Here is a 54840-nt window from a genome sequence, read left to right as displayed (position 1 = left end):
GGCTCGCTTCCCTCTAGGCCGCCGCCGCTTCCCTTTGTTCTCCCTCGAGATTTTTATTATTAGAGTTACAGTCATACATATTTTCAGAAGCTTGTATTTAATCTCTATAAGAAACAATCATATTGAGCAGAATGCAAATTACACATTTACTGAGGAAATTACTTATTTTTATTGGAAGATCATGAGGGAGGAAAATATATGTCTCGGTTCTCCAAAAGAGAAAAATAAACCAAAACTCCATATTATGGAGTTGACAAGGTGCTGACGGTGGTGACACACGAGTAGAAAATGGTAAATGGCCTGTATTTATATAGCCTTTATAGGACCCCAAAGCACTTTACACATCCAGTCACCCACACACCCACACATCCACATCCACACACATCCACACACTGGTAAAAGCTACATTGTAGCCACAGCCACCCTGGGGCGCACTGACAGAGGCGACAAGATATAAAACAAGATATTATTTCTTTCAAAATGACCATTAAACCTTAGCAACCTTTGTAATATCACAAGACACATCATAACAATTCTGTTTTTGCACACATCAAGTTCTGCATCTTAATAGTTCGCCAGCAAGCAGCCGCCTGCTCCTGATTCCTAAAGTTCTCTGTGCTTGTGTTTAGACGCTGCTGGACTTTCTCTCCTTTTGTCTCTGTGCTCGTTTCCAAAACCTTCTCTTCTGACTTTTTTCTCTTCCTTTCAGATCACTGATGTTCTTTTTTTTTTTTCCCTCTTTCACTCTATTTCTCCATCTTTCCCTTTATGAGAAACTCTTTCTTCAACTCGGGCTGACTGTTAATTTTTTCTCTCTTTCTTTTTTGATCATCCCAGTTCCTTCTCTTTCGTTCCTCTGACAGCTTCCCCTTTGCTATTCTAGCCTGAAATGTACCATCTTGTAATTACTATAATTTTTCTGAACCTTATGGATGAATATTCACAACACAATTATGCATTAAGCAACAGAGATGCTATCCAGCCATTAAGTCTGATGTCATTAGCTGTTTCCAGGTCCAAACTCTGCTGCAGGTCCCAAAGTCAAAGGAACTCTGCGGCATCACTGAGAGTTACAAACTGTCTAAATTCTTTCATCTTTAATAAAATGATCAGTGTGGCTCTACCAGGGGTAACATCCAGGCATCCATGAAAACAGAATATATGAAATTTAACAGAGTTAAAGTTAGATTGTTTCCACCTGAACATGATACACCAGCTCTGCTATCACTTCCAACATAAATGGAGACGGAAAACTAAACAGCAGTGACGTTTGTCAGGTTACTGAAGTTGGGCTAGCTGCTATATAGTGATGTGCTACGTGATTGCTAGCGACACAGCTATGTTAGCATAAACTCAGTGAAGCTGGAGGACGAACGCTAACCTTTTTCCACTTGATAAAGGTTAATGCAGGGTTTCTGATGGTTAGGCTGACAGTGATCACTGGCTGTTTTTAGGGGCTTGTTCAGATGTAATAGAACAAGATAAAAAGCATTAAAACATTTTAACAGCACAACAGGCTTAATAAACACAGAGTAGTTTGGCCCGGAAGCAGGATTCATACATCATCACAGCAGTCGGGCCACAGCTAGCTCAGCAGATGCCACATGATCGGAAGGTTGGGTGTTTAAATCCAACGAACAGCGGCTATCCTGGATCGGTAGCTGCCCACTGCATCACTGAGTGAATGGGTTAAATGCAGAGGACTAAGCATTTTCCTACAGGATTAATAATGTAAACATAAACAATGAGATTCAAGATAAGGCAAATGTGATAATATTTGACACACCTGTGAAGCAGAAATATCAGTAAAATACACAAGAAGTAATATGACTGAAATATTAGTAAAAATAACTTCATATAAGTGGTGAATAGCACACATTTGTGACATTTGTCCACACCATTAAAAAAGTTCAACACCGTCAGACAAAAATCCTGATGGTGTTGACACAATACCCGACTTTCTCTCATAACACGTTTTTCTGACAGAAGCCATCTTGTTTTTCATCAGCTGCTTATGGCCTCAACAATCTACCTAAATGAGGTTGTTTTTACAAGAAAAAATAATTAAATCTTGGATTACGACGCACTATGGCTGTGACACAGAGTTTTATCAGAAAGGTGTGCAATAAATGAAATAAAAACAAACAAATTATCACAGCAGTGACCTCATGGCATGTGTCTCAAACAGGAAGTGGTAAAGGGGTCCTCAGAGTGTAAGCTGCCCACAATAATTCCTGATTTTTTTGTACTTTTAAAAAAATCTGATGGTGTTGACAAAAACTCTGGACACGATTTTAATCACTTAAAAAATATGTAAAAATAAATTTTCAATTGCATATTTTGATATTATATAAGGTATTGACTTAAAGACTTAGTGACGAGAGCCATGATGTTTAATTTTATATTACTTTTAATTTTCTTTTTCTGTATTTTAATATTATCACAACTGCTTCTGGACAGTGGATTTTTAAGGTACTGGTAATGTATTGTACCATTTAAAATAAATAAATATGTATAAAAAATGCAAAATCATACTTTTGTTGTATAAACATTGCCTTGGTTTGTCTTTTACGCAGTTGGGTAACACTTGTATGCATATTTTTAACCACAAAATTGGGTTTTGTCCCTTATCTCAAGAATCACTGCTCTAACCTAACAGTGATGTGCTTCCACACAGTCCTCCAAAAGAACAACAGCATGTCGAACAGCAGGCGAGGACACTGATCAGCTGGTGAAATAAAGAAAAGGATAAAGACAGGATTACACACACACACACACATGCTCGTTTTGATATCTTAGAGAGGACATCTCATTGATGCTGAAGGATAGGCCTAAACCTAACCCTCAGCCTAAACCTAACCATAAGCTAACTTTAACCCTGACACTAAAACCAAAACTCGTGAGGACGGGCACTTTTGTCCTCACAAGTGACTGTTGGTCCCCACAAGTATAACATTCCCATTTTTGGTCACAGAGGGGCGTTTTCCTGTCTTTTTGCAGCCACAGGTATCGCCCCCTGGTGGGCGTTAAAAAGGCTGTATGGCCATTTTTACTGTGTGTGGTTGTTCATATATGTTTGTCACTGCTCCGAGGGGCACAGACTGACTGTGTCAGCCTTCCAGGGACGAGTGTTAGTCAGTATTTGAAAATGACAGAAACAAATGTTCATTTCTCAAAGATCAGACGGTGTGCAAAAATGCAGACCTGAAAACTGTCCCACCATGAAGCAGTTTTGATGTTTGAATCATTTAGTTTGCACAAATGAGACAAACAGACAATCATGAAGTGACTCCAAGCTGTTGCATCAGTTTCTTTATTCTCAGGTCTGTGGAGCCGTCTCGGCTCTTCAGGTGCGATTAAAATGCAAATTCAGCTCCAGTGCACGGTGCGTCGTGGTCGCCTGGTGAAAATGTGAGAAAATGTCAGCGATTAACAACAAGGACAACAAAAACAAGACATTTGACCCTTTTTTGTCATTTTTCTCCTCTTAGCGTGTCAGATAAAATGCAGCTAAAAAGGTCGCAGCCGATGTAGCTGTAAAGGTCAGGAGACGCACACACACAGAGCACAAGTGTACAGTGAACAACACAAAGAACGGCCGAGTGGAGTTCAATCCCGCAGCGTGTGTTCACGGGTGGAGTTGGGTCAGGCGTAAAGACTGGGTAGTCTAACTGCCTTCTCATTGGTCGGTTTTGGGGGCACATATGGAGTCCTGATTGGCTCATTTGCATCATAACAGGAGCTGTTACTGGCTGACGGCCTGACAGGCAGGCGTGCCATTGGTCAGTTTAGAGAACAAAAGGCTGTTTGGGCATCGAGGCGGAAAGGTGAGGAGGTCGGAGAGTGTGCTGAAGTCCACATGTTCCCTCTGCTCTTGAATGAATCGCACACAAATCAGCTCCAGGAAATGTGAGCCTGAAGGCTTTTATACCAAATATACAAGCTGCAATTTTACTCACACATCCATCAGTAACACTGGTATGTTCTTGGATTTCAAGCTAAACACCATGAAAATCCATACGTTAACATTACCGTTCATTGTCTTCCACTTATCTGATTCATGGTCACGGGGGCCTGGAGCTTATCCCAGCTGTCACAGGGCGAGAGGCGGGGCCACCCAGAGAGCCAGACAACTGTTTAGACCTACGGCCAATTTAGAAACGCCATGCAAGTTTTTGGACTGTGCGAGGAAGCCGGAGTACCTGGAGAGAGCCCGCACTGAGAACGTGCAAATTCCACGCCACGGCTCCAGACGAACACAGGACGTGCTAACCACTGCACCACTGTGCTGTCCTGTTAGTATGACAGGTGTTAAATATAAAAGACTGGAGAGAAGCACGCAAAAAACTGTTTCTAAGAGAAAACGAAACCTCGGCGTTATCATCATATCTGGTGGTTTTAGTTTGTGTTGTGTTCGTCGTCTTAGGTCCAGGCAGGTTTGATTCCCACTGGGCTGTTTTATTTTAAAATCACGATCTACAGCCGCCTCCAAACAAGGAGTTTTATTAGGAATATGTAAAAATACTCTAACCACAGGGAGCGATGACGTTATTTACACCACTGCTGAGCCCTCCTGCCTCCAAGTGCAGACTTGGTGCACACGCAGTAGATATTTGTCCTACGCTCTGTTTTTATGGCCCCTCCTGCACTCTGGGCAGAATTGAAATAGCTGACCGATATCTTGAGTGTCTGTACAATGATCTCAAGTTTCCTTTAAACCTGAAAGCTGAATCTTTTGGATTTAGATGAATCTCTTAGGCCATAGAAACCCTGGCACAGAAAATCTGTTCTGTCGCCACACTGCCTGAAGTTTAATCAGTGCTATCTCTGCCTCTGAAGCAGGCCCTGATGCTAACACTATCATAGATACTCCCATTCTCTGCCCTAGGAGCCTTAGCCCACTGAAGCCAAGAGATGCAGCCCCCATCAAACTGCCATCAGCTAATCCTCCACAGCCGCTCTGTAGCATCTTCTCTCCATCAGAGGGATGCACTCAGCTCAGTAACGGCGTCATCCCTATCCACCGGTTTAAGTTGCTCTTAGACCCAAGTGAGGCTAATCAATCACTGAAAACCACACATGAATATTCATGGACAGGAGCGCACGTCATGATCCTGGGTTTTGTATCCAGCATTTTCTGTTTTAAGAAGAAGAAGAAAAACCCTTTATTGTCCTGGTACAACGAAATTATGGGTGCTCCACGCCAACCGTGCAGGAGTAAAAACTATATAAATAGTAAAGACATCAGGAATAAATAGTAAAGAGAAGAGATTTATACAAACTAGAGAAATATATACAAAACAATAGAAAGGCACACTCTGGAGAGCAAAGTGCTCGAAGGTGCAAAGAAAAGACTCGTCTGAATATAGAGTCTGTATGTGAGTGATGAGGGTTACTCAGACCGAGACTCAGATTGGTGAGGTGGGTGGGCAGGGGTGGGGGGAAGGTGTTTGTTTAATTCTGATGAAACTAATGTTTTACTCAAGGGTAACCATGGATACAGTAATTCGGAAGCTTTTATTTTATTAACGCCATATGGCCCGTACCCCATACTTCTCTAAGAAGACAATCTTCCCCATTCCCATACTGAACAATGGTTGGATGTAGTTCCTGTACAACCACAGCAACAGGTTGGTTTGCATTCCTGACAGTAAGTCAGATTAGTGCCCAGCAGCACCTGACTGTGGGCTTTCAGAGCGATCCTTTGTCACAGATGTGTTTGAAACTTTACAGAAAGAAGTTTTAGCTAGCTAGCTGGAGGATAGCTAGCTAGCCGGGGCAGCTCTGCTCAGACCGTTGTGTCCTGACCCGGATCCAATGCAATGCAAGATAAGATTACTCAAACTTCACAGTCGACTTCACTTCAGTACTGGGCAGCAACGCTACAGAGAAACCGCCTGTCCTAATGCGTAACCCTTTAACATGGAGTGTATCATATTTAATACATGAGTTCGTAGACCTCTACATCAGCCCCTGAAAAGCCAAAATAAATTGTACAGTACATTTTAGTGAATAAAAAAAGAAAAACAGCAGAATGTAGCCAATGTAAACAAATGAAAACTCATAATACAAATTAATATTTACCTTTTACCTGATTCTGCTCTCCCCCCATCCTCCCTCACCCTCTGCTTAGCTGAACTAAATTCATGGTTCTCTTCTAATTTTCTCAAACTCAATAGTAATAAATCCGAGTTCCTCTTGGTCGGCACTAAATCAACATTATCCAGAACCAACAGTTTCTCTGTTACTTCCTCTGTGAAAAGCTTGGGTCTCATCCTCGACAGCACTCGATCTTTCAATTCACACATTAATAACGTCACTCGGTCTGCATATTTTCAGTTGCGCAACATTAATCGTCTCCGTCCTTTTCTCTCCCCACATGCCGCTGCCATTCTTGTCCACAGCCTTGTTACTTCCCAGATCGATTATTGTAATTCACTTCTTTTGGGTCTTACTCAAAAATCCATCCACAAGCTCCAACGCGTCCAGAACTCCGCTGCCCGTATCATCACCAGGACCCCTTCTGCCCACCACATCACTCCTGTCCTGCAGCAGCATCAATTGTACGGCTATTCATCATCTCTCTCCTCCATATCTCTCTCCTCTGGTTCAGATCACCGCCACATCTCGATGTCTCAGATCTTCTTCTTCCCTTTCTCTCTCCGTCCCCTCCCCCCGTCTTTCCACCATGGGGAGCAGGGCCTTCAGCTGCTCTGCTCCTCGACTCTGGAATTCCCTTCCTCCTGATTTAAGAAATATCTCTTCCTTCTTTCTCTTTAAGTCCCAACTCAAAACTCACTTGTTCAAAATAGCTTATCCCACATAACCTCTTAAATCTGCTATTTTAAATTTGTTTTATGTCTTATGCTTTTATGATTCTGTAAACTCTGGCTTTTATGTTGCTTTTATTATTCTACTGTGTACAGTGTCCTTGAGTGTTCTGAAAGGTGCTTTCAAATAAAATGTATTATTATTATTATTATTATTATTATTATTATTATTATTGTCTTTTAATTTGTCATTTTCAAGAAAATATAATTTTCTGGGGATTATTTTATGGTTCGGGCTTCAAAAGGTTAAGATGAGAAACAAAAATAAAAAGGTTTTATCGATTAAAGGAAATACTGGAGAACAGAACCCGAACTTTTCTACAGTCGTTCATGTTTATTGGATGAAAGTTAGTTTCAGCTGCCACTCAGGCCTCGGCTCAGTTTGAAGAAAATATTCAGTCAATCAAGATTTTTGTTTTGTTTTGCACATCAGGTGAGTTTTGTTGAGGTTCAAGCACCTTCAGCATCACTGCTACAGTAACAGTCATGTGATTAAAGGTTATAAACGGACAAAAACAAGCAACACTGACTCTTTGTGTGAAACTGGAAATAAACAACAACTTCAAGTCCAGTCCAGTGTTTTGTCTGCCCAACTACCCACCCCAAACTCCTCATAATCACCCATTTCTTTCATTTTCTGTTCCCTTCACACCCTCTGCAGGTAAAGAAACATCATTAAAGAAAAAAGAGGTGGATACGGGCTTTAAAGCAGCGTCTAAGCCTCATAAAGGCACCAAGCAGGATGGACAGATATAATTATTGAAAGTACAAAAATATGTTTATGCTCTTAACCATAAGAAAAAGCAAGTCCAACATAATAAGAGCCGTGATCAGTCCATGAATTATTATCATGGTGAGCTGAGAGAGCCAGAATCAGCGTGAAGGCGACAGATGGGGCCATGACAAGGTCATCCATTCGGCTCAGTGGCACCAAAAACTGAACTTGGCAAGATTTTTGTGTAAACAGTTGTTTTGGGCCAAAAATGACAAAACAGAGCAGAGAGAGGTGATGTGGATTCTTTCCTTGGTCCAAATTCAAATCTGCTTAGTTTTGAGTCTGAAAGTCAGCTGATCAGAGTGTGGCTGAGAGCAACCACCCAGCAGGAGACCATTAAATATGAGTTTATCAAACAGGGAACTTTAAAAACCTTTTGAACAAAAAGAGCTTCCCATGACTGGCAGATGTGACAAACCAAGCAGCTACAACCTAAATTTACCAGCTCCCTGGCTCATGTCGGCCGTTAAATCCCCTTTTACTCGTAGCCATAAATACAGCTCATTGTCCTGGTGGGATTGTGTTGGCAGCACGCCGTTCGCCGTGGCCGTAAATAGCCTCAGAACCAGCATCTTATGTAATTTCCTACTAAACCTCTCTTTGAAATACGCCGCCTTACGTAACTGTCCTACAACACCGGGCCTCATTTACATAATTGTATAGCGATAAACTCATTGCGCTAATCTATGGCCCAGAGTGTGTCCCCTCATTTACATATATGCAAATGAGCCTCACGTGTCTACAATTCCTCAAAATATGGCAGGACTTTGATTTCTTCTGTCTGTTTTTTTAATGTGTGTTTGTGAGCATGTATTCATATGTTTGTGGGGACCAAAATCCTGGTCCCCACAAGTTCAAAAGTATTTTTGAGGCTCAGTTTTGTTCTGCTGTCTGCCCCCACAACAGATAAACTTCAGCTGTCAGATTCAGCTCTGTGTTATAAATCTGTGATTTGGACGATGATGATCATGGATGGTTAATCATCCAACATGTCGTTCACGTTATGGCCCAGAGATGCTACGTTACAAATGAAAAGTGAATGCAGTGTTGGGCGAGTCTCACGCCACCCCCCTTCTCTTTATATTACAGAAAATATATTTATTGAAATGTATGAAAACATAAACTAAAACAAAGCAAAAGAAAAAAGAAAGAAAAGGAAAACAGTGACGCTGTTATCAGTCAGCTGCTTTCCAGATAAATCTGATGGCGTCGTCTGCGTTCCAGCAGTTTCGAAGGATCTCCAACATCAGCGATTAAAAAGCCAAACATGGCAGAGCCTCCAGCGTGTTCACAGATGGCTGCAGACTCCGACTGCTGACCTCCTCCTGACCGTGGGTCCATCTCTCCATCAGACCGGTTCCTCTGGTCTTCAGTCCAGTTTCATACCTCTCCCTTCGTTAAGCACGGCTTCCTGACAGCCGTCCTTCACTGAGACCATTTCTGCTGAGACTTCAGAGAACAGCAGACGATCAGCCGAAGGTCCCGATCGTCTCTCTGCTCTCGTCTCAGCTCTTTGCTGGATTGTTTTCCTGTTTCTTTCAGACGCTGTTCATTTGTTGCAGACAGTTTTTTAGACGTTACACTTCTTTTGCCCAGCTTCCTCAGAATTTCTAACAGCTCTTTTGTTTGCGCAGAAATATTCTTTCATGCTGTCAAACTGTGTTTTCTTTGAGATTTTTTATAGATTCAACTAAAGAAATTGTTCAAAAATGTGTTGTGTGCCAGGCTGCTGGTAACAAGGTGTCTAAAGATACTTTTTAGACCTGGTTCTTTGCTCAGTCCTCTGCGATGTTTAGACAACCTTGTTCGTTGGGAGCCCTTCATGCTTGAACGATTCATACGTCTGCGTTATCGTTCCTGTGAAAAAGCAGCTGGTGTCCAAAGGAAAACTCTGACAGGTCTCCAGAAGGAAAACTGTTGCTCAGGAGCACTTTAAGACAGCGGTCCCCAACCCCCGGGTCTCAGACCGGTACCGGTCCGTGAGTCGTTTGGTACCGGGCCGCGAGAGTTGAGGCTCAGGTGTGAAATGTCTGGTTTTCAGGGTTTTTATCGGTTTTCAGCGTTAGTTTGTTATCGTTTTTATCGTTAACTCGGTTTTCCCGGTCTTTCCACGTGTGTTGTGAATAAATCTTCTTTTTTTCGATACCAGTACTAGTTTTATTTTGTTGTATTTATCTTAAAGGCCGGTCCATGAAAATATTGTCGGACATAAACCGGTCCGTGGCGCAAAAAAGGTTGGAGACCGCTGCTTTAAGACATTACCAGACATTTGGCTCCTTGGAAGGTTTGACTCAAGACTTTTGCACGGCTAACTGTCTCTCCCTTTGTAATCTCACTGATAACAAAATCAGACAGGAAATAGTTTGTTAGCTTGCCAAACCAGCAGTTAACACGATCCATGATGCTAACTCATCTCTCCAGCCTGATATCAAAGCCTCACATGACATGGTCACCTAACGGTAATCTGTCTTCTTAGACATGAACATCACATCTCATCTCCATCACCCACACCTTCAACCTTCAAATGTGGACTTTTCAGCTCTTTACAAGTAGAAAATGTTCATCTTGTATACACTGACACGAATTATGAACACGTGAGACCAGAGAGATGAAAATTTGCTTTCAGAAACATGAATCAGATGTTTGAAGGTCGTGACTGTTTCACAGAGCGCTGTGACATCAGCCTGCAGAGACTCGAAGAGCACAGTCTGAGGTACGTCACATGCAGGCTCTGTTAGCTGTCAGATGTGTTTCATTTACAATGTAAGGGCCTCCACGGTCACTCATAATGGTTTTCTGGACTTACACCAGGCTCGTTTCAGGCTGGCTCAGACGCACGATGGATATCTGGGTCAGTTTTAGGAAAGAAAACAGCAAAAAAAGAAGAAAATATATAAGAAGAAAGTTTTAAAATAAGCATGTTTTTGATCATCTCAACATCTCACATTTCCTTCTGTCTGAACACTGGCACCAAAACATTATCTTGCAAATATAAAGACATTTTTTTGTCAGGTTTTGAAATGTCTGCCTTTTTTTGTCCTCACTGCTGAGGAAACGGCCGTATGTGCAGGCAGCTCATTACGACTGTAGTTACTGTGCAAACTCAGAGAGTGACATGAAGACGTATATCACACGGACAAAAGAAAGGAAAGAAAACATCAGTTCATAAAGGACTGCGAGTTTTTTCCATGGTGATGTTGTCACTGCGCGAGTGCTGAACAAACACCTTCCCCTCTGCACATAAAACGCACAAAGGTGTTGTGCCTCCGCCTGGGCATGTTTTCACACAGGGGTCAGGACGGCGCCGGGAAATGAGGCGAGGCCGGCAACACGGGCTTCACTTTTCCTTTTGTGGCCTTTGAATGTTTTTAATTTCAACAGTTATGTACAAAAAGACCAAAAGCTATAATTAAACTACACAAAACACTGAAAAATGAATAATTATCTGAAAACAGCCTCAAATCTGGTGAAACTGCTGGTTCAGGTGGACGCTCACATCTCCATCCTGGAACGTTTCAATCCTGATCATGAAGCAGCTTCATGAGACACAAACACCACAAAACATAAAACCAACACTTCAGAAAGCAGCACGTGTTTGTGCTCGAGTTTTCCTCACAGTCACAGATATTCATGGATTTTAATAACAGCTGATTTGTCTTCAGTAGGGATCTGTTACCACGGCAACCCAGAAAACAGGGCTTTAAAAAACTCTTTGAACCGAAAACACAAATGTTTTCTGAGCTTTCTGCTGGTTAAAACTTACAAAGTTTTCAGGGCTTGACTTTAACTTTATATAATTAATAGCAAGATTAAAATAGTCTGTAGCAGTCAGCTGTGTGAGGAAGTCGAACTGAGCTCTCCAGGGTTCAAAGGTCGACTTTTTCATCCACTAACAGTGCAAAAACTAAACATTGTGTACATGGATGTGTTTTAAAACACACGTGAAGTGTTGTGGCTGAGCTGGAGAGGAGCAGGTGCCCGTAAGCACAAGTGTTGTGTTGTTTTCATCATAAACGTGTTGCTGTGTGTGACTGTGTTTCAGGTTTTGCTTAAAGACTAAATGTGGTTCAGTGTCGGTGCTTTGGCAGCTCAGGTAAGCACAACAATACCTGAATAAGGTTTATAATTAACGCTGCGATTATAAATGCTGCATCATCACATGTGAGGCCTTGGAAAGTGTGTCTGCTCATTAAAAATTAAGCTGCGTGTTTACAGTTGTGAGCTAGATGGTTTCTGAGTTTTATTGCTTTATGGTTTGATTACAAATTGAAAGCAGGCCAGACTGACGTGGCCACGTCCCATTCCGAACTCGGAGCACGTCTATGCGTCCTTGACAGACACCTGTGGACCGAGGCAATCCTCAGACAGACTAAACACGAGTGAAATAAAGAGCGAAAAGCACAAAAGCTTCACGAGGACGTGAAAGGTCGTGGTTTTCTGAGTAAGGAGGCGAACGAGGACAGATCAGAGGAAGGTTTGGCACAGAAATAGGACCCAGGAAACCAAAATAGGACGAGCTATTGCAGCGTGATGCAGGTGACCTGCAGCAGGTGTTTTTGTGTGCGTGCGTGCAGACAGGTCTGTGGAGGGGGCGTGGCTTATAAACTACCTGCAGCAGGTAAGGTTCGGGTTACCTGCAGCGCTCCAGTCTCTGCTCCGCTTTGGAAGAACATAATTCAGTGTTTGCTGATGAGTTTGTTCACTTATCGCTCAGCCGGTCAGGAGCCCAGAGTCGCAGAGCGGAGATCATCCACCCGCAGGTGAGTCGGTCATTACTCACACCTGCGGCCTCTGCACAGCGTCTCCTCACAGCCTGAGCTTGTTGGCTGGTTGGTTTCTGGTTGTTTGTTTCTGGCTGTGTGTCGCGTGAGAGCAGACTTCAGTAATCACTTCCAGCGAAACTCCATCAACGCTCGTGTTGTTTTCAGGAAACATGCGAGACTGTGATGTGTAATTCATACCTGCGTAAGAACTGGTTTTGTGCACGCGCGTGTTGTTGGATGCAGGGCTGCTGGGAGTGTGTCCGGTGTCCGGTGTGCTCTCCCGACACGAGTTTGCGGAGGTGCGTGCGTGAGTGTTTGGTGTGCAAATGGTCCTGTTGCCTTGGTTACAGTGACATCACGCATGCTGCTGGGGTCACTTCAGCTTCACACGCACTTAATTTAAATGTGCATACATATTTTTAAATCTAGTAAATGCTTTGTTATTGGCGGCGTCTGCGGAGTCCGCTTCATGATCCAGCAGCGCCGTCATGTTTGCGTCACTTAACCTAATATTGACTTAAACTAACACCAACCTGTGCAAACCACCTGAGGACAAAACCAACACTGATACGGGATTTTGAAAACAAACTCTACACATCCTTAAAACTTGTAAAAACATTACATATGAACTATACGTATGTTATATTTAGTGGATGGTAAGAAGTTTGTGAGCGTCGGGCGGCAGCAGCATGTCGAACAGCCGCTCACCGTCTGTTTCTGCGCCGTTTTAACCAAAACTGGATCCAAACTGGAGGTTTTGGTGCCGTTAGCTCGGCTCTGTTTCACGCTAACTGGACTTTAGATCAAAGGAAAGTTTGGCTATTGGAAGTTTTTTGTGCTGCACGCTTTTATGAGTTTGAGCAAACATAAAGGAGGAAGAACATAAAATGGAAACGCTGTGATAGATGGTTACTCTTGTTCTGCCAACCATTCATTAACCAAGTACATTGTCATTTAAATGTTGCACTGAAAGTACAAAGAGCATGAATTTGCTTACTTTACTGCAATAATATGATCGACTTCAGTTGCTGCTGCCTTTGGAAGCCACTTTGAACCCCCCGCCCCAGCTCTTTCATGCTATCTCTAAAAAGGGCCATAAACGAGAGTCTGCAGCACTGTGACATACTGCAAAACAATCTTAAAGAACTTCCCACTGTTACTCCTGACACGTGATGACTGAAAATATTCAGATTAATGAGTTTAATGTTATCATCTTCTTAATCTAAAAAAGTCAAACTGATTTAAAAACCTCCCAAATCAGAAGATTTGCTACATTTTAGTTTTATATCACTTTGAACTTGTTATCTTTAGCTGACCAAAGCACCCTGGACTCCAGCTTTAAATCCAAACATTAAGCTTTCTATAAATTTCGATAAGTTGTCTTCTCTCTCCCATGTTTTGCACAGTAAAGTATTATCAACAGGTCTTGATCCACTCCAAACATAAGTGTACGTTCAGGCGCACCCTCGGCTCCTCCGGTCTGTGTTGACTGGTTCGCTGCAGGAATGTGTGGCTGTGGTTGAACAGCTTCTCCACCCAGCGACAGCAGAAAAATACTCATACCTACTGTGGGCGTCCGACAGCAGGCTGATCCTCCGCCACGCCTGAGCTAAGAAACAATTAGATGCACGTTTGTCGGTCTCTGAATTTTTCCACCAACCGAACAAACACAAGCCCGTCTGACACCACAGGGCAGCAAACACTAGAGTTTATCTACCCAAAATGAGTAATCAGTTAAAGGAGGTTTGCTTTGTGATTAAAGATTTAATCTTGCAGTCCGGATTTAAGACCTGACATTATGCCTCAACACTGAGCGTGCCAGCTGGTCTTAGACATGAGTTTAGGGTCAGCTTGATGACTTCAACCCATCTCAGATCTAAAAGTTGGCTTTTCTAGGTTTTCCTCCTTTGCCTGGTTCATTTTTTTTCTTCCAGGTTTTGTCAGATTACAGCATCTTTATTTTCTAAGTTTTCGAACATTTCATTGTTTAAATGTTTAATCAACAAGTCGTGTAAAAGACTGGTGACCCGTCCAGAGCGTACCCTGCCTCTCGCCTTACGGCAGCTGGGATGTTGACGGCCCAAATCGTAGACGTGGACAGCAGGCAGGATTCAATAATAGGTGAGCTGCTTATTTACAAGGGACAAAACAAAGTCCAAACTAATGAACCACAAGTTGTACGTGCAGACACTCTGACAAAGGCCAACGACTGCACAGAAAAGCAACCAGACACACTGCTGGATGATACTACAGCAGGGTGGGCAACTCCAGGCCTCGAGGGCCGGTGTCCTGCAGGTTTAGATGTGTCCTTGATCCATCACAGCTGATTTAAATGACTAAATCACCTCCTCAACATGTCTTGAAGTTCTCCAGAGGCCTGGTAATGAACTAATCATGTGATTCGGGTGTGTAGACCCAGGGTGAGATCTAAAACCTGCAGGACACCGGCCCTCGAGGCCTGGAGTTCCTCACCCTGCTCTAGAGATAAATAACCACCAGAATAAAACAGGAAGTGAGAAATGATAACTAAACGGCGAAACGCAAAGACATTTACTTGAGACCAGGGACTCGAGAGGATGGAACAAGAAACTCTAAAGTATAAACTAAACGCTAATACAACCAGGAACAGAGAACTCTAAACTCGGTACACTAAAGAAATGCACGAAGCACCAACTCCGGGTCAAAGGCCGAGCACCGTGACTGCTACAGCATGACTAATTTCTCCCTTTCTGATTGTTGGTGGATGCTCACAAAACAAGGATTCGCTGTTCTCCAGGTGTGCGCTACGGTTTTCTTTCACCTTGCAGAGTTAAAAATGTTTGACTTGAGGTTTTGCTGTTCGGTAAAGTCTGGCGAGCGTCAGCTGAGCTGCGAGCTATGACTCAGTCACCACGAGCTAAACCCTTCACGGCTCCGATGATGCCCGGGTGTCTGTTTGGCAATTACTTTGAGTCAATGTCAATTTGATCGGTTTAAAGTCCGACATTAAACAAATACCTGGAAGAAGTGAGGCGCCACCTGCTCTGCTAATGTGCTGCCAGAGTGGGCATCGGGTCGATACTGCGTCCTTGTACAACCTCGAGCCTGAGCGCGTGCAGCTGTGTCAGGTTTAAGATTCTCAGGTTGTATGTTTTGGTCACATGTTAGTGCCGCTGATTCTTATTGAAAAGCTCTGTAGTTTAAACCTGATGGCTGCAGACTTGCGTTATACGGCTGTCCCATGTACGATGTCATTGATGTCACTGTGGATAACTAACCAATCCCTCACCTTATTAGATGAGGAGCTAGATCTGACCGTGCAGGCTTAAATTAGCTGTTAAATGTACTCGGTTGGCTGCTGTATGAACTCTGAGGGGAAGGTGACCGTGTCGCAGAGCACAGGTGAGGTCACCTGCAGCTTTTAATTGTGTGACAGATCACATGACTGTCTACAGTTTCACTTCAGCCTGAGGTGTTCAACGGTGATTGGACCTGATGGAGTTACTGGAGAGATCCGCCTGACCCTGAAGCTCCAGTGTTTGTCGCTTTGAAATTTAAAAGTGAAGTTATTTGATCTTTAAAGGAAACTTCTTGTATTTAAGATAATTTTGAAAGCTTGCAAATGTGACTGTCAGCAGAATTTGAAGAGACATTTTTGACTTTATCTCCAAAAACGTCCCAGCAAGCACACTTGAAACGAAGCTGCTGTCTCTCACCTCCAACATCATTCTGAATAAAAACCTGTGAGAGGAGTCTGACGGCAGCTGGTCAGTGCTGAGATGTTTGCTGGGTCTGGGCTGTGTTGACCGCAGTTCTACTGAAGTACTTTTTTGTACTAAACATGGGCCAAAGACCTGGCAGGTCATTTTAGAAGGGATCTGCTCTGATCCCCTTCTTGTTTGCAGTGGTGACAGACTGACAGATGGGGTCAGGCAGGAGTGTCTGTGGAGCTGGCGAGCCGTAGTGAGAGTGGGGAGCAGGTGGGAAAGAGCCTGGAGAGGTGAAGGAATGCTTTGGAGAGAAGAATGGAAGTCAGAAGACCCAAGATAGAACACGTGTGAGTGAGATGGAGACGTGCAGTGTGATAGTGAAGGTAGACGAGTTTAAATACCTGGATTAACAATGCACGTGAGTGGTGAAGAGATTCCAGGCAGGGTGGAGTGGGTGAAGACGAAACAAAGACGATATGGTGGGTAGTGTCTGAGGAGCTGGAGGCTGAGCTGGAGGCAGCAGAGATGAAGCTCAGGTTGAGTGGTTTGGAGACAAAGTTAAAGAGGTACGGCTGAAACGTGGACTTGCAGAGGAGAGTGGCTTTGTTGGACGAAGTACTATAGACGTGTAACGGTCTGTACGAGCTAGCAGCTAGCTGTGAAGCTGACGTGAATTCTCCAGAACACAGCGTGTTCTTCCTGTATTTACTTTTGTTGCTCCGCCCCAGACACATCTGGCCAATAAGCAGACTGAACATTGTCACGTGGTTTCAGTGACATTTCGGTTCGCTTGGAGTTTTCTTGAATTTTTCTCAAATCACGAGAAAAGTTTGCAAACTCAGAGTAAATGACCTACAGCCGTGAAAACGCCCGAGTGACTTCTTACTGCTGCAGAGCTGCTCTGCCATTTTAATCCAGAGGTCTGGATTTAAGAGGAGGGAGTCACTTTGATATTTAAGACAAAAAGCAGCATTTTTCCTCTTTGTGAAGCTGCAGCAAACAGCAGATTTGTCTTTATGAAATCATTCACCAAACAATCATCTCATGGTTTCAGCTCCAAACAAACACTTCTGGGTCTTCGAGTCGAGTGTTTTGTTTGGAAGGAATGTGTGTGGATGATGATGCTGATTACCGATGTTTGCTGTCTGGAACAGTCGGTGCATTTCTTTGAGCCCTGAGATCAACCTGCTTAGGAAAAGCCAAAATACTGAACCTGAAGGAGAGGAAAACCACAGGAAGGGTAAGCGGAGCAGGCTCCGAGTTGATGAGCGTTTTCTAATGTGTTTCATTAGAGCAGCCGAGGCTGCTGGGATTCATTATGACTCAGATGATCTTCACAGTGTCCCAAGGCTCCGCCCACCCCGAGGCGGCGGGCCGCTCTGACTCTCAGCTAGCTAACATCTGCAGGCTAATGTCCCCTCTGATGGCCATAACAACACATAATGTTTTTACACCATTAAACAGCCTGTTTCCTTCAGCTTTATGGCTGCTGTTACCTGCAGCCCTCTCACACAAACACACTCGGGCAGCCTGCAGACCCACACGAGCTTCCTTTGCAGTGTTTACTGTCAGGATGTGGCTGAAAATTGCACTGATAGTTCAGTGAGGCAAATGCCTGAATAACAGCAGTGCATCTGCAGCTAAGTGCCGCCTGGAGGGATGTGTGTGCGAGCCTCGGTGCTCCACGTTACCGGATGAGGTTGCATCAAAAGTCGAGCCAGGTCCAGACTTTTATTTATTGTAACTGCTGTTTCCCTGCTGTGCAAACACAGAAGCCTCTTTGAATAAATAGTTTAATCAGGATGTTTGCAAAGCTGATTTAATAGTCGGTATATTGTGCTCAGCTTTCTGGTTTCCAATCTAATAGTTGAAGTAAAACGTTTGTATTTAAGAACTGCTTAAAAACTTTATTGCCTTCTTTAACTATCAGTTTAAATGTGTGCTGCTTGGAAAAAGCTTTTGGGGTTGAAGTACAGCCAAATAAAAGTGTTACACACACCTTGGAAAGCTGGATTTAAGGTGTCGACACCTGTGCTTATGCACTCGGCCTCCAGAGTTCCATGACCTGCTTAAAGAGACTGTAATGCAAGTTTACAGCCAGATGTTTGACATTAGAGTAGCTTTGCATGATTCAGAGTTCACATTGATCCTCATTCATCTTACCTGGGCCTTCGTGCAGCCACTTAGTCCATCCTCTGCCTGAAACAAGATGTTTTAGCTCATCTCTCTTTACGCCTTTACTGGGAAATACTGACATGCAGTCTTACACCTCATAGAAAAGCCATTTAGAGACACCTGATCTCTTCATTATGAAGGTGAAGTTTGAAGAAAGGTCACGGGGTCGTAAAAGTCTGATCCAGAAGTCTCCTGATGTGTATAAAAAGTATTATAATGAGACGTGTAGAGACCTGCTGCCTGCAGATAACATGGCAGTAACAACGGTCGTTTTTAGGGTCACGTGTGGAAAGACGCTTCTCCGCTCTGTGATCCTCTCGTCTCAAACGCTCGCTCCTTCCTCTGCCTTTAATTCATCGCAATCCGCCGCCTCGTGACACCACTTCCAGATGAGTTGGTTTAACATTCAAATCTCCAGAGCGGCATTGGTGTATTTGGGTCACGAGATAAAGATCTATGCAGTAAAAAGAGAGTCCTCCGACACCTTTAGAAAGTCCTTTTTTCTGTCCTGAGACCAAACGGGACATAATCACTGAGCCTGAGTTATGAACTCACATCTGTCCGATGTGCTGAGAAAACTGAGACTGCTGTTTTTGCATTTTAGGAAAAATAATCTGGGGTTCGAGTCGTTCGGTTTTAATGCCACGGTGTGAGAAATGACGCCTCGGTGTCTTTGCAGTACAGCAGCTGGCGTCAGAGTGCCAAATAAAAGCAGGACGCTAACGACTCGCTGGCCTCGACTGAGACGCTCTCCGGGGCAAATGTAATTATCTTGATTTATAAACGTGTGTTTATCGCGGCTCCGCTGGCCTCTGTGCTCCATTAAAGGTGTTAGATGCTGGTTTGTAAAATCAACATGTCAGAGCCTCGTTAATTTTTAAGAACCGGCCAAAATGATCACTAAGAAATGTGCCTTTCAGCCTCCTGTGGCCTCCACAGAGCGAAATCTGCAGGAAGAAGAGTTTGTGTGTGGATGTGGAGGGGAGGGGCTTCCTTTTAATTAAGCCTTGCAGAAGACTATAATGGCGATGTCATTGGTCTGATGATTGGACTGAACAGACCACAAGTTTTACTTCATGTTTCTTTCTAGTCTTCTATCCACATGAGTCACTCGGGTTGGATCAAATGCGTCTAAACGAGACATTCCCGAGACACAGTCTCGCAGTCGTGGGCTCTTCTCCTGGTAGGACACGCCACAACACCGTCACCTAAGAGGCCTCCAGGACCAGAGCCGCCAGTGGAGGCCTGGGTGGTCCAATTCCTGTTTGAACGGGCCATGGGTGGCTGCTGATGCCCACGCTGCCTGCTGTACTTCTGGCTTTGTGCAGTTTCTAAGAGGAATCGAACTCGTCAGTATTCGGCTAATTTCATTTAAAAGGATCATTGTTTCCGTCCTTCACAGCAGGCGAGTGCATCCTTTTTGTATTTGTGGGGCTGAATTTTCTTTCTCTTAAAGACTTTAAATCCACACGAGTCGCTCCACATTTAATATAAAACATTTTGGTTGTTTTAAACTCCATTATCTGCTTTTGTCTGAACAGTTTGAAAATTAGACAAAAAGCTCTGAAGAAGGTTTCAAGTCGTACATTTGCTCTGTCTGGCAGTCAAAACTAGAATTAAAGTGATTGAGGCTTAAAGCTTTTATAAACTGGATTTTTTTTTTTTTCTTCAAACCCACGTGTCTCTGCATCACTGCACGTTCACCACAGTCGTGCTCACGGAAACATCTGTTTGCTTTGAGTTTCCTCCTGAGGAGCTCTGTTCATTTCTTAAAACATTCAAGATTCAGCGGAGTCACAAAGTAAAGCTTGAAATGGTCTCTGGAAGCTGTCGGTGCTCAGTGTGAGCCCAAAATGTGTTTCTTGAAAGTTTATCTGAAGACTTTGATCTGTTGTTATCAGCTTCGGCCACAATCTGGGTTGAGAACACGAGAGGGAAAAAACGGGGAGAAATTTAAAACTTTAAGCAAATCTCCAGAGAAGAGCTCTTGCTTTTAGCTTTGTGATGTGCACTTTTGTTTTTTTCTCCTTTTTAAATTTGGCAAACGGAGGACGAAACCATCTCACGTTTTACTGAAGCGGCGTTTTCCTGCTTCAGCAGGAGCAGAGGCTCGTATTACTTTCCATCTGAATTACTTCACCATCCATTTAAACAGTGTTGCTGCCACAGCAGGACGAACCCGGGTGCACGTGAAGGTGTCGAACAGAAACCGTGACATTGAAGCTGTTTCCATTCTGCAGGCCTCGCTCTGTAATCCTCTGGCTCCTGTTGAACTGCAGCTGAGCTCCTAAGACGGCGCCCGAGCCTCGGGACAAGTTTCTGTACAATAATAACAAAACACGATGAGTCAGACTCAGTAAAGCCAAATGTAGCTCCCAGGTCTGAGGACTGCACCTTTGATTCTTCTTGATGAACAGCAGGTGTATTATTTGTCAGGTAGTTTTATTAAAGCTGCTCCAGCATCACAAACAGTCCAGAGGACCAGTTCAGGCTTTTATCTGGCGTTGGCGTTTTATCCTCAGTAGTGTCCAACTCGATGAGTCATAAAATAAATGATCCCCTGCACAGCTGTGTTCGTATCAGGCTGTAAACGTGTTTATTTCTGCTGTAAAGTCGGACATTTTAACGCGGGACTGTTTGACTCGCTGCTGGAGCCTCGTGTGGACATTAGAGGAACAACAGCTTCCTTCTTGGGCTCTGCCCGTCACTTCCTCTGCTGCGAAAGCTTTTCAGAGGAGCTTGATTTGAATATTTGGATAACACGTCAGCGCTGCATAACCACAAACCCACACACTGAAGTTTGTTTTGACTCAGACGGCTTTAAATGAGATTAATCTGCTGCCAAAGAGCCAATAACAAATGCACTTTGTTTGCTGAGAGTCACAAAGATGAGCCTGTTGTTAGCTGTCCAGAAACACACAACACATCAGTGTTTTGTCCCACGTGGCTCTGACTGTATTTTCTCGGTCAGTTATTTTGGAGATGATCGGTAAACTCTGCACCTTCCACCTATTCTCACAGTCTCACTTTCCATCATCTCGCATCCTCGTCTACTTCCACGTAATCTGTCTCTTCTCTGCGAGGGCGACACAAAGGCTGCTTGTTCCCAGCCTGCCTGCCTTTGTCCAGAACAGACAATGCAGTGACTCCAGGGGACGAAGAGGGGGAGGAGGAGGAGGCAAAAGTGAGTTAGGCGGAGAAAAAGGTGACAATAGCAAAAGAGACTAATTTTACCCATGCCTGTGGAAAAACATGAGTGTCTATATCAAGTTAAAGTGTTTTTTTTTTTCTAGTGTATGAAATTTAGGAACCTCACAAACACAAAGTCAGCAGCAAGTTTCTTCCTGTTTATAGTTTATTACATTTATATATGCAGATCTGCTCATTGCAAACTCCATGTGTTTATTATTGGAGTCGTCTGGAGTAGCTCTGCGTGGTTCAGTTCATAATAATTCATTGTTTTTCCAACCTGTCTCAGACCTGCCTTTCCATGTGATGTGTGTGTATGTATGGTCGGGGGTTCACTGCAGGTGTAAACTTTGCATGTGACAAATAAAAGGCTTCATCTTTGTCTTACTGGGCCTCGAGGAAACCCCTCAGTCCAGAAAATATCTGAATGGAGCCCTTTTTAGCTCCTCCCCCTTTAAATTCTTCTTTCCTCTGATTGGCAGCCTTGTAAAAACTAAGCAGAGGCCTTCTGCTTACAGTGATTCCTGGGTCATTATTCTCTCTTTTTATCAGCATGTAATCGAGACTTGGTGTCTCCTAATTTTTATGTTTGATGAGCAGATCGACCAAAGTGCTCCTGAGGTCAGAGTGGACGCTCGTCTCGTGTAAGGTGACTGAAAAGCCCAAACCAGAAAATGTCGTCTGTTTATAAATTGAGTTATTACTCAATCTTCTTTCAGCAAACTGCAGCACGACACCGCAAACACTTTTCAACGCGGTCTAAAAAAGCCGAGCTCGTAGTTTGTCGCCTGCTATACTGAGCTTATTGGAAATTTATTTCCTTTTTAAATTCAACTTAAGTCTTTAATTAATAAAAATCCAGTTTCACCACTTTTTCCAACTTTAACAGAAATTTTAAAAGAAATTATTGAATTTTTCTTCAACCCTCAGTGGCCCTAATACAGGTGTAGGGGAACTCCAGGCCCCGAGGGCCGGTGTCCTGCAGGTCTTAGATGTGTCCAACACAGCTCATTTAAATGACCTCCTCAACATGTCTTGAAGTTCTCCAGAGGCCTGGTAATGATCTGATTCAGGTGTGCTGACCCAGGGTGAGATCTAACACCTGCAGGACACCGGCCCTCGAGGCCTGGAGTTCTCCACCCCTGCCCTGATAGATCTTTGTTAGTAATGGTGTGAACACAGACTTTAATGGATTGAAATATTCATGAATGCCTGTGTTTAGTCATTTCAGTGTTTTGCCAAAGTGGATAACGTTGAAAGGCCTTACGGGGAAAGGGCTAAACCAGCTTGTGTCAGACAATCAACTGAGGCTCTTCTTTATAAGATAAAGGAGGATTATTTTGAGCTGTGACTCATGCAAAGCTGCTTTCGGGTCTAGCCCGGCTGTTCTCAGACATGTTTCTGAATCGGCGATTTCCTGCTGAGATGACTTAAAACTGTCGATACAACAAACGATGCTCAATGTGGTCGCCGAGAGGCCACAGAAGCTCAGGTTTCAGGTGCTTGTGTTCTCTGCTGAGGAGCAGGGGGGATGATTAACTTTGTCTCAGGACACAGACGTTATTTTAATCAGTCTTGGTTCTAATAGTCCTGATTTCCTCTCACCTTCATCATCTCCTCAGCTGAATATCGCTTTCCCTCTAAAGCGGCCGAGCTCTAATAGGAGCCATTCGTCTCTTCTCCCCGCCGCCGAAGCTTCAGCGAGTGATGCATTTCAGGGCTGCGTTTCCAGCATTTTCCAAACTGCACTCGTTGACTTGCGCTGCTTCGCTCTGCACGCACAATATGCTCGATGCCAGTTTTAAGGTCACAGCCAAATTAAAGTGTCACCTTGACTGCCAGCTATGCACGTGGAAACAAATGGAGAGCCCGATTCCTGCTTTTTATTTATTTTTAATGGAAACATTTCTTAAACATGGATCTTTTTCCTGCATTGTTCATTGGAAATTATGCTGCATCCACAGAAAGGAGGGTGATGGGGGAAAGCTCCGGTTCAGCGTATCTTACTGTGAAACTGGTCTAATAGATAAATCTAGGTAATGCAGTTAACTTTAAAAAGCTGAGCTGCACTTTATTCTTTAATGATATAATTGCACAGGATACACGTGGGTTAGATTTGAAAACCACGCATGAATTTGTTTCTGTATTTGGAGCTTTTGACGTGAATAAAATCCAATTTTCCAACGAAGCCGCTGCGTTCAGGGGCAAACGCGTAAAAACAAACGTCTGGAGCGGTGGTCGTTATGAATTATCCATCACTGCGTGAGCTCAACATTGTTTAAAAAGACTGAGACACAGTGATCAGATGATTTTTGGAGTGTTCAGCTATACCCACAGATACGTGCTAATCACAGCTGACCAACATCTGCACGAAATCCCAGAATTTCATCAAATCTGTAGCTCCGCCTTCTTGGATGGTATCTTAGTACAGTGACCTCACAGCAGCCATATTACTGGTCGGATAATGTCATTAAAAAGGCTCCAACATCACAAACGCAGTCCAGAGGTCCAGTTCAGTGAAGCCCATCAGACAGCTAGCAGCTATGGCCCTCTTGGAGGAAGGCCCCCGCAGACCCCTCTGTTTGTGGCCTGTCTGCTAATTCTGCCAATTCTTATTATATATTCTAGAAACGTGTTTAACTTTTTTAGGGAATGCCACACAGTTAAAGTGTAAATCCGGCTGCATGCAAGCCCCTTCTACCTCAGACACATCCTGCGTATTGCTGGTGCTCTGCTCTGTAGTCTCAGGACAGTGTGGGGCACTGTGGGAGTGTCATCCTGCTCTGAAGCTGTAAACTCGCCTCCTGTCACCTTCACAGCTGCACATTCTGCACATCTAATTGGATAAAACCACCTCAGAGTGCTGTGCTAATAAAGCTATGTAGAAGTTAAGCCCCGCCCCTTTATCTTGCTATAATAAAGTGTGGTTCAGGGCACAGAGGAAGCAGAATCGCCTCTTCCCCTCTCCTCCTCCTCCTCTTCATCTTAATCTCTCCCTCAGTTCGATATCAATATCAGCCTCAACCAGAGCCATTTCCTTAATCTTAATAACTCGAATTCATTTCCTATCTCTGCTGCAGCGCGGTTTAGAGCAGAGGTGATAGCCTCCTCATCCCAGCAGGGACGGGTCTTAATAGTAGTGATGAGCTGCCTCCCCTCGTTCCCTCACGCTGCTCCGTCTGCCTGCTTGTGGTTTCATGCAGACAGAACAGAATGGCACGGTGAATAAAATCTTACGTAATCTAAGAGAAATCTGCTGGTATCCAACAGAAGATCTGCCAACAGGGTTAGAAAAGTTAGCGGATAAGATCCACTACTGCGTGCTGTCTGACCTTAAAGAGCAGGGACAGAGAGAAGCTTGCTGGAAACGGCAGAAAGGGAGATAAAGGTTCCTGAAACTGGATTTTCTTAATTCGCTCAATTAAAATTGTAGCTCAGAGGAAGATCTGATAATGCCATCCTCTCCCTCGACTCTGGTCGGGTTGTCAGAGTAGTTAACCTTAAAAAAAACACAACTTTAATAAGATGATGTAAATGAAGCATTATTCAGAAGCGGTGCGACCACAATCATCCTGTGTTTCAGGAACATGGAAATAAAGTGGGTTCTACTTCTCCTTACGTCTCGTGGTACATCTCCTGCTCCATCCGTGGGCGTTACGTTCAACGTTAAAGTTAAAAACTTCCAGTAATGGTCAGTGGCTGCTCCCAGACCATCGGTGTTTCCTACTCTTGCAGATGCAGGGGCAGCAAATCGGAAGGGGTTTAAAGGGGGAGGAGCTAAAACAGTCAGTTTCAGGTAAACGGAGGTTATAAGATGATTATTTGACTCGCAGTGCAAACTAAAGAGTACTCTGAAAAACTGCAGTTCCTCTGATGTCCACTCGAGGCTCCAGCAGCGAGTCATTCACGTCAGGCTCGATGTTAAAACTGTACAGCAGAAACACCAGAAGGTCAAAGGTAAAACTAAAACTGGTGTTTTATTTTTTGTGTGTCAGCCTGTGATGTCATTGTGACATCATATGGCGTCGTGTTGAAAAAATGAAGTGTGCTGCACAGCTCTCTGCCTGCCCTTTCACTCGATATTCAAGAAACCGTATTTACTGATATATTTTTATTTTAAGTTTTACTTTGGCTGCAAACAACGAAGGTTAAACCTGAAGATGATCCATTTACTGGTTTTCACATTTGGTGTCGCCTAATGACCTTGACCTGGTTTCCACCAAAAATGCAATCAGCTGATTACATCCTGGCGCCCTTCAAGGGGAGAATAAACATGTTTACAGGCGGCTACTGATGAACTTTCTATGAATAGTTTAATACTTCGTAATAACTGTGTAACTCTGGTTAAATTCTATTAAGGCATCAAGTTTGCATCATTGGGGCGTGGCCTGTTTGACGGATGGAGACAGAGGCGGCTGTAGCTGCTAGCTGTCAGCTAGGTGTCGCCTCAGCTACCTGGAGTCCCTGAACTGGACCTTTGTACCACGTTTGTGCTGTTGGACCTTTTTAATGCAAATATCTGGCCAATAATATGGCTGCTGTCTCTGCCAGGTCTGGTTTGTGAAAGATTTTAATTCAGTTTCACTTCCTCAGAAAGAAAATGATGTGAACAAAGACATTTTTAACCACTGCATTAACCTAATCGGGGTGTGTGAAAGTGAGAACGGTGCCAGAAAACGACACACAGCAAGACGCTTGTGGGTTCACACTGTCAACTTCTTTTATTCTCCTTTGAATGAAGGGAGGACGGGTCCATCAGTCAAAGTCACATGACATTAAACAAACCCTATTAAACCTCACTCGTCATGGAAGGGATGAGGAAAAGGAAAGATTTTAGCTGAAAGGGCAAACATCGTGTAGTAACCCCCACAGAGCTCCTAAATGTCCCAAGAGTCAGATTTCATGGTTAATAAAAGTTTAAATGAATCCAGATCTCCCCAAACTGATTGGTTACAGATTTCTCGGCTCCGAGAGCGAACATTGCTCTCTTTCTGCAACAAATTGCCCTGATGTTGTTTCCTATCTGATGAAATTAGATTCTGCTAGAGGCTGGTAACGTCTGAAAATGCAAGTTCAGGTGTTAAAATGATGAAAAGTGGGCCAATAAAATGAAATAAAGGCAGAAGAGGTGGATTTCTGGATCCAGCTGAAAAAGAGAGGAGAATAAGGACAGCTGGTTTTACGCCCTGCTGAGCCTCAGCCCGGCTGTTTGTCCCTGCAGACAGGTGTTACCGGCGTCAAAGTCATGGAAGACGTGCACACACACACGTGCGCACAGACACGCACAGCTGTCGGGGAATCGTATTGGATGACGAAGCATCAATCATTACAGCCAATCAGACTTCACTGCTTGTATTCTCGTCCAATACGATCACAAGATTTTTATTGATTTCTTTTTTGCCTCCCTGTTCCTGCTGGTGATTGACATCATAAGTGATGTCATCAGTATGTCAGGTAGTAGACTTATTGTGTGTGTGTGTGTGTGTGTGTGTGTGTTGTGTGACTCTAATGTTTGAGCAGTTCTTCCTGTAATTCAGCCGGGTGGGTGTATCTCATATTCAAATTTTTCCCTCTCATGGAAAATTTCCAGACACCTGCCTGCTGTTGTCCTGGGCTCTGCGCTCTGTCCACATTTGAAGGACTGGTTCAGCAGTTCGGGGGAAGTGCACTCATCAAATATGTTTAGATGGCCATGAAACGAATGCCACAAACGGTTAGCCGAGCTTAGCACACAGACAGGAAACTGGGGTTAAAGTGGACCTGTTCTTATTTCCTGTCATGTCTCGTGTTCATATTAATGTTTCAAATAATAAGTAATCCTTTTGTCTCGAGCTCTTCTCTCAAGCATGGAGGTTTTTTCCCTGTATAAATATAATGAATATATAATGAGCTTGTCCTCGGTTGGTTGCAGGAAATGGTTTCAGCCTCGTGCTGTGAGTCTGTTACACACCAGGCTGCTGCATAACGAGGGAAACTGAAGATGGCACGTTTGTTCAGTCTGACAGGAAATTCAACACTTTTTTTCCCACCCTGTCAAATTTCCAGTGTCTCTTAGTAACATTGTGTTGTTATTCAAACTCACTTTTAATTTCTGCTGCATGACGTAACTTACATTTGTTTTTACTGAGAGAATTGCAGCAGGGATCAGCAGAGTAACAGGAAATAGTTTTGTTTCCCCTTAATCTTCATTTTAAGCATTCTGCATATCTGGAAATGTTTTATTGTTCTTATTGCACTTTCCTTTAGATGCAACAAAGGTTAATGAGTCTATTTTATCTGTGGAGTTGGATGTTGTTCACTGGTTCAATTCCAAACGCTGTTATGAATGAAGACGTGCAAGAGTCCAAGTTAGATCTGCTCAGTCTGTTTTCTTCATCTTGTTCTTGGCTGTTCCCTTTAAGGGGCATCACAGCAGATCATCTGCCTCCTGTCCCAGCTTCCTCCTCTGTCACGCCGACGTCTTACACCTGCTGGGTCTAAAATAGACTAATGTTGACTTCCTCCAGGGTCTGAAACTGCACTGACAGCACTAAGAGGACAGCTCGGGACTGAGGGTTCACTCGTGTCTCTGATAAGACTCAATGAGTGGGGGGTGAGGTTGATGCAGTCATTAAATCAGGTCTGTGTGTGTGTGTGTGTGTGTGTGTGTGTGTGCGCGCTGCAGGCAGCTGGCGACTCATCAGCAGTTAAAGATGCTCGCTTGCTCTCTCTGTCTGGTAAATCTACATACTGAAGCTTCATTCACTCTTTGAGCTCAGTGGGAAAACAGCCGTGTGTGTGTTCAGATGTTAAGCAGATGTTCACGTCTGTTCTGTGGAGACTGAGGTGATAAATGTCACTAAATGAACTGAGATGAACCTGCCTGTCTGCCGCTTTCATACTTCAAATGGTAAATGTCCAGCATTTGTGTAGCGCTTTATTAGTCCCTGTGGAGCCAAAAGCGCTTTACATATCCAGTCATCCACACATTCACACACTGGTGATGGCAGCTACATTGTAGCCACAGCCACCCTGGGGCGCACTGACAGAGGCGAGGCTGCCGGACACTGGCGCCACCGGGCCCTCTGACCACCACCAGTAGGCAACGGGTGAAGTGTCTTGCCCAAGGACACAACGACCGAGACTGTCCAAGCCGGGGTCGAACCGGCAACCTTCCGATTACAAGATGAACACCCAACTCTTGAGCCACGATCGCCCTCTTCAGGCACAGACTGCACCACAGCGTCGATGTACACGTACAATGGCAATGAACGGCTGTTTTATTCTATCCTACACGAAAGATGATCTAGATGCCGTGTCAGCTCCCTCCCCACCACCAGTGGTTCGGTTCAGGGAGTTCCTCTTTAATCAGTCCTGTGCAGTGAATTACCTGCAGGCAACTAAAACCTGCTGCTCAAACATGATTGGTCAGTAGATGTGACATTACAAAGCTGCTCTCAGTTTACCATCTGACAATCAAACCTGATTAAAGCTTTTAAAGGCCTGAAGCCATAAATCTGGTGTGAAGGTAAAGTCCAGGTCAGACACGCACACATGCTTTTGCTGTGTAAGAAATGAATGGTGTGTAATGGTTAAAATATAACTGGACGCAGACTGGAGAGGTGCACACGCTCTGCTGTAGCAGGCAGACAGGTGAGCAGGATCTATGCAGCCTCAGTGGTCCAGGTCTGACGCCTTGGCCTCATAACTCTGTTACACACTCAGTCCCCAGGTGGGAGTCTGGAGGAGGCGGCCTCGGCCTGATAGGACAGGCAGCGCCTGATCTATGAGTCTGGGATACTAAAGTGCTCAGGTGGAAAGACAAAGGTGTGTGCGAGCACCTGAGGTGGCTGTCTGACCGGAGAGGGAAGGACGAGGAGCAAACGGACGACACGGTGAAATCTGTTAGTTATAGACTGTATATAAAAGATGGCCATCATAGCATCACTGAGCAGCAGCCTGAGGGGCTGAAAAGAAAAAAAACCTCTAAAAACAAGCCAGTGCTGAGAGTTTGCAATCCAACATCTGAGACCATAAACTCATCAGGAAACTGTTTACTGGAACTTGTCCCGGCTATCATAGGGCGAGAGGCGGGGTACACCGTGGACAGGTCGCCAAAGCATTTGAATATAAGGGGGCTGCTACGTAGAGTCTCTCCAGATGTGGCTTGTATAAAACAGCTGTGCATTACTACACTTACTACACTACACTGCCTCGTGCATCTTGGGAATTCAGGAAAACATCTTTTGGGATGGCTCGCTGATTTATGGCTCACTGGCAGGAGGACAGACGGTCTCTGTCAGCTTGATGATGTTGTTGTTCTTCCCCCTGGTGGACAAAAACCGATCAACTAGTAAAGATGTTGACCGATACGTGACCATAAATGATATTTTCTCCTATTATTTCCTTATCATAAGAGTTAATTAGTTAACCTCTTAAGCCCCAAGCCTACCTGATCTCCTGCTTTTTGCCCCCTGAAAGCAGGAGATCAGGTAGGCTTGGGGCTTAAGAGGTTAACTAAAGGTGCACAGAAAACTACGAGTGTTGGAAAGGGAAACCAAGCAGACTGTCTTCAAACACAGAGGACGAGCAGTTTTCTCTTCATTAAACTTGAGCTTGAACTTCAGCTTCACTGAACTGTGAAATCCCTGCAGCACACTTTCTGATGAGACTCTACAGTTTGCATTTGTCTGAATTTACTGAGCTGAGACTGGCAGATCTGCCATCACTGTTTCCTCTGTGTTCATTTTATCTCAGAGTACACTCCTGCTCCTCCACTAAACGCACAATAGATGGGTATGATTTATGACAGGAAGTGTTTTGAGTTTGTGTGTGTGTGTGTGTGTGTGTGTGTGTGTACACTCTCACGCACGCACAGACTCGTGTGTTTTTCATATTTTTGCGTGGACCTCTCATGACGTAATGCTTTCCCTAACCATCAAAAATCAATGCCTAACATAAGCCTGACATTAAAACCACATTTAGTCTCAAATGCCTTCAGACTCATGGAGACGGCACTTTGTCCCCATATATACCTCACATAGCTATACAAACATGGTGCGCACACACGTACGTCATTCACTCGGTTTTTAATTGTGTTCACTGTTAGTCTTGAGGTGGAGTCGAGCTCGTATTTTTTTGCCACACTTTATTAGTTTTTGATGGTTTTGGTTCATGCACTGATTTTAAAAAAACAAAAAAACAAAAAACTGCTCGAGTGGCGTCGAAAGTGTCCGGAGTTTAGTATCTCTGTTGTGCTGCAACAAGTCGTGAGTTTAATCAATCACCAGATGATTAGGAATGTGATTCGATAAGACGCAGTTATTTATTTGAATAATGTTTCAGCCCGTCATGATTGGATGATCAAACTCTGACATCAGAGGAGAAAGGTCAGACTCTCCTCTCAGCTGAGAACAGGAAACTGATCATCGCGTCTCTGATGCCCGTTTACGTGATGAAGCGCAGACGGACCAAACGGCTGTAATTTAATATTCCAGCATTAAAAGTTTGAAGCTGTTTTGGGGCTCAAAGTGGTTTTTAGAGTCAGGGTTACAGTTATGGTTAGCATTATGTTAATTAGATGTCCTCACTAAGATATGAAAGTGTTTTTTCTTTGAGAAGAGCAGCGTATTTAAACGTGTTTAAATTGGGCTGTAACAGCTTTTACAGACGTCTCTCACCATCATCTGGAAGCACAGCTGGCAGGTTAGTCAGCAGCACAAGTAACTGGGCTAAATTATAAAATCTCCTATTTACGTCCCTTTTATTACATGATCGTCTACTTTAACTTCCACATTGCCAAATCCCCTGAATGCTGTCTGAAAATGTTTGCGATCATCTTAATTTTGAGACGTTTGGAGGGGAAAATGGCGTTTTATTGTGCAGAGAGCGCCTGGATGTCGGTCACAGGTCCTGAGTGTGTAATCACCTGCTGCGTCTGTAAATCGGGAGATAATTACACACAGACTGTGAGCACCAACTGAATGAAAGGTGCAGTGTAAATTTGTCCAGCTTTTCATAAATCAGACCCGCTCTGTCTCCACTCATGGAGAACAGTTCTGGCTCCATCTCAATAAAGAACCCGAGTGACTCATGAATAAGGTGTGTGTGTGTGTGTGTGTGTGTGTGTGTGTCCCCCTAGTGGAAGCAATAATGGTGACTCATGGCTGTGTGGTCGTCGTGGCTCTGAGGATTTAAACCACTGACTGGCAGCCTGATTTCTTGTTGTTTGCTCTTCTCCAGGAGCGCCGTCTCAAACGTGTTCGTGTCACCTTGTTAAAGCAGTCGCATCAACTTCAGGAACAACTAAAGATTGTGGGAATAAAGATTCTCCTTATTGCCCACAAACACTTGGCAAAACTGGGACTTTCGTTTAGTCGTTGAATGCAGTAACTCCATATTTGGCTATAGAGTGAGGAAATTATTTGATCCCCTGCTGAATTTAAGTTTTCTCAGAATAAAATGAATTAATTTTGTTTGAATATTAATGGACATGGACAGAATATCAACCAAAAATTCAGAAAAACACAAACTGACCCAGAGTTGGATCAGCAGAGCACGGAGGGGTGGTTGGCAGTGGTTAGTGTAACCAATATTGTTGGCGTGTTGCGTTAGGCATATGTCTCTGAATTAATGTGAATTCTAATCAGTGGCGTCTTCTCCATCAGGTAAAGGTCACATGATGTTGAAATGCCTGGCATAGACCTGCCCACCTCGGAACGCCACAGCAGCATCACCCCAAACCCTGCAGGAAGTGGTGTTGTACCCGGAGATGAAGTGAGTGACACGGAGCACCTCCTGGATCTGTACCAGTGCCGGCTTCCTGTCCACTCGTCTCCAGTGGAGCTAAAGGAGGAAATGCAGCGAGTCGACAGCAGCTGGAGCCAAGATGGAGACCTGCAGGACTGTGGACAGTGAGTGTCCTTCAGCTGATAATCAGACCTGAGTAATCAGTAAAACAGATGATGGATCTTTAAGAGTTGCTGTGCGGCTACTCTGCAGCATTTTTTCAGCTGAGGTCAATTTTGAACAATGAATTTGCAGACTAATAACAGCACAGTTACACTTTTCTCAGGTTTCTTCTTCAGCTTGAAAACTTCTCACTTTGTGCGTATTTCTGCCAGGTTGGAGAGGAGATGGCTGCTCTGGCATGAGTTTATGAAGGAGTACGACCACTTGGATGCTTGGCTGAGATTGGCCGAGGAGGCCGTCTCTTCCCCAAACTCCGTCCACGTTACCTACCAGACCGCCAAGGAGGAAATGAAGAAGTTTGAGGTGGGGAAAAAGAAATAACTTAAACAGAAACTGAAATCTAAACTTGGCTTCAGGTGTTTTAACCTCACAGGGATTCCAGCAACCATCTTTCACCTTGGACTCATCTGTATTTTTGTTGTGCACTGAATCTCTTTTGTTGTCTCTCTGTGACAGAATTGATGTTTGAGCTCTGTGTTTGTGTTCAGGCACTCGCACAAAGTAAAACCTGGGTCAGAGCAAAGCTGGGCCAAAGTTCAGCACATGGTTAAAGTTGTCACCCAGCCAGGTGTAAATATCACTCAGCAGCCAGTCGTAAAGCTGAAGCAGGCAGCATCAACGCATAAATCTACTCGTGCTGCCGGCTTAAATAACAAGACCACCTCTGACTGAAAAGCTGTAGATTCTTCTTGTTTGCACAAATTCATTCAGGTTCACACTGATTGTGTCTGCAGCTCCAACAAAATGAGGAAGAGGAGAAACACAATTAGACTGAGTTAGAATTTGATGGAAAAGGAGGAGAAGGAAGAGAATCGGGAGACTGAGCGTCTTTATGCATCTCTATGATGTCACTGAGGTTTCCTGTCATTAATACGATCCTCTCACAAAGAAAGACGCCCCCAATGTAGTTCACCTACTTCCTGCATTAACCTCCTAAGACCCGAACTCTCATGGCATTTTTAATTTCTCTTTGCTATTTGGACTGACTGGGACCTGATGAATGTAAAAACAAAGAATTGCATGATTTTATTTATTTTTTTTAATCTGATTTTTGTTTCTGAGAAAATTGAGGTCCACATATGATGATATGACCTTGGCAGTATATCGTCCTCGTAAGTGGACATCAGGCCCATGTAGAGCAAAATTTAGTATTTTGGTCTAGACCATAGGTGTCAAACTCTGGCCGAAGCCATACCAAATGACTATCAGAGCTGGCCTACTGGTATTATACAGCTAATATATTTATTGTTTCGTATTAAGCTTTGCTTGTTCCATATTCAGTTTTTCAGCAAAACTTGTTTGAGTCCATAAGAAAAGGTTCATTCTTATATCTGGAGGAATAAATATATTTCAATAAATATTAACGTTAGCCCGCGACTTTGTTCCAGTTTTGAATTTTGGCCCACTGTGTGTTTGAGTTTGACACCCCTGGTCTAGACAATCCAAAATGTGATGTCCACATATATGGACGCCAGGTCCTCGGAGGTTAAATGCTGGTTTGCAAAATGTTCTGATCAGGTTTGCATCTGCAGGTAAATGAACATCAAATCTCTAAAACGGATTAAAATCTGTTTATACTTTTAGTCCTAAGACCATATGTTGTATATTTATCATCCTTGTGATAAACCCATGTCAGCCTTTGGTTTATGGACTTTGCATTTTGAAGCTTTAGCATTTGCTTTATTGCTATGTTTTTGTGAGCCACATATTAGGACGAGGGATCAGGATCTGGAGTCGTGCACACTGTAGTTTTATTAAGTGTGTGTGTCTATAAGATTTCTACAACAGATCTAAGTTGTGCCTGAGAACAGGAAAGTCGTCTGCATAGAGGAGAACTTTCATAGCAGGCATGTACAAAGTGAGGCTTTGTGCTCACACTGTAGATGTGTAGCCACATTTGTAGCTACAAACACTCGTTTTAATTCTTTCAGCCTGTTTTGATGCACAATTTAGTTGAAATCGGGCAGAAACGGGGCTTTTAGAGTGTTTTTCTGAACTGATTGCATATCGCATAGATTTGATTCGGGTTTCATTCTTTCTGGAAGACGACAGTCGCAGGCTCGTCCAAGTTTTCCAAATATAAGAATATCTCCACCTGATCAAGCCTGGATTTGGGAAACCAAAAAACATCTGCTTCAGATGCACTTTGTGTTTGTGTGTTCAGAGGCTGCGGCGAGAGGCGGGGCCTCGCCTCATCCAGCTGGACAGCCTGACACGGAGGAATCGAACACTAACTCGGCTCTTCCAGGGTACCATGCAGGCTCGGCTGCTGTCATCGGCGAGGGAGTGCGGCCGCCGCTGGGATGACGTGAGCGCCAAACTGCAGTCAATCACAGGCCAACTGCAGGTACGCGAGTCAGACCTTCTGAGGAGGATTTCACGTCTCTCTTCTTTATAGTTGACTCTTCCCTCTCTCTCAGCTCTTTGTCTCAGAGTGGGAGGCGTTTGATGCACAAAGGGAGGAGCTTGCAGTTTGGTTGGCTGACATGGATGTCCGCCTGATCGAGGTTGAGCAGCTGACAGGAAACGCCTGTGAAAAACTGAGACAGCTGCAGGTGTGGGCTTGTTTTGAAGTGACACATCAGTTTCTTTCTGCATGTTTTTACTTTGTTGTTCATTTTATTTCATCTTTTTTTTATGCGTAGTCGTTTCAGGAGTGCGTGTGCGAGAATTCGGGGCGTGTGAACGCCCTGCTGCAGCGCGGCGAAGCGTTGATCCAGCACAGTGTGCCTTCTGACGCTCAGCACGTCGAGAGCCAGCTGCTGGAGCTGCTGCAGCATTGCAGCCACGTCTACAACAACATTGGACGAACACACACGCGGCTGCTCAGCATGAGACTGGTACACACACACACACACACACACACACACACACACACACACACACACACACACACACACACACACACACTAATCAAAGCGTGTCTCAGGTAATTGGTATAGTGTTTGATTTTTGTGCTTTTAGACATTTAAAAACATGTCAGGATCTGAAGTAATCACACTTATCATTCATTTGGTGTTTGTGCATCGCGTCAGCATGAGTCTGGTAACCTGAGGGCACAAACAGACTAACAGTGTGTCCAACAAATACCTGTTTGAAATGTTGATTTTAAACTCTTGAAAGTAAAATTGAACTTCTCTGCAGCTCCCAATAAAATAGAACAGAATAGAATAGCTCTTTATTGTCATTCTACATGTTCAACGATGGCACCACACAAACTGTGCTGGAATAAAATATAAATAGTAGACATCAGGAGTAAATAACATGCAGGAGAATTGTGTACAATCAACAGGAATATGTTTGAAAATGATAAAGGCACACATCAGAGAACCAGATGCAAAGTGCTCTGAGGTAGTGCAAAGAAAAGACGACCTCACAGGTGAGATCAGCAGAGGTGTGGGGTGGGGGTGGAGCCGTCTGTGCCTCATGAAGTCCAGGATGAGTTTATGTTTGAAGGGACATTCAGGTTCAGGTTAGTGGGAATATTCAGAAATTGAGGGATGAGGTTTTTTGTACTTCCTTCCTTCCTTCCTTCCTTCCTTCCTTCCTTCCTTCCTTCCTTCCTTGGGATGATGCCAAGGCATTCCCAGTCTACCCCTCCGTGTCCTGGGTCTGTCCCAGGGTCTTCTCCCATTGGATGATGCCCAGAACATTTTACACAGGATTCATCCTGGTCAGATACCCGAACTACTTCAACTGGTTCCTTTCGATGATGAGGATTAGTGGGCCGCCTCTTTGCCCCTCCCAGAGTTCCTCATCCCATCCCCGAGGCTGAGCCCAGACACCCTTGGGCAGAATCTCATTTCTCTTGCTTTTATCCACCACCTCATTCTTTCTATCACCACTGAAGGTTTGTGGCCATTTCCCAGTAGACTGGCTTTGCTCTTCAATCTCTTGCTTCACTCGCAGAGAAGAACTCGGAATACGTCTCTCTGTGGGAGCAACTCACTCCTGACACTCCCCTCTTTCCACCTGAGAACTATGCCCTCAGACTTTGAGGCGCTAATTTTCATTCAATCTGCTCCAACCTCGGCCGCCACCTGACGAAGCCAATAAAACCATCATCCCCAAGAAGCAGAGACGAGATCCTGAGACCACTGAACCGGACGCCCACTTAACCCTCGGATTGGTTCCAAGAAGCTTCCTGGTTACTATTTTCATCATGCTGACAATTCAGGGTTGGTTTGCATGCAGGTAACAGGTCTCTGAGGAATAGACTGAATATACTGGCATCAGTTGTCGTTTTTTATTTTAGCTTCCTGTTGTTTGTGAGCAAGGTTTCTTTGTCATCATCTAAGCCTCCGTGTTTTGGACTTTCTTATATCAGGCCCCTCTTTGTTTCTTTGGCCCAGATTTACTGGCTGCATCTGAAACATTGGCCATCTTTCCCAGAAGCCGTGTCTGCAGGCAGTAGCTCCCAGATTCAGGAATCCTGAATGGACTATCCAGATATTCCAGTCATAGAGATGCGTAACAGTAACTCGGGCGTATTAAGGACTTAATGTTGTGGGCTGACATGAGTGCTCCAGTAACTGAGTACTGTGATAAAGTCTGAAGTCAAGCTTCAAAAACATGCACATCAACCAAACCCCAGCACTCATAAATATCCTCTTCCTCCAGGTGTTTGAGGACGACTGCATCCTGTCCCAGGCTACAGACTCTGGTTGTCCTTCGGAGAGTCTTTTAGAAGATGAGGGAACAGCTGAAAAGCAAAATGTGGACCTCCCCGCATCGTCAAACCATCCTAAAGGTAAACCAACATCTCTGACCTGAAGGAGTCGATTTGATCAGTTACTCACAAAAGGATTAAGATCAAAACCATAAACCTCTCATCTGCCTCCTCCTCAGACCCTCCCTCACCCATTCACCATCCTCCTCCTCCATCCTCTCCTACCCATGAGCACCTGGGGCTGGAGTGGGACCCGTCAGTTGACATTGGACGCTCTGTCTCCCGTGACGACGCCGACTCATCGTATTTCAGTGCCAGCACAGGTAAGAAGATGCCTCACCTTACACGGGAATACCGCCTTAAGAAATCTAAGGTGGCACCGTGAGAATGCAGATTTGTTCTGTCAACAGGATTTTTTTTTTTTCTTCTGCAGGTTTGAAGAGGTGGAGCTACCTGAGTTCCTTTGACTCTCGGTCTGACATCAGCGCCGACATCGGGAACCAGGAGGGAGACTTGGTGAGTTAAAGTCTAACATTGATCCATTTCCACAGGTTGGTAGAAAGAAATCTTGATTGTGATCTGCAGTGAACCCCGCAGACTTCCTGCTGCACAAACTCTTGGAAATATTCCACTTCTGCCGCCCATTTGTCATTTATGTCCTTTTATTTACTTTGTTACTCCGTGCTTCTCTTTCAAAGGATGAGAATCGCCCGACTGCGGTGACTTCACTGTAATTTGTTATTGATCAAACTGTTACAGAGTCAATAGTTCATCTATATTTTGGTGATGGAGGATACTGCGATACATTTATTCTATTCCCTCAAACAAACCGTAAACTCCAGTTTTCTGATTTGACACGCACAAAGTGGCACAAAAGTGGAAGCAGCTCGTCCGTTACCGGCCTCGAAGGACGGACAGGACTGGATTCTGAAGTAAAAATCTGGTTCCAGTTTCCGAGCCCTGGACTGCAGTGATGAGTAGTTTTCTCGTTTGAAATCATCATTTGTTGTTTTAAATCGCAGAGATTGTTTCACTCTAAAAAAACGTTTGCTGTTACGATACCACCAAGATTCTCACAATGAGTGGTCCTGGAATTGAACCCTGGGGAACACCTTTAGTTCCATTATGGTAGAAGTGATTCCTTCTGCCTGCGCACACTCACATCTGTATGACAGGTGATTGTCAAACCATCCAGCAGTGTTTGATTTGTTCTCCGGTTTAACGCCTTAGCTCGAACGATATGAACCACATTGCTTTTTTTGTTTGTTTTTTGAATGGATAAAGTCATTTATTTCTCTCGAGGTTCTGAAAAAATACATAATTTGGTTTTGTTTTTTTTTTAGTCAATGAAATGGCTACAAAACCTCCCATCTCTACCTCCATCACAGCATCCACCAAACTGTAGTCTGGAGCACACCGTGATGATATAAACCAGCAAAACACTGATGTTGGAAAACCTTTTCTTGCAAAAACCTCTGGATGAAATTAAAGCCAGTCTTTGTGGCGTTTGGCCTCCTAATTGTGTTGTTTGCTCTCTCCTCTTGGTTGTTCTGCTCTGACCCAGATGCTGCATGGCCCAGAGGCCTGTCTGCCTGCCTCTGTCTCTCTCACACAGTCATTGATGTTCAGATACAGCGGCTCTCTAAAAACGTTCCCCATCAGCGGCTGTCGGCTGTATGAGCTGGTTACAGCAGTTCACCTCCTCTTCTGCTGATTTATTGATGATGCCTGCAGAACGTGGCACCTCTGCATGTTGTCGGGTTTCCTTTTTTAGCTTTATTGTGGCGAGACGCTGCAGTGTGCTGAAAAAGCTGCTGTATGAGACAGGCAGAGGAGGGAAAAAGGGGAAAATAAGATTGGAAACAAAGGCGAGGACAGACGTTGTCAGAGTCTGAAGTAATTTGAATGTCCTCCTCTGGCAGCCTGTAGCTTCCTCGTTTTTGTGTATTTCTGTCTCTTTCAGACAAACGCACTGTGTCGCACTGTCGGTGAAACCCAAAGCCCAACAGGAAAGAAACAAACGAGAGGCGCATGTAAAACTGAATTAGCATCTGATTACAGCTGCAGGATCACAACAAAGACATCAAAGTTTGTGTCATCTCGCTCTGCTTTCTTATAAGCCCAGCCTCATTATTTACTGGGCTGGCGAAGACGTGATGTCAGCGTGCCATCCCCACGGGCTCGGCTCGGCACCGCCTGCCCCGAGGACTCGTGTGGTCGTACTTCATTAAATCTGCGACTGTGTGACCTCGTCTCTGGGTGCTCGCACGCCGCATGAATTCTGAGTGCTACTCAAAAGACGTGCCTGCAGAGTTTTGTGATCATGTCCACTACACCACCGCTGGCTCCCTGTAAAAAGATTTGTTTCCACTTCTTGTGATTTCATGACTGAAAATGTTCCTGGTCATCTTTTTATACAGTTAACTCATTAAAGGTACATTTTGTGAGAGCCCTCTGCAAAGTGTAATGACGACCTGCACTACAAGGTGGCGTCGTCTTAATGAACATCATGTTTACAGCACAGATAATCTTTGCATCATTTCCCACAATGTTTTAAAAAAAATTAAGAAAAGAAATAAATGCACACAAGCTGGTATAAGATTAAAATAAAAAATATCGATATAAACTAAACCTTACAGGTCATGAGGTGACTACTCAAAAATAACTGATAACTTAATTACTTGTTACTAAACTACTTTTGGCAAAATTAAGTTACTTAATTACTTGTCAGAATAAAATAATTACACGACTCGTTAAGGTACTTAAAGATCTAAAAACACACCAGTTACTATAAACCTGTAGGCTCTCACACACCAGCATAGACCCTGTCTGCATGAGGACACACAGGATCTTTCATTTAGCTTTTATGTACAAGCGCAAAGCAGAGTTAGTGGTGAGCAGCCTGGATGCACTTTTCCCTTTTTGTGGAACAAAATTAACCTTCTGCTTTTCTTTATTTCATGCTGTCTTCCTGTTTGTTTGCTGCTTCTACTCAAACTCTTGCTAAGCTGCTCCAGCAGATAATAAAACACGGAGGTGGGAATGAGCAGAATAACTGGAAGTTTTGCAAACCTGGATGGATAATAGAGTTCTGGGTTTGACTTGGAAAATAAAAAAGTTAAATCATCTCAGTGAGGTTTTAAACTTTTCTATAATGAACTCTGTCTGCAGGAATGGCTTGATCACACTCAGCTGGGCTTCTCGCCTGTCGCAGACCAAAAGGCAGAAGCTCTGGGCTGCAGGGACCAGTGGAAGACCTCGACTCCCGACCGACAGGACGGCGAACCGGTTGACTTTGATGGAGGCCGCGTGCAGGCGTGGCTGAGAGTCCAGAGTGCCGCTTTGCCAGAGAGGAGCACGTCCTGTTCAAAAGAAGTGCAGACTGATGGGAGGCTGAAGGTACTGTCTTAAAAAATGTTCAAGATCCATGGTTATACTTCCTGTGGTCCAAATATACCATGAAAAACAACCGAACAGCGCGCTCGATCACTGAAGTTATCTTTATAGTTTATTCTTTACAAATAACATTCTCAGAGATGCTTAAACAGTTGGTGCTGCTGCGCTTCTCACAAATCTTAAGTCATTAGAAGTTCATGAGCGGAGCTGTGCATTCAGAACGGTTTGATTTTCCATTTAAACACTTCCAAAACGAAGCCGGTGCCCTCGAGGTCGGCCCTTCATTTGAGAGCATCTGTTTGTGGGAGAGTGAAGCAGAATGTCAGCAGACTCAGGTCAGGAGGTTTTACACGCAGATGATATTCATGTGCTGAATGTTAATGCTCAACTCCAGGAAAACGGGTTCAGTTAAAAAAAGAAAAAAAAAAGAGTTGAGGACAGTCGGTTTCTCAAACATCACCACAAGGTGGCAGCAGTTCACCACAAAGTTTGGCCTAATTTAATGTTTGTACTGTTTTCTATTTAAAAACGACGACGGCACAGATTGAGCTCCTGAAGCTACCAAAATAAATCAGCAAAGTGTGGCGTTAACATGACTTCTGTACAAATTTGGAGCTAGCAGTGGCCTGAAAAGAGGTCTTGTGCTGGAGGGTAAATCGAACGCCGCCTTGTGGTTAAAAGCAGAATTACACACTAGTACAGCTCAGGTCTAGTTCAACTTTAGTTGATATCTATGCAGATATCACACGGACATCTGTAATATCTTTTTTGATTGAGTTAGAAAGTTTTTAAGTTCTTTTTAAGCAAGTTTGTAGAAATCGAAGCTGTGAGCGACATGTCAGACGCGCAGCTTTAAACCGTCTACGCTCTCCTCGCTGACTGCCAAAAGTGAGCGTGAGCAGATTTGATAATTGTAAGCAAGAGAAGCTCTGTTGATCTCTCAGATTTAGTTACACAATTTCTTTTGCATGGCTCCAAACAGCTGCTGCATTAACGAGTTTGTCCTCAATCACACACACAAATCCAATTCGGCTCTTACAAATCTGTCCTGCGTGCTCACAGATGTCGAGTTGCGGCCCGACTTTGGAGAGCACAGATTTGTTTAGCGCTCACTCACGTCCTTATTGTTTACCTTGGTTTGTCCCGAGATGGTAGTCGGGTCCCCGAAGTGTGGGTGAAGAGGCAGAAGTGTCCCCAGAAGCTCATTAATACAGGTTTAGGCTTTACACTGACGCAGCCGCACAGTCTATATGTTCCAGTTTAAAGTTGCAGCTCACACAACAGATCCCATCAGCCTTTATTTTCCTCCCAGATTCATCCTCCTGAATAACTGTCCTCTCCCTCCTCTCCAGGCCTCATGTTTCTCTCTCCATTTAGACTTCATTGGCCTCAGCCTTCATTTTCTCTCCCTCGCTCTCATTACTGGGGAATAGCATCTATTTATCCTCCTCTTCCTCCGTCCCGTCTGCTGCTCCTCGGGCCGCCGAATGAATCCATAAAGTCTTGATTTATGCATCGTCTGACTGCACTTTAACTGTCACCATAAAAACAGAGAAGCACGCCGACTTCCTCCTTTTCTTCTTCCTTCTTTAGTTTCTCCTTGCCCTTGTCTTCCTCCGTCTGACTTAGAGCCGGTCCACATAACTGTCCGTGTGCAGGAAATCTATAAAGATGAGGAAGAGAGGGAAGAAAGTTTGTGGATTAGTTTTTAGGGGTCAATTCAGATGACAAAGTGTTATTGTATCAGATTTCTTTATGTACTTGAATTTGAATTATGCAAATTTGATTGAGCGCGTGTTTGTGCGAAATAGCACTGGGACTTTCTAATGGAGGTTCATTACAGAAAAAACTATCGAGTGAGTGCAAAACAAATTGGAGGAGAAATTAGCTGCAAGTCCAGATCGAGAGCAGCGAAGGGGAAAGTCACAAAGTTTGTCGATGTTTTGCAGCAGCTGCAAACTTGTGATGAAAACAGAAGTGTGTGGCGTTTGTTCATGCGACAGGATATAAACTGTATATAAAAGATGGACACCGCCGTGATGAAAAATGAGTCATAAAACAAAATCTATCCCCGTACAGCTGTTATGAAGGAGGACATTGGCCATAGAGACCAAACAGGTGCTTGTAACCACGTTAACTTGGGCGTCTGTGGACTGATTCACTGCTAGTGGACATTTGAGGAGCTGCATGTTTTTGGGACTTCCACATTTGCTTAATGCTTCAATCCCGATGTTGCTGCTCTCCGATCTGACGGATAACAATGCAAATATAATCTCAAAGCTCAGAAACACAGCGTCCGTGTCTGAGTTGTCGTCCATCTTTAAACATTGACTGTGATTTGAGGAAGGATGAAGTAAACTCTAACATTTACGTTTGTTTACCAAAATCCCCACGTTCAGATGTCGCAGGGTTGCATGGATGAAAACCACGCTGATGCATCCAGCAGCAGCCATGGCTGCCACGATGACACACGGCGGCTTTCACCGTCAGATCACCTGAATTTAAAGGCCAGCTCTGATAGGATGAGGAACCACTATCAGTCACAAGCACCGGTGAGCTGATGGGTTTTCAATAACAACTCTTTGTTTTTGTTACTTCAAGGAGAAAATAAGCATCTGGACGTGTTGGTAGATAGATTTAAATCTATAAAGTTATAAGCTGTTGACACTGGTGTGGATTATTGGAGGCTCTCTGTTCTTTTAGGAGGAAGAGGAGCTGTACTGCTGTGAGGAACCCGAGCGTCTCATCTCTGAACAAAGGTGAGGAAATGCAGAAATCCCTCAGAGGAACTCATGTCCTGTTCTAACATTCTAACAGTTTGTTCAGGTCAGCAAATGCAAAAGTAATTATGAGTTCAGATAGCTGTAAATACTATATCAGTGTTTTTTCTACTGTCGGATCTGTATGATGTCACGTGGAGCAGATATGCCTGATATGATGCTTAAGTCTCAGCCCAAGCTTAACTGATTCATTTTTCAAGTATTAAAATATTCAATATGTGGGACACTGTGTCCCAAAGCCTGTGTTTTTAAAGAAACACCTGAAAACATGCAAAAGTAGGATGATGACTGTATTGTTTTTAAAGGCTTGGAGCCATAAAAGGGTTAAATATCACTCAATACTTAACTGGGAATATAAACAAAGTTGGTAAGCTGGTCACATAAATAGCTGACCTCTAGATTTAGGATATGATTAGACGGTTGAATACAGTGTTGGTCAAGTTACTTGAAAAAAGTAATCAGTAACTAATTACCGATTACTTCCCCAAAAAAGTAATCCCGTTACTTTACTGACTACTTATTTTCAAAAGTAATTAATTACTTAGTTACTGAGTTACTTTTTAAAAACACGATTTACAACCTGAGTAGGTGATAAAGCGATAGATCTCTCAGCCCAATTCTACTTTTTCTGCATAATCCATCATACAAAATGTAATCAAATGAAAAAGTCTCTTTTTAAAACTTGTTTTATTTTAATCTTTTAACTTTATGCATCAAGCAAACATTTAATTATCTGCAACATTCTCTGACTGGAAGAAATTAGTTTAACATTTAAACCTATTTTCTGCACATTCCAGCACATAAAATAAAATATTTTTTGTGTTTACACTCAGTCTTTCAAATAGATGCAAGTAAAACACAGCAGAAAATAAATAAAGTCAAAGACTCAGCGGTCCTGTTGCTCTATTTTCACCTGTAAAGCAGGAGTGGGGCAGGCGGAGGGTTACCCTGGTGCAGGTGTGCCGCAGCGCGAGTTTCTCTGTGAATTTCCCATTACGTAGCAGCGCACTCGGTGCTTGTTTAGGGTTTTTGGTTTTTTTTGTTTTTTTCGCTGTAAAAATAAGTTTTCTTCCCACACACAATGGACGCTAATGTTTTTGTCACTTTTTATGGAATCGGTGTGCGTCGTGTGTCCCATCAGCACGGCCTTTGTCTGTGAACTCCCTGAAATACTGAGACCAGATGAGGTTTGTGGTGTCGCCTCAGTGTGAGGAGGTTTCTCCGGCTGCTCGCGTTTCTTCTCGAACCACAAAGACGCGCATCTCAGGCTGGTGACTGAGAGGAGATGAAGCGCTCGAACTGCCTTTATTGATGTGACTGTGTGGATGTAAAGCTCTGAGAGGTCAGGAAGAGAAGAAAACTGTTACATAAACAGTCAGTTTCCATTTGCACAGCTTTGAGAGTACTCGCCTTTCTACTCAAACTTCAGATGCCCAAAGCAAATTTCTTAAAATGCTTTAATTATTCAACTTTTCATGTTTTAATTATTGATTTAGTGCCTCAATTATATTTTCTGCAGGTTTTATTTAAATGGAGTATTTCCAGGGCAGTTTCTGATGACTTTATAACTTTTTACATCTGGTGACTGTGGACACTGTGAGCACAGTGAAGTCCCATCAGACGATGGGATACTGTTCTCACTGAGGGATGGAGGTGATCGGCAACAACGCTCAGGCAGGCTACAGAGTTTAGACAAGAGGCCCAAAGTGTGCCAAGAAAACCTCCCCCACACCACCACACCACCAGCAGCCTGAACTGGTGCATGCATCCATCCTGTCAGCATCACCATCTAAATGTCGCAGCAGAAATTGAGACACATCGGGAAACTTTTTTCCATCTGTTATTGTCCAGTTTTGGTGGGTCTGTGAGCTGTAGCCTCAGCTTTCTGTTCTTAGCTGACAGCAGTGGTACCTGGTGGTCTTCTGCTGCTGTGGCTCGTCTGCTTTAAGGTTTGAGATGCAGAGATGCTCTTCTACATAGTTTGGGTGTAATGAGTGAGTATTTGAGTTGGTGTTGCTTCAGCTTAAAGCAGTTTGACACTTTCTCCCGGAGAATTTTTTCTGACCATTATCTGTAAACCTGAGTGTGTAAAATCATCTTTCTTCCTCATTCTGATGCAGAGTTTGAACTTCAGCAGGCTGTCTTAACCGCAGGGCTAAATGTGCAGAACTGCTGCCATGTTATTGGTACCTAATAAAGTGGCCAATGAATCTACATCTTGCTTCCTAATGTTATTGTTGGCGAAATCAGATTACATCAAACATGGCAAACTGCAGCCCTGACTCAGTTTATCTGACATCAGCAGCTCTCCTTAAAACCTAATGGTTTGCACTGAGCTCCTTTAAACTCCCCGGGCAGGTAAACCAAACACTAACGCCTCCACCTTCCCCTGCAGTGTTCCCCGTGTGACCTCCAGCAGCAGCAGCGGGGCTGCTTCCTCGCTCTCCCCCACCCTCCTCTGCCTCCTCCTGGCTGCAGCACTGGTTCTGCTGGCCTGTCTGGCCTGGGTCTTCGCAGAGCAGCCATGTCACCGCAGCAACACGATGGCCCGTACCTGCCACCTGACACTGAGATACGTCAACGGACCCCCGCCTACCTGAGTGCCAGTGGAAACGCTTTCTTGTGGCTCTTCAGGACAGAGGTTTGCAGCTTGCTGTGAGCAGTTCAAACAGCAATAACTTGAAACAAGACCACAAAAACAATCAGGTCTTCTGCTAGAAGATGGAAGAAAGTCTGTATACAATGATACACAGGATGCACCGAATGTTGGAGATCTTCTCACTCTGAAGTCTGACTTGCAGGGACCTCACATTTTGTAAAAATGATATGGGAGAGGTTTATATATCCACGGTGATGTCCTCAAACTGTGCTAATGTTAAAATGCAGCTTACAAACTGACCTCCCCCCTCACTACATGACGGTATATAATTTTGCCATTTATATCAAATATTTGTAGTATTTTGTACTTCATAGTCCACGTCTGCCTGTGACGGTACTTTCCTAATTCACTTTGTACAGTGTTGCATGTTTTACAGGAAAATGCTTCACTTTGAGTGAACATCAGCGTTTGTGTCCAAGCTCATGACCGAGAGTGACGTTGAAATTTTTCTAAACCTAAATTTTTCTAAAGACTTTAAACGGGGCCGGGTTCTATTTTTTGTGTGTAATAAGACTTTAAACCAGAAGGTGGCGCACTGAGGTAAAGACGTCCCAAAAATAGTCGCGCTAATCCGACTTATTCTGGATTCGTTAGAGTTCATCCTTCAGAATAGTTAAAAGAAAATACGATTGAAAAGATGACAGTTTGACAGCAACAATGAAACCTTCTGCTCAACGTGCTGCCACCTTGTGGTGGAATATTTTCATTACAATTTAGAAAAAGTATGTTTTGTTTCTAAGGTTTCAGACTTCTGTGAGAATCAAACTGTAGAGCCCATCTTTGGCCCTGTTGGTACCTGACATCCAGCATCTCTGTTGATTTCCAAGTTCAGAGCTGTTCTCACGCACTAAAACCTGGTTACTCAGACCATCTTTGAAGGTGGTCTGGGCAACACTGAAGGACCACCTACACAGCTCACAGCTCTGCTAGTCTACCGAGCTATGTGGGGCCGGGTTGCAAACCAGGACCCGTGCAGGACTCTGGCATCTGGTCTTTGCAAACATAAAGAAAATGTAGGGAGAGACATCCTGGAAGAACTGGTCCCCTCATGTTCTTGGAGCTGTGGATGCACATTAATGAGAGGTGTAAACAGGGCCTGTGGAAGTCAACATGGTGTCTGTTTAAACAGAGAGACGAGCTTTGACTGACCGGCAGTCATGTTCTGCAGAGGTATGTGAAGCACTCACACATTAGAAGAAGTGAGCATGTTTTCAGTATGAAGAGCTGTTTGATGCCATGTGTGAGTCTGAGTTCAGCACAGCTTCCTAAATGTTTGAGGGAAAAGTCATTTTCTGTTGCTGTCATGAGCTACATAATTATGAGATCATGTGTTTTTAAAGCTTTAATGTGTTGGCAAAATAACTGTAAAACTGACGTTTGTATTGGTCGCCTGCCACCTCATACATTTCACTTTTTTTATACAAGAATAATTCTTGATGTGTTGTTGAATATTTGAAAAAAGCCTTTTTCTCCAATGAAATGTCATTTTTTTATATATATAAATGTGTTAACATTAATAAAAATTAATTAAATGAAAAAGTGGTATTTTCTGATCTTTGATCAATGACCTCAGTAATTCCTGATCAGTTTCTGGTCAAAGTCCACGTTACTGTCTGCAGTTTAGCTTTGACTGAATCTAAAGAGCCAGACGGGCTTTCCTGAATTTCCTTCCCCCTTTGAGAAGCTTCAGTGGAATTACAATTAATCTTAAATATTCACTGAGGTGGTGTTTGAAATGGTATTTGCTAATTCTCAGAGTGGGGGGGAGGACTGTAATGTGGGAGTTTAGGATTTTAAAGTGATGAAGAAAATGTCTCTCTTGGTCACTTTAGTTGTCAGTTAAACGTCTATTTGTCCATCTGAGCTGTGAGAAAATCACTAGAAGCAGAGATGCCCACACTTCCCTCTTAACAGCCACCTTCTTGAGTTCTTCTGAAGGCCATACTGAGGTGTTTCCGCGACAGACCTCGGTCTTTCCTCTGGCTTTCCTGCAGTCTCATCCAAAGAACATCCCAATCATCATGAGCGGTGGATCCCCTCTGAGCTCCTGAATGAATAAGCTCTTCATCTTATTGCTAAAGGTGAACTCAGACACCCTTTGACAGACTCTGATTGTATCCTTGAGCTTATTCTTTCAGTCCCTGTCTTCAGCTCATTGCCACAGGTGAGACTAGAAAGGAATCTACCAGCAAACTGGGTTTGGAGAAACGAAAAGTTTATTTTATAATCTGTTTTCTTGGATTCAGACAACGTCCATGCTGCGGACCTGAAACGTGCTGGTTTTAAAGGGTTGACTGTAAAGAAAAACCTCACACCCACAGTGCACAGTCCATCATTTTCCAGCCAATAATCAGGGACTTGGAGGAGCCAGTTTTCCTCCTTGCGGTGTCGGCTACAAACCAGCTCAGCAGGACCTGGATGTCCAGAAGGACCAGAAGACTCCAGGAAGCTTTAACAATCCCAGCTGAACAGCCAGTTTGGTGCAAACCACACTGGAAGGTCAAGTTTGACTGCAGCGTGTCTGCAGGTTGAATTTCTGTGAGATGTTCGAGGCATCATCTAATCTAGAGCTGTGTGTGCGTGAGAGATTTTGCGTTGCCCAGATTTGCATGCTGGCTCTCATGCCGCACTCACGTGTCTGCAGAATGCCAAGTCACAGCGATCAGTGACACTGCTAATACACTTAAAAAGGATCAATGCTGCAGGGCGAGGTGTGTGCATGGAGCTCTGTACATGACATTCGGCACCACTGGATGTCGCAGAACACAGGTGTGACAGCCACACCTCCTCCCCTCCTTTTCCTTCATGTTCTCAGGTGTAGTGAAGCACAGACGAGATAAAGGAAGTTACCTGTGTGTGCTGAGAGACCAGGCAAGCAAGCAAGAGGATGTTGCGGTCGCCTCTCCTGTCAGATACAGAGCTCTACTGATATAAACTAAAGTGGCTGTATGGTGAAGTGCTCAGCTTGACTAGGATCAGTTTCTAAACCAAACAATAATCATTCCTCAACCTAAAGCTCAAACACAACCCAGTCAGGGGCACTGCGCAGTGGGCCATAACTTTGTTAATTTCCTGTAGACTCCTTCAAAGTAAAAGTTGTCTTTAACAACATTAATCTGTGCCAGGCCAGACCTCAGTGACCTCTAGCTGTTGTGATGAGAAGCCAGACTGCCCACGGATTTCCTAGTCCTCGATGTCTGATGTGTGTACACCAGGGGTGCCCAAGACATCGATCAAGATCTACCCAGCGATCGCAAAGGTAGCATGGGCAGATCGCATGGCATTTAATAAAAAATTGACATCAGCCAAGTAAGAAGCCAAAAACCTCCCATCTCCATACAGAATGGGAGGACTTTTTTTTTCGTAATGTCACATTCAAAGTGTGTTTGCCCTCATCTGCCAGTCTACCACTGCTATTCCAAAGAAGCGAAATGTGGAGCGGCAATTTTGGACTGCTCACTGAAATTTCACCAGTAGATTCTACTGTATCAAATTCTACCGTTCCACCATGATGGTGATCATTTGGAAGTGGGCCTGACAGCAGCTGCTATCTGGACTATCCCACAAGGTTGAAACGCTACATCCAGATGAGCAGAATCAACCTTTTGGGATTTACTTACCTGGATGATTGAGCGTGCATCGAGATATCTGGACTATGCATCCCTGGCTGAGTCCATTCAGTCAAAGTCATCAGAGTAAGGTAATAACCGAAAATGTATTGTGCAATGATTCATACAGTTATGCAAGGTACATCAACATGTATTGTACAAATAAAGAATACTCGATGTTTTATAAATGTTTTACAATTTTATAGCAGGTAGATCATTTTCAGTTTCATTTTTATAACTAGCTCGCATGCTGAAAAAGTGTTCGATGCTTAATCACAGGCAGGTCAGACAAATATCACAGTAACATGAATTCTGTACAAACAGTGAGCAAAGATTAGTTCGAGAGGGCAGGTTGAACGCTACGCTGACTCAATGTAGCATCATGGGGCGATCATGGCTCAAGAGTTGGGCGTTCGTCTTGTAATCGGAAGGTTGCCGGTTCGAGCCCCGGCTCCAACAGTCTCGGTCGTTGTGTCCTGGGGCAAGACAGAGGGCCCAGTGTCCGGCAGCCTCGCCTCTGTCAATGCGCCCCAGGGTGGCTGTGGCTACAATGTAACTGCCATCACCAGTGTGACACTGGGTGGATGACTGGATGTGTAAAGCGCTTTGGGGTCCTTAGGACCAAGTAAAGCACTATACAAATACAGGCCATTTACCATCTTGTGGTTAGAAGTAGTATTACTCACAGAGAACCTTATTTGATCTTTAATTGATATCACTCTGTGAGGGGCTGATTACTGATATAGCTTCAATTAAGGCATCCTTAAATTATGTTTTTAAACCAGGAACTATTTGAACACTGTTATGTTCGGGTGTTCAGCTACATTTTTGTCACACCCTGCCTGTTTTTGCCTGCACGAGTGTTTCTTCCTCCAGAGACGGATTTTCATCTGTGTGTGTCTGTGTGTGTGGTTTCTTATGAATGACTCCACTGATAATATACTTTTATCTGCGTGACTTTCCAGCTTCTGTGTGTGTGTGTGTGTGTGTGTGTGTGTGTGTGTGTGCGCTTTGCTGGTGATCCAGTTAATGAAAGTGCTCCATCTGTTCGGAGCGCCGGCAGGCCTGCAGCTGAGACAATGATGATTATGATATCCGCTCATTAAGAGGAGGGAAAAAGAGAAGAAAATTTTAAACTTCATTCACTGAAACCACAAGACGACCAAAACAACCACTGCACTGTAGTTAAGTTTCAAATTGAAGCCAAAAGCGCAGGGGACTGAATTTGTTCTTCACACTAAGAACAAAATATTCCTGGAAGATCTGTTGAGGTTTTACATACTCGCACAAATCTCATTTCTTTAGCTTCTTTGCGAGTAGCAGCAGCATTTCTTTTGAAACATCAATAAGCTGGATTCCCATTTCAAATCTGCACATTGTCTGATAGAGATAGCGTGTGTTTGGATGGACAAAGCCTGTTTTTCAGCCTCTGCGCGTGGAAACGGGACAGAGGTTCAGGGAGGCGGAAAGCGTACGAGGGCGGCGAGCAAATGAATGGACACGATTGTTTCCAACAGCTGAGAAATCGGCACAAATTCAGTTAGAGGGCAAATAATTTCACATTAGCAGAGGAATTCAACAGTGGACTTTTAACCCGGCAGTTGTGGCACACAAAGAGATGGAAAGAGAAGATAAAAGAATAGAATATAATAGCCCTTTATTGCCACTGTACATGTACAACAAAATTACGGGTGCTCCACACCAACAGCGCAGGAATCAAATATAAATAGGAGGAACACAAAATCTACAACGAAGATGGATACATGCAAAACGAGAAAGGCACACATTGAAGAGCAAAGTGTTTGGAAGCAGTGCGAAGGACTTGGTCTGAGTATAGAGTCTGTGTGTGAGTGGCCCGAGTGATGAGGGTTACTCAGACCATGGCTCGGACTGGTGAGGTGAGTGGGGAGGATAGTGTTACATACACGCTTGTGTAAAATGGAGATCACAACTGGAAGCTTCACAATAATTCTGCAAAACATTTGTTGCAGACTGAAGAGTTCCAAAGATGATGTGAGTGAAACTTTCACCACAAACATAAAAGTGTTGATGATGTTGGAGTTGTGCAGGTTTGCAGTTCTTAAACTAAAGCTCACTGTGACTGATTCTGCCCCCCAAATATGTCACTGTGGAAAGGGAGTTCTTTTATATTTAAGTCTATATGTTTCCCTTCCAAAGAGCATTAAATGGTAGTGGGTTAATTCTCGGAAGCAGTCCTACTCAAAAACAACTGAAATCCAATCCGAGTTCAGGAAAAGGTTCTTCCGGTTTTATGGACTACCAAAGTTCTTGGAAACCCCTGAGATGCCGCTGTAATTAAGTGATATCTTTCACTGGGCTGTCCTCATTTTTACTGCAAAACACACAAATATGTAAGATGAGAGTTTTGTAATCCGTCTTGAGAACATGACAAACCAAAGACCACATTATGGCTCACACTGAAAGTAAAAAACAAAACAGGATGGTAACTAAGAGGAAGACAAAAAATTAAAATCAGTGATCAAGGTTTTTTTATTTATTTATTTATTTTTTTTGTTTGTTTGTTTTTTTACTGTTGGATTTTAACCACAGACCAACTTGTTTATGAACCAAGCTGGTGTAAAACAGCAGTATGATAGAGTCAGTCTGCTAACAGATTGCGACTGAATGGGGTCAAGTTGGTCATCTGTTGGTGACGATCCGGTCTTTCAGTGATGATGAATCCTGCTTCTGGGTCCAAACTACTCTGCGTTTATTAAGGCTGTTGTGTTTTTAATATGTTTTAATGCTTTGTATCTTGTTCTATTTAATCTGAAAAAGCCCCTAAAAACAGTCAGTGATCACTGTCGGCCTCTCTGTTCATTTTAAAGCTCAGTTTTTAAACCTTCCGATGTAACTACAGCCAAGCCCATGCAGCAGTATGTTAATGACTAACCTCGTATTGTGGATGGATTATCTCAGTTGTTCTCCTGGCTGAAGTTTGGTCCGTTTACAGCATCCTGCCATGCGATTGCATTTGTCTCTAACCATCAGGAACCCTCACGTTAACTTTTATCGAGTGGAAAAAAGTTAGCGTTCATCCTCCAGCTTCACTGTGTTTATGCTATGAACATAGCTGTGTAGCTAGCCACCACGTAGCACATCATTATATACCAGCTAGCCCAACTTCAGTAACCGTACAAACGTCACTGCTGTTTAGTTTTCTGTCTTTATGTTGGAAGTGATAGCAGAGCTGTACGTTTTCATTTGTCGGTAATCTCTCAGTCAGAACATGCTATATCATGTTTAGATGGAAGCTAGTGAGCTAACTCCCTGCTAACTTCCAACTCAGTTAAATTTCATGAATCCTGTTTTCTTCATGGAATCATCAAAATCACAAACCTGTTGGCATCTACATACACAGACTATGACAGTTTTTATTTTATTATATGTATAAGAATGTAACCAGAATGCAAACAGCTGGAAAGCAGCTGTCCGCTGTTTGAGAGTTGCGTTGCAGATGAGTTGCGCTCGTCAGTTCAGACCGGCTCAGACTGATTGCAACATTTTAATTTGTAATAATAAATTAGGCAGTCATTGGCAAACTTCACCACTCTTCCTGAAAGTTACTGCAGTCAGTCAAATATGCACATATTACATAGTTCTTTATCTGCAAAGTGCATTTCATGGTCACTGGAACCAGAATATCTCCTGCTTTGTGCTACACCTGAGAAATATCCTCACTTTATCCAGAGTTCATGTGTAAAATCACCCTAATTTTCAACAAATACAACTGAGATGCCTTTATTAAGACTTAGAAATGTGCAGGCATTCATCTAAACTAGAAATAAACAGCAGTGTGCAAAAGTCTTGAGCCACCCATGCTGTATTTCTTTCTATACTTGCCAATTTCAATAATTCCTGCACATATTTTACAGTTTCTTAGCAAAATATAAAGAATTGAAGGGTGGCTCAAGACTTTTGCACAACATTGTAAACTGCACTAAAGTTAACTCAGCCGAACTGCAGAAACAAACCACGAAAAGGGAAAAGACTGCGATGGATTCCAGTCGCATTGCAGCTGCGTTCAGGAATGTGAGATATTTCAGAGCATGTTTAGGAAGAGCACACAGGCCGTGTTGTTGCATCCACAAACCTTCCTTCAGCCTCCAGGCTATAGATAACTCTGTTCGCAGCTGCTTCCTCGCACTGAGGCCACAGTTTAGCATTTTAACATGCTAACGTTTCTCATTAAAGAATTTTAAACGCCATTCCTTCGGAGCACCAACGGAGCAAATGTAAAGGAAAAAAAAACAAATTCCTGCACTGATTTGATTTAATTTGTGCTGCGTACGCCAGCTGCTAGCTGCTGTGGCTAATCAGATTTAAAACACACTGAGGTTTTAGTGACGTTTAAAGAAAATTGATGTCAGAGAGAAACATTCCTGATTTAATGGAGATGTAATGGAGTTAGTCTATTAAGTGCTTAAAAACACAAAACCAGAAAAATGCAGCTTTCTTTTTAGTGTGTGTGTGTGTGTGTGTGTGTGTGTGTGTGTGTGTGTGTGTGTGTGTGTGTGTGTGTGCGCGCGCGCAGATAACCCAGTGAGGCTGGACACACACTCTCCCTGATCTCTAAAACTAATGAACCGTCCAAATTACCATCCTGGACAGCCATCTTCTCGAGGTTTCAGCATCCTTAAAAGACTCTCTCATCACTTCTGTCCTAAACACATTCTCTGCATTTCAGCATCACAAATACATCCACACAGACGCAGTTTGTTTTTAGTGTATGGAACAGCAGTGGCTGACAGCCAATATTATCATGACTGTGAGAAATATAAACTTTTATCATCTTTTAATTTTTCTACATGAAGAAGCGGAAATGTGAGATTCTTCAGTAATCAAGTCGCCTGATCTGAAGTCAACAGAGCAGCTGTAAAGACAAACCTGCAGCAAAGGAGAAGCAGAGTATCTGACAACGGGAGGAGCTGCACCAGAGCCCTGTACAAGAAAAGGATTGATGCAAAGCTACTCTACTAGAGTAGCTTTGCATCAAGAGTTACAGTTTGGAGCTGGAAGTGAGCAGAAAAAATCTTTTGGTATGAAAATGTGTGAGAAAGAAATTCAATTAAAAAAAAACCCCAAAAAACTATGAAATCAAGTAGGAGGACGTCATCCTGACCTCCAGCTCAGGCTGTTGTTATAGCGCTGCTAATGTTGGAGAGGTCACGGGTACGGATCGCTAATAGCACTAACCATCATCGCTCTGCTGCGAGCGTTAATGCCGATAAAAGCATCCAAAGGAGGTTAATCGTAGTCCTGAGCCTGTAAACACACCAATTAACACAGCATTACCTGCACCCATCTGTAGGACAGGACAGGTGTGTGTGTGTGTG

General features: G+C 43.7%; 1 protein-coding gene across 1 annotated transcript; it reads left to right on the top strand.

Annotated features, from left to right (window-relative positions):
- The first annotated feature begins 12149 nt into the window (after window positions 1-12149).
- Window positions 12150-47385, top strand: si:ch211-137a8.2 (uncharacterized protein LOC777613 homolog). Its single transcript, XM_005929353.3, has 13 exons — window positions 12150-12365; window positions 32068-32313; window positions 32524-32674; window positions 34536-34718; window positions 34792-34926; window positions 35017-35211; window positions 36992-37121; window positions 37220-37363; window positions 37474-37556; window positions 40212-40439; window positions 42836-42988; window positions 43140-43195; window positions 45612-47385. The coding sequence occupies exons 2-13, from the start codon at window positions 32090-32092 to the stop codon at window positions 45814-45816; spliced, it is 1887 nt and encodes a 628-aa protein (XP_005929415.1). The 5' UTR covers window positions 12150-12365; window positions 32068-32089; the 3' UTR covers window positions 45817-47385.
- The last annotated feature ends 7455 nt before the right edge of the window (window positions 47386-54840 follow it).

The sequence above is a fragment of the Haplochromis burtoni genome, unplaced genomic scaffold (assembly GCF_018398535.1).
Source record: "Haplochromis burtoni strain Fernald_Lab_line unplaced genomic scaffold, NCSU_Asbu1 Contig_123, whole genome shotgun sequence".
NCBI lineage: Eukaryota > Metazoa > Chordata > Actinopteri > Cichliformes > Cichlidae > Haplochromis > Haplochromis burtoni.
Note: the sequence above shows the minus strand (reverse complement) of the source record. Positions and strands in the feature narration are given on the sequence as shown.

Coding starts and splice junctions, on each gene's coding strand:
- si:ch211-137a8.2 (XM_005929353.3), top strand. CDS start 32,090: ATGCCTGGCATAGACCTGCCCACCTCGGAACGCCACAGCAGCATCACC. Junction 37,122..37,219: donor ATCGTCAAACCATCCTAAAG/GTAAACCAACAT, acceptor CCTCCTCCTCAG/ACCCTCCCTCACCCATTCAC. Junction 37,557..40,211: donor GGAACCAGGAGGGAGACTTG/GTGAGTTAAAGT, acceptor CTCTGTCTGCAG/GAATGGCTTGATCACACTCA.